Source organism: Adiantum capillus-veneris, chromosome 16 (assembly GCF_014529385.1).
Source record: "Adiantum capillus-veneris isolate H3 chromosome 16, ASM1452938v2, whole genome shotgun sequence".
Classification (NCBI taxonomy): domain Eukaryota; kingdom Viridiplantae; phylum Streptophyta; class Polypodiopsida; order Polypodiales; family Pteridaceae; genus Adiantum; species Adiantum capillus-veneris.
The window spans coordinates 18693133-18764532 of NC_140946.1; the positions used below are offsets into that span (position 1 = coordinate 18693133).

The 71400-nt window shown below is 42.1% G+C and overlaps 4 protein-coding genes across 8 annotated transcripts; 1 reads left to right on the top strand and 3 right to left on the bottom strand.

Annotated features, from left to right (window-relative positions):
• Nucleotides 1-5681: 5681 nt before the first annotated feature.
• Nucleotides 5682-7865, bottom strand: LOC147438652 (peptidyl-prolyl cis-trans isomerase FKBP62-like). Its single transcript, XM_086484681.1, has 8 exons — nt 7838-7865; nt 7621-7746; nt 7359-7505; nt 6922-7049; nt 6700-6820; nt 6421-6628; nt 6256-6337; nt 5682-6162 (listed from the first exon to the last, which is right to left on the bottom strand). The coding sequence occupies exons 2-6, from the start codon at nt 7726-7728 to the stop codon at nt 6578-6580; spliced, it is 555 nt and encodes a 184-aa protein (XP_086340807.1). The 5' UTR covers nt 7729-7746; nt 7838-7865; the 3' UTR covers nt 5682-6162; nt 6256-6337; nt 6421-6577.
• On the bottom strand, nt 7838-9237 carry LOC147438653 (70 kDa peptidyl-prolyl isomerase-like). The gene is made up of 3 exons (XM_086484680.1): nt 8277-9237; nt 8092-8181; nt 7838-8013 (listed from the first exon to the last, which is right to left on the bottom strand). Exons 1-3 carry the CDS (start codon nt 8401-8403, stop codon nt 7967-7969), a joined length of 264 nt encoding a protein of 87 aa, XP_086340806.1. The 5' UTR covers nt 8404-9237; the 3' UTR covers nt 7838-7966.
• Nucleotides 9238-9443: 206 nt separating this feature from the next.
• Nucleotides 9444-22518, top strand: LOC147438654 (peptidyl-prolyl cis-trans isomerase FKBP65-like). 5 transcript variants are annotated; one of them, XM_086484679.1, is made up of 10 exons: nt 9444-9762; nt 16987-17073; nt 17171-17431; nt 17515-17595; nt 17676-17756; nt 17835-17870; nt 19339-19357; nt 20042-20111; nt 20183-20218; nt 22149-22518. In XM_086484679.1, exons 1-10 carry the CDS (start codon nt 9597-9599, stop codon nt 22200-22202), a joined length of 891 nt encoding a protein of 296 aa, XP_086340805.1. In that variant the 5' UTR covers nt 9444-9596; the 3' UTR covers nt 22203-22518. The 5 variants fall into 5 exon arrangements, 3 of the variants coding, with proteins under 3 accessions (XP_086340805.1, XP_086340803.1, XP_086340802.1); XR_015184509.1 differs by lacking the exons at nt 20042-20111; nt 20183-20218; nt 22149-22518 and adding an exon at nt 19082-19251 and having other exon boundaries at nt 17835-17903; nt 19339-19720; XR_015184508.1 differs by lacking the exons at nt 20042-20111; nt 20183-20218; nt 22149-22518 and adding an exon at nt 19082-19251 and having other exon boundaries at nt 17676-17903; nt 19339-19720.
• A 20250-nt stretch (nt 22519-42768) lies between these two features.
• Nucleotides 42769-45153, bottom strand: LOC147438655 (uncharacterized). Its single transcript, XM_086484168.1, has one exon. It carries the CDS (start codon nt 45042-45044, stop codon nt 43260-43262), a length of 1785 nt encoding a protein of 594 aa, XP_086340294.1. The 5' UTR covers nt 45045-45153; the 3' UTR covers nt 42769-43259.
• Nucleotides 45154-71400: the final 26247 nt, after the last annotated feature.

Consider the following 71400-nt stretch of genomic DNA (forward strand, 5'->3'; position numbering starts at 1 on the left):
GGAAATCCAGAAGTTGTCAAGTTTGATGCATTATGCACATTGTTGTCGCAAGAGTCACTTTCAAGAAAAAACAGGACTAGACAGCGTGCACTTGAACAGGCTTTTATTGCTTCTCAAAGAAAGGGTGGTAACAGTAATGCAGCCACTTCTTATGGTTCTGTTGCGAGTGGCAAAACTTCTGTTTCTAATGCTTCTGTTAGCAGCAATTCATCTAGAAATTCTGGTGATAAGCGCAAAAAAGAAGATGCGTTGCCATTATTGTAAAGCTAATGATCACTTGATCAAGCAGTGTCCTAGGTTGAAGGCCAAAGAGGCTAAGAAGAAAGAGGATGGTTCCACTGCAAATGCTGGTTCCACTACAAATCCAGTCACTGTTGAGTCTTCTGTAAAAGGAGACTGTAATGCTGATGTTGATGCAGAATGGGCTTTTAGTGCAGAGTGCACTTACAATCCTGTTGTCCATGATGCATGCTTGTCAGTTGTTGCAGATTCAAATGTGTGGTATTTCGACAGTGGTGCTACAAAGCACAGTACCTCACATCGTGAATTATTAACCTCTCTCGAGTCTGTCCCTCATGGGAATTCAGTCACTTGTGCCAACAATGCCTCTAATCCGGTTTAGGGAGTTGGAAAGATTGTACTTACTGCTGCAAATGGAAGTTCCTTCACACTTTTTGATGCACTTTATGTACCTGGGATCAAGAAGAATCTCTTGTCTGTATCCGCACTTGCTAGACTTGGACTTGTAGTCAAATTTGTGGATGACAGATGTACAGTTCATGATCTCAGTTTTGGTGATGAAATTGTTGCATCTGGCCTTTTGTGCCGTGGGCTGTATAAGCTCACTTTGTATAACAAGAGTGGACAAAATTTTACAAATGCTGTTGTAGATTCAAGGGCTATTTCAGATGCAAAACTTTGGCATGCACGTTTTGGTCATCTGAATTTTGTCAGTTTGCTGCATTTGCAAAAATCTAATATAGTTGCTTCTTTGCCGCATCTTGAAGCACCTATCAAACATGTTTGTGAAGGCTGTATTTTGGGTAAGATGCAGTGTTCTAAGTTTCCAAAAGATGGTTCAGTTCGGGCCACATGCAGGTTGCAGCTTGTGCATAGTGTTGTTTGTGGGCCCATGCAAACTCCTTCCTTGGGCAATTACCTTTACTTCGTGACTTTCATTGATGATTACTCTAGGCATGCATGGGTATTTTCACTTAAAGCGAATTCTGAAGTTTTTATGTGCTTTAAACAATTTCAAGCTATGGCTGAAAATGTCTCGAAATGTACTATGGACACCCTCCGTTCCGATATATGTATCATGAATTCAATGCATTTCTGGCTAGTCGTGGGATAAAACACCAATGTACAGTGCCTTATACACCTCAACAAAATGGCATTGTTGAGAGGAAAAACAGGTCACTTACGAAAATGGCACGATGTATGGTCAAAAGTCAAGCTTTGCCGCATTCTTTTTGGCTTGAGGCCATCAAGTGTGCCACTTATGGACTAAACAGGTGTCCTACGAAAGCTTTGCAGTCTATTACTCCATATGAAGCATGGCATGATAGAAAGCGTTCTATTGAGCACATGCATGTTTTTGGCTGTTTGGCATATGTTTTGGTGTCACAAACACAGTGCAGAAAAATGTATTTTTGTTGGTTATAGTGCTGAAAGCAAAGGTTACATGTTGTATCATCCGCAAACAAAACGTATTCTGGTTTCATGGGATGTAGTGTTTGTGGAAGATCTCGTTCAGCCCTTGCTGTCATGTACTAAAAACAGTAATGTAAGCTCAAAGGACATTTATGACACTTTGTTGCCTCTTTTCAATGGTGGAAATACGAACGTAAGTTCCAATGAGGCAAATGTACAACCTATGAGGGTTTTTGAAAATGTTACAGATCAATCTATTACTGATGCAGATGTACATGATGTACTTGATGAGGAAAGGGCTGAAAATGAGCAAGTTAGAGGTATGCCAAAATGGTTGGTGTACACTTTGCGTGACAGTAAATTGGATACACCTTTGTCTAGTCGTACTCGTTCAGGCTCTCGCCATGCATCTTATGCATCAGATTGTTATGCTTTGGCTGTGTCTAGCTTACATGATGTTGAGGAGCCTCTGTCTTTTGATGAAGCACAGAATTCAAAAAATTGGATGGCTGTCATGCAATCTAAATATGATGCACTTATAGAAAATGACACATGGACTTTATGTGATTTGCCTCCTGGCAAAAAGGCCATTGGTACGAAGTGGGTTACAAGTTGAAACGCAAGCCGGATGGTGAGATCGATCGCCATAAGGCTCGACCTTTGCAAAGGGTTATGCATAGCAAAAAGGCATAATTTATGAAGAGACTTTTACTCCCACTTGTCGTATGACTACTGTGCGTTTTCTATGTGCATTGGCACCTCATTTTGATTGGGATGTACATCAATCAGACATTGTTACTGCTTTCTTGAATGGTGACATATTTGAGGAAGTTTACGTAACGCAGTCTCGTGGCTTTTTCATAAAAGGACAAGAGGACAAAGTGTACAAATGTAAGAAGGCTTTGTATGGCATGAGAAAGCTAACACTCATTTGGTCAAACGAGGCTTTCGTAACAATCCAATAGAAAGCACATTGTATGTAAAGTGTGAGGGTGATGTACTTCTCATTGTGGTTCTTTATGTCGATGATTTGCTGATCACTGGACCAAATGAGAGACATATTGCTAAGGCTGATTTAAATGCTACTTTCAAGATGAAAGATTTGGGGCTGTTGCATCATTACTTGGGTATACAGTTTAAGCAGTGTGATGGTGGTATTGCCTTGTGTCAGAAAAGTTACATAAAGACATTGCTATATAGGTTCAAACTTGAGGATTACAAACCTATTGCCACTCCCATGGAAACAAGTTTGAAGTTAAATCTACATGATGCTGGCGATCCTGCTGATGTCACTCTTTATCAAACTGCTAATGGCTACCTCATTTATGTATGCAACACGAGGCCGGATATTCAGTTTGTAGTCTCACAAGTCAGCAGATTTATGCATAGCCCATGGTCTAAGCATTGGTAGGCTATAAAGGATTTTTCGCTATCTTAGTGGCACTTTACATCTTGGCTTGTTTTATCCCAAAGGGGGATCATTACTGCCAAACTTACATGCTTTTTCGGACTCAGATTGGGCTGGTTATTTTGACACGCGAGTGTCCACAAGTGGTTTTTGTTTCATGATTGGCAGTTCATGTATATCATGGTTGAGCAAGAAGCAATCTATTGTGGCCACTTCGAGTTGTGAGGCTGAGTACAGGCCAGTCTTCACAGCTATGGTTGAATGTGTATGTCTTAGATACCTTATGGATGATTTGGGTGTTGGACATGACACTACTAACACTATCTACACTGAAAATCAGAGCGCATTGACAGTTGCAAGAAACCCAGTCTTTCATGCTCACACAAAGCACATTGAGGTGCATTACCACTATGTCAAGGGAGGCCCTCAGCAGAAGAGATCAGCTTTGCTTATGTGCCAACACATGACAACCTTGCTGACCTTTTCACAAAGGCATTGTCTCGTGAGAAGCTTGAAGCTTTCCGCAAAGCTTTAGGCTTACTCCTCTTTGTGGACTAATCATGTCCTCAAGGCATGGCAATTCCCTTTTCTCATGTGTCGGCTCTCGTTCACCGCATCACTCCAAGTGGATTTGTTACCATATACATGTGGTAGTGATGTGTGTGAACACACTAGGACCATCGGGGCTTTTTTTCCCTCTTTAAGAGGTTTTTTTCCTCGAGCATTGTATATACGCCCATCACTCTAGGGCTATCTATCTTTCCATTGCACACTAAGTAACACACTCTATTGTGTGCCTTGAGCTTCCTTCGTCTTCTCCAAGCTATGTGTTTCTCTGCAACCCTAATTCCAACATGTATGACATCAATACTAGAGCTTAAAGTAAGCCTTAATACATAGACACTAAAGTGTCTTGCTAACAACATTATTATTTCTTTGGCAAGACATTGGTATTTTTCGCACGTGCAATCAGCCTTGCTCAAGTAAGTGTTTTATTCAAAAACATGGACAACAATGAAAACCTTCAAGTATATTTTTATTTGAAATAAGAAGGTAGCTTTTGGAATTTTAGAATACAAAGGACAATAAAATGTCATGGGTTTTGAGTCTAGAAATTTTTGTAAGGCCTTTTTTCTTTTTAAGGACACAAAAACGTGTGCTTTAACATGTACATACAAAAATCAAAGTTTCATGTAAATGCAATAGAATAAATTTTTTTGCCCTCAGTTTATTGCAAATATATGGAGAGACATATACCCATTCTTTCATATGGATTCAATTGTAGCTTTGTCTTATCACGTTACAAATTGCAAAGTAGCTCTATAATACTTTAGGTAGGATTTACACCTATGGAGCATGTCACAAAAAATATTCCTGGCAAGGATTACTCATGTCTTTTCTAGGCTAAAATCTTTGAAAATAACCTACGAAGGACAAAAAACCAAACTAGTGTTAAAGTAAGATCATGATAACAGCAATTCTTTTTCAATCATCAAAGATGCTTCTACCTCTACGCTCAGCACCAATAGTAGCCAACCATGCATGTAGCTGACATACCCATAGTTTAAAAATATATCGTGACCTACAATAAGGTACATACCATAGTCACAAATCCACCACACCTCTCTAAGTAAGCTAGGAGACCCTACTATGCAAGAGTCCTTACTGTCAACTACTGTTTCATTTATATCCATAAAAACCTTACTAGAATCATCATGATGCCCCAAGACACCATTATCTTGAGAATAGAAACCACCCAATATATATACCCAAGCAAACCTCAGCTTTGATTGAGAGAAATATGTCAAGATTGTGAAAGATATAGGCATAAAACTTTCAGGCAAACTCTACATAACATCCTGTACCCAAGCTATTGACCTTAGAGGCCATACCCTAAGCATGAGTAGACCCATGGTCAAAACGAGCTTAGGTCATCCATATCAATAGCCATATATGGACAAAGATCTGAAATGGGCATCCCGTAGGCACCATCAGGGCGAGAAAACATCATACCTTTTATCAGCCCAAAAGGTTTCACCACGAGATTAAATAGGAAAACAACCACTTCAATTCATTGTCATAGCAATGGCAATCCAAGATGCCCAAAATAGGTACATAATGCCCCATATGCACAAATAGCGTCTCATCAGCCTCAATAGGAACACGAGCTCATACAATTATCATTTGATGGACATTCCAACGGGTGACCTTAGAATGACCATGCATAGATACACTTCCAAATTACCATGATTAAGAAAAACAACAAGTCCCATGCAAGTTCGTTAGAACACTACCCCGGTATCGCCTTGCTGATCAGCATTAACTATCTCATGCACCATAAATGTCTTTTGCGCTCAAAAGTGCATAGTAAGAAGTGCTTGCTGATCATCGATGGTACTATGACACGTTTGCCCAACCCATTGTTTGAGAAAAAATATTTCTTTGAATATTCTCTTCAATGCTACAGTATATGTATATACTCTGTAGTAACAAGCGACCGAACAGTCGATGCCCCGTCGAACGGTGAATCAATCACCACTAGAGGTTCAATCAATGCATCCATGTTATACATACTGACCTCCAACCCTTGTTCAATACTAAAAATTGAAGTGATTGCCATGAGCCAAAGCATCTTATGTTGTGGATATTCAACCCCTACTACTTGTATGTATTATAAGCTCAAGTCAAGTTGTCATCTAAGCTCTTCTGACATAGCGAATGTGTGGACAATGCCATCACAGTGTATCAAGTTAGTCATCAAAATGATCACTTTTTCCATTGTCAAAGCAACATTTCTCTACTATTATTTACTACAAGATCCTATCTTCTTGTTATTTTGCCCTACATAAACCACTTGAATTTTTTTAATGAATGTCACATACGAACTCCTTGTCCAATACGCAGTCATAGGAAGGATACCTAATTTATGTTAACGAAGTTAAAGAGTGTTCTCTTCCAACCACTATATCACAATCGCCCATATCTTTCACAATATCAACGTTGTTTTGCTTCGCACTACCGTCCACATCTACCTCCTCTTAGACCCGAGGATCATACGATTGACCTCATTCCTGACGTCAACCTCTTCATAAGGCGAGTACCTTATAGGCAAAATTCAGAGACAAGTCAGTCAACTACTTGACAAGGGCTTGATACGACCTTCTTGTTCCCATGTTAATTGAAACGAGCAATACCTGTAGGATGTGCATAGACTATCCTGCTTTACACACCGTGACTATCAAGAATAGGTATCCCATTCCTCATGTTGATGATTGCCTAGGAAATGGAATAGCCCCATGTTATTGCATACAAAAGTGGTGCATTGATCAACAAGGATTCTTGTCAATAGGATGTTATACCTCTTTTAATAGACCCGTTGACCCCTTGCCGCCATACCTACCAGAATATGTGCCTTTAAACCTCTTAACTCTGCTTCATGCTGCCTCAGTTCCCCGTTCCTCTCATCTCCTCGAAAGAACACAAGCAAAACAATTTATTTCTTTGCTCTGATCGGGACTAGCTTGATGCTGTCCCAGTAGCCTTGCCAACATCCTCAGGTTCAGCTTTCTGCAAGATGAACAAGACTTCAGCAAACAAGAACCCCTTCAGCACAGAAAATGCAACAAAATGTAAGTCACCTTCGTTACTACCGAGTCGAGCTTACTTAACCGCGCAAACATATTTCCATACAGCTTTGCATCTTTCTTGTTGTACTCAATCTGCCTTTGCTTGAGGGTTTTATACTCTAGCTTGACCTCTCTGAAATGAAATTCACGATTGCCAGTTATCAGAAACTCCGTTACCTTCAAATGCTCACGGAATCACTCACAACATATTAAAAAAAGCATAAAAGTGCGTGCCTGTTGGAAGGATCGATCTCCAATGCCTTCTTAATGTCCATCTCTGCAACATCTAAATCAGCGGTTGCGATGTAAGCCTGCGCTCTATGATACAGAGCTTTGACATTCCTGGATTCCAACTCTAAAGCCTGTTTGCATAGACGATGAATAAGTCATCAGCATTAGAAGTGAGTGTCCTCATACTTTTTTATATATATATATATATATATATATATATATCTATATATATATGTATGTATGTATATATATATATATATATATACACTCAGATGAATCCAGGATAAGCCCAGATTCATCCTTGAAGGAAAGTGCAAAGGAAAGTGCAAGGTATAGACCTATGGTAGTCACCCACAAGACAATATAACCATCAACTCCATCATGTATAGTATTGACTAAATACCACGACATCATACTTAACCTGGAAACTGAAGTCCTACCTTGGTACACAGTTTAGCTGCCTCCTTAAATTCCTTGAGCGTTAATTTGCATGCTGCATCGTTTAAGTAGCACAAAACTTTCAACACTTTGGCTTCCTTCTTTTGCTCTTCAGAGAAGGAGCTATCATACTCAATAAACTTCACCGCCTGAGAGTTTGTTGGAATAAAACTGAATTCAGTTGAGTACAAAAACCCAGCAGCGCAATCAATGGCACTGCCAGGCATTATTGCAAGAAATAAACGAAACCCACAAGGCAATAACCTTTTCATATTTCTTGCCAGCTCGCCTGTATAACTTTCCATCTTTATATAACGTATTGCCATCTTCTTTCTTCTTCCCAGCAGCCTCTATCTTTTCAGCTGTGTCCATGTCCCAAGTTTCCTTCTCCTGCTTGATGAAACAGAAAAAAATTCCTTTTAAGACAGTACCACAAAAACCACATCCACGTATCTGTGCTTTAGATAGAGCCAGTTAGAACCTTCTCAAAATTAACCAGCTCCACTTCATACGTCAAAGTCGAATTTGGCGGAACAACCACAAAATTGCGTTTAACCTCTGCATCTCCAAAACCATAGTCAGGGGGAATAGTAATGAGTGCTACTTCTCCCTAGTTCATCGAAGCCACGGCCCTATCCAGTCCCAGGATCACTTGTTCTGAAATGCATACAAGATATGAGAAGCAGCAGCATAAAAGGCACTACCAATAACACACGTTCCTCAATATGAAACAACCTTCATCTATTACAAACTCGAAAAGGCCACCATCCTCAAAGCCTTCCTTCTCAACAACTGTTCCATCCAAAAGTTTGCCTGTGTATTTGACTGCAGCGAGCAACAATGTCAAAACCAAGGGGTCGCTCAAGCAAAGACATCAAGCAAAGACAATGCAGAGTAGAAGGAAAATAAAAACAGCTTACTTTGAGCACGTGCCCCGTCATTTGGCTTTTGGTATCCTTCGCCTGCCTTAAGCACCTTTTTAACAACTTTCTTATCATCTGTAACAGTCTCAACTGACTTCCAAGACACAAGCTCCATCTCAATCATTAACACCGCACCTCCAGGAACAGCAGAATGATAAGTCTTGATGCTATGAGTCACCACGGGCAGCTTCTTCAATTACACTCTCGTTGCTGTGCATCATTGTGTTTATAGTTTATAGACATACTGATACATGAAATGTATGTCACACACCATCGCTCCCTGTGTGAGAGAGCGAGCGAACGAGCGAGAAAGAAAGAAAGAAAGATATATTAACGTCTCGAAAGAGCCAAAATGGCCCATGAGACAAGAAACTATACATCTGGTAATACATCTCTCGTCTACTGAAACAGAAAAAAGATCTACTCAACATCATAGTGATGTTTGAGTCTACAAAGCTAAAACTAAGCTAAAACTGAGAATATGTACAAATACATGACTGATCCCATCCAAATGAGAGAGAGAGAGAGAGAGAGAGAGAGAGAGAGAACCTTCCAGCGCTGCCAACTGCCTTGCTAGAAACTCCCCCGACAGGCAGTGCGAACTTCATTTAAGTAACGTACTCCAAGCTCCATGCACGGCCATGCAGTGCAACAAAATCCCATGTACTGATCTGTTGAACTCCGCCACACGTTTTCTTTGTGCTGGACTCGGCCACGCATCTTCCTAGATTCCAACTTTCCCAACGATTTAAAATATCGTTGGCACATACTCATGTGTTGCAAGGTTATTTCTTCAAATAAGTACGATTTGCTGTAGAAATGAGTTGTATTCATGTTTTGCAGGGTTATATCTTGACATAAGCATGGTTTACTCTACGAAGATTTTATTTGCTACGGAAATCAGTTGTACTCATGTTTTGCCGGTTAAACTATTCCCATAAGAATGGTTGTCTGGTGTTTTGATGTATGAAGCTTTTAAAAGTATGTATGGGTTAATGCAAAAATCAGCTGCACTCTTGTCATGCTCGCGGAGCTGATAATTGATTTTGCTGATGTGAAATTGGTTGCTGATGGTATTGGGCATAAATATGGTATCAGCGCCCAAAGTTGCGAACTTGTGTGTGTACAGTAGCACCAGGGCCCAAATATTATTGGGTGGACAATTTTTTTAAAAGGTGCCTCGGTCTGTCACCAGCCTAAGAAACGTTACCTCTCGAGCATCAAGAAGAAAGTCTGTTTGCATTTAAATAAAATACAGGTCTCGCACGCTCGAGAGAGTTCTCATAAACCCTCTGCCGGTGACGCTTCTGTGCTTTAATGGCGGGAGAGCTCGACATTCCTGATGCTGTTGAGGTGGACGATGAGGTGATGGATGAGCCTGAAGTTGGAAAGGAGCAGCCAATTGGCTCCGCAGGCCTAAAAAAGAAGCTCATTCGAAAAGGAAAAGACTGGACCACTCCGGAGAAAGGGGATGAGGTTAAAGGTACCCTTTTCCCTCTTTCATGGTAACGAATATGGGTTCAGCGTTCGTTGTCTTTTTACATAAACTGTGGGCGTCAAAATTTAGACTGCAGCTTGATGTTGTCGGTAAGTAGGGTAGAAAGCTCTGCAGAGTCAAGGTTTAAATAGCCGATTCTGAGTGGAGAGTTTGAAATAAAGTTCTACACTATAGAATTAATTGCCTCCCTTTCAATTATTCGAAACCAATGACAGCTTGGTGGCAGCTAGGATTTAAGCAGTGTGAAGTACTGCCATGCTCATTGCCAAATCTCCTTGCTGCGTAGTATGTTTTTAACTGAGAAGCCGAATGCAAGACAAAATCCATAACTTGATGAGATCTCATGGTGCATCTGTTTACTAATATCAGCTTTTGTGTAATGCCACAAGGTGTCATGCGTTTGTTTATTAACATCAACTTTTTGTGTAATGTCACAAGCCTTGAAGACTCAACCATATGTGATCGCGTCTGAAGAGGGGCCTCCATTTCACATCCGCTGAAAACAACCTAGGGCTTCTTTGCCGTGCCTGTGTTGGGGGACAGACAGGGCATGGCAAGTGGTCTCATGCACCAGGCGATTCAAAAACTTCCATTTTCAGCCAAGGGCGACCGCAGACATAGATACTAGCAGCAGAGCAACCGGCCACTTGTCCAAAACAGCCCACTGCAGGCTCAGCTAGAGAGGGAAGATGTTGACAAATGGCACATTTTTCATCACACACACACACACACACACACACACACACACACACACACACACACACACAAAAAAAACACACACACACATACACACATACTTAAAAGAGCTGAATAGCCAGTTGTATAGGTCTTTTACACACACTCTGTCTCAGTTGGCACTCTCATGGGCAGGGCGCCACCTCCCTAGAGGAGTCTTGTAACTGTTTTATCATTAGTTGAATAAACAAATACTGAAAGGGGTTTCTATTCAGGGGCTAGTGCTTTGTAGGGGAGGAACTCTGCCTCTCCATCTATTCCGCATCTCTCTCCATCTTTCATTCTCTCTCATTGCGTCTCATGATCTCTACGATCTATTATGTGCTAAATCTTTATCAACTGTGTCTACTCTCTATGAGCTGAAAACTCTTTTACCGTGAGTTGCTTTCAGCTGAGCCACAATCAGAGCGCCAGGGTGTATGCAGAGAGTAGGTTTGGGCACAGACGCCTTGCCTAGTTATTGAGGAGATGCGTGAGAGACTAGAGATGCCTCTCCAACTAGAGGAGCTCCATGAGGCCCTCAGAGCACTCCCCGAGGTAGCTGCCCAAGGGAGGATGGTTTGACTCCTAGCTTTTTCTTGGAGTATTGGGAGCTGCTTGGTTCGGATCTATGTAGCACTTACCAACACATTTTGCACACTGGTTAGATGCTTGACAGCGTGAGTGAGGGTTTGATATACCTTATTCCCAAGGAGGGAGGTTCCTTGGATGAGATTCGGCAGTGGCGGCCCATCACCATTCTCAACTCAGCCTACAAAATCTTAGCAAAGGCTCTGAGTTCGAGTATTCAACCGCTACTTGAGAGCATTTTACATGAGACTCAGATAGGTTTTTTCAAGGAGCGCAGTATCCTTACAACATCTTTACCTTTTGGGAGGCGTCTGCCCTCGCACATCTTTGAGGAGAGGATCTTGTGATACTCCTCAATTTTGACAAGGCTTACAACAGAGTTGACTGGGACTTCATGGAGGGCACTCTGCGCAAGATAGGATTTTTAGATGCTTGGATCAGAGGAGTGTCAGCTCTCTACAGATGTGCGCACAATCAGATGCTCTTGGCAGGGGGAAGAGGGGAACGCTTCATGCTCACGCGTCCGGTTAGACAAGGTTGCCCTCTTGCCCCCTTCCTCTTTCTCTTCTATGTTGAGGCGAAGAGCACATTTTTGACTTCAGAGGAGGTTGGTTTCCGTGATTTAGAACTCCCTTTTAGGGGAGCCCGAGACGAGCTGCTTGACGCTGAGTTTGCTGATGGCTCAAGCATGTACTTGGAGGGCCATGAGGCCAATGTGTAGAGGTGTGAGCAGGCTCTTGAGGTGTTTTGTTGTGCATCAGGAGCACTGATAACTAGAGGAAGACTGTGGCTTTCTGGGTTCGCATTGCTTCTATGCCTGATTGGTCGTCGGGAGAGGGCTTCATATGGATCTCCCCAGGGACTTCTGTACGTTATCTGGGTTGTCATGTTGTTTTGGATTTGTCTCCAGAGCAGGAGACTACTCCCCTCCTCCTCTCCATTTGGAGGAAACTGCTTCATTGAAGTTCGTCACGGCTCTCATTGGCTTGCAAAGTTGCAGTGGCCAACCAGGTGCCTTTGGCTACTATGTGGTACATTACGTCTTGTTGGATCTTTTCGAGCTCTTGCATCAGCAAGTTGGAGAGATTGATCAAGAATTTTTCGTGGTCAGGGTGCGACACCTAGTCAACCCGAACCAAAGTGTCTTGGCAAGTCATCACCTTATCATGTTCTCAGGGTGGGTTGGGGATTATCGACCCAGCACGACAAAGCAGAGCCCTCCTTGGGAAGCATGTGGTCAGAGCCTAGATGACTTCTTCCAGCCCTGGAAGGAGCTATTGCTACATCGGATTTGTGCTCAAGTAACTCATATGGGGAGCCCTTGGAGCCCGTCCATCAGGTGGATTTTAACAGAGATGCGCCGACTTGGTCTCAGTAGGAGCTAGGAGGACCGCTTTGCTGCGAGCATGCTTAGTTCGTGGGAGCAGTTGCGGAGTGGCTTGGAGCAACACTAACGCACTTGCATGGAGGAGCGCTTAAGGCAGCCTCTTGTTTGAACCCCATGGTTAGCACACAGAGAGGCCACTTGGTTGGTAGCAGGCCTCATGTTTCTTGGGGTCCCATGGCAAAGGGTCCAGCCCGCACTCTCGGTGTCTGGCTACAATTTTCAAGCCTTCCCGAGGAGATTAAGAGCATCCCGTTAGGAGGCATGAGGGGGGTGCAAAGCATGTGTTAGGATAGTACAGAGGCTATACCAGCTGAGTGGCATACCCCCTCTTGAGACAGTAGCTCCCAGATGGATGGGAGCCTTTACGTGTTTGGAGGTCCTCACTGCACTTAGGGCTTGCTCCTAGTAGGTACCCCACATGTTTTTCGAGATTTAGGGAGAGGGTCGTCTTCACAATCTCAGTAGAGGCACCACAGGTTGCGGAGTGTTGTTTTCAGAGGATCCGAGTTGTTGGCATCTGTGGGAAGACTTGTGTCGTCGATCCTGAGCCAGCAGATCTTGAGTCAAGACATTGGCGGCTTTGGGCTTGACAGAGCTGCCCTCTTGTACGAGTGCAGAGAGACGCGGGGGAGTGGTTCTAGAGGGATCCTTTCCCTTCAGCCCATCACGAGGGACTCCTTTTTTAAAGTACACAGCTCGCTTGGGGCGACACATACTGATAGCACGGAACGAGGCTCACCCAGTTGTAGCACGTCATTGGCAGGAGGGTCTCACAGTCGAGTTCTTGTCAGTTTTCTGGGAGCAGTTATGGGACAACAGGTAGCCGAGGAGAGTTACTATGTTTCAGTGGCTAGTTGCGCACAAGGCTACAACAGTTGGGAGTTGGTTGGTACACAATGGATTCTCGGCAGCACGTGCAGCTTGTGGCCATCCTTTAGAGAGTCAGTGTCACTATTTGTGGGACTGCCCCATGGCATGGCAGGTTTGGCTTCCGGTTCTTCGGCTGATGCCAGCTCTTTCCACAGCCCGATAGTACACTTGGGGTGCTGTAGCCTGGTCCACTCTCACGGGCCGTGCACTCGATTTTGAGTTGGCTTCTACCAGTAGGATGATAGTGATCCAGGGGGGTCGATCTACACTTTAGCTTGCCACAGAGCTCATCCCCCAGGAGTGGTGAAGTGCTAGAGAGTGGTGTTGGGAGCTCGTGTGCGGCCTGACACTAGTTCATCTAGCGGGCCCGCTGCTTTCGCATCTTCGAGGCTCGCCCTGTCCCACTGGCAGAGACTGTTCGTGACATTTGGCTGGAGTTGATTCACACACTCCGGGGTCAGTTTGAGAGACTTCGAGGCAGCTTCAACCGCATGCGAGAGCGTCGAGAGTTCTTCTTGCGACTTTGGCGCCCAAGGCTTTTCTTCACCATGGTTCAGGGTGTGCCTAGATCCGGCCACTTGTGTGGCTCTTTCCTCCTCCCATCTCGTGATTTAACCCTTATTGTACATACTTTTTTCTTACTGGGAGAGTCTCCCCATGTTTTCTGATGTAGCCCTTTCTCGCAAAGGTGGTTTGTAGCCCGTGGGGGCAGTTTTTATTAACTAATGGAAGGATCTTTTTTCTTGCAGAAAAAATAAAGTTGTTACTCCATTTATGTAACTCTTGAAAGGAGGGATGAAAGGACTGACGAGTTTGGGACCTCATCGTAAAGGTAACCCTCCTATTTCCTGGAATGAGCGTCTCCATGAGAGCTTGAAGGACACTGAAGCACTTGGTGACAACTGCACTAATTTTGCATACTGTGGATCCCAGCAAGCCATTCAAGGAGTTCTTATCAGTTATATATGCTTTGACTCAGTGGAGGCAACACCTGCAGACTTTGCAATTTACACAGATCATCAGAGTTTGAGATACTTCTTGTCTCAGAATAAGCTTTCAGAGAAGCATATCAGATGGGCGAATAGTTTGTCGCAATTTCAGTTCCAAAAAGTATCTCTGAAGAAAAAGAAGAATTTAGTAGCAGATGCGGTTGTCTCACAAGCCATGGATATGCGCTGTCACTTCAGTGCATCATGAGACTTTGATGAAATGAGGGAGCAGTACGCTACAAACTTGGATTTTGGTGTAATCTTCAACAGGGTATAGAGTGGGGAGACAGTTCTCTCAAAGAAGGGTTTTTGATGCGAAAGACCATGTTCTGTTTGACCCGTGCTCTGAGGTAGAAGGTATGGACGGAGTGTCACAATCCTCCTTTTGTTGGGCTCATAGTATAGAGGGCCGAGGCGACAAATATGGGTGTTGAGAGATACTTTTATTGACCGCAACTCAGAAGGATGTGGATGAGTTTGTGTGTACTTTCTTGGTGTGTTAGAAAGTGAAGTGTGACAAGCACAACATGACAGGATTCCTCAAGCCTTTACCGATTCTAGATCAACCATGGGAGAGAGTAGTGATGGGCCTCATTTTTTTATCTTCCTAAGACTCAGAGTCGCCATGATGGTATTTGGACTATTGTTGATATATTCAGCAAACAGGCTCATTTTGTAGCAATGAAGAAGATAGTGAAGACCGATCATTTTGGCAAAGTTGTTTTGTCTCACAATTTTTTGGTTGCGTGGGACGTGTAAGTCCAACGTGCCGTATAGAGATCCCCGATTTACCAGCTTGTTTAGGAGAGTAGTGTGTTATATGTGGCCACTATGCTCAAGTTCTCTTCTTCATCTCATCCACGTATGGATAGGCAGAGATAACCAACTGAGTGGTTTTAGACTTATTAAAGTGCTATATCTCTAAAACTAAGGCTCAATGGGAGATGTATTTATCATTGGTGGAGTTTACTTATAATAACACTGTTCACTCTTCGATGGGGAAGGCACCATTTAAAATTGTCGAGGGTGGCAAATAGGTCCCACCTGTTTTGTGTACCAAGAACAAGATTTTTTTCAGGTACACCATTTTGTTCGCGATCTAAAGATTGCTTGTGCTAACGTTAAGGAGGCTTTGCAAAAGTCTCAAGAATGACATTAAAGAGCAGCATACAAGCATCGCTGCGACTTGCTGTTGAAGGAAGATGATTGGTGCTTTTTAGGTTTGAGAAGGCACGCCTTAGAAAAAAGAAGGGTAAGGAGAGGCTTTCCCAAAGCTAAGTATGATCTACTATGGGCCCTTCCAAGTTTCTGAAAAGATCAACTATGTGTCCTTTCGACTGGGCTGTCATGGCTGAATAAGTCAAAATGATCACGGGTCATGTCTAAGATCTCGTTGGGGATAGTGATGTGAATGTGATTATGCTTGTCCAGTGGCTTGTGTCTTTGTGCCAGTGCATGGTTTGAGTCTTCAATTGCATGTAAGCATAGAGTTAGTGTCTACTGAGCTATTGTATTGTCCACTGTTTGTTTTGCAGTCGTAATCAAGGACGGTTACTATTTTTCAAAAGGGGGTGGGGTATCTCACAAGGTGATCCGTTGGCAGAAGATAGAGGAGAGAATATTATTGCAGATGATGATGTGGCAGCTCACAAAACGGGGGCAGAAATTCCAGGCAGCTTTTCAGCATTGAGTTTTTGGGGTGCCAGTGCAGCACCAACTTTTTGTATTCGTTGCTTTTATGCAAGGGGCCTTTACAAGGAAACCTAGGGGGTCACTTCTGGCAGATCAGCTTGGTAGCAGGTTGCAGAGTGACTCCCTGGCAGTTGTACTCTATGATTGAATTACACAAAAAAGTATCGAAAGGGGGTGCTAGACTTTGGGGCCAGAGCATCTGGCAGTGGAACTCCACCACTTGGTGTCACGATTGTTTTGTGTTTTCAAGTTCAAGTATTAAAAGTTTTTAGTTTTGTTGGTGTGTTGTGTTGCTGTGAGATTGTTTCCTTGTCAGTGCCAAGCTGGTTACACGGTCAACAGTGAATCCAGAGAAAATCCTTCAAACACCTGCCGGATTACCTTTGCCCCTTCCGCGCCAGCTAGAAACGTGCTTGGTCTGGGCTTATATTCTTTTCTTTTTTTATTTTTGGGTATTTTGAGGTGCCTATGTTACTTGAAAATATAGTAAGAAGTGACCAATCTTGCACAATTTTTTTGTGGAGGAGTTCTAAGCCCAAGGCCTGAGGTTCAGATTCCCCTTACCAAGCATTTCTAAATAGAACCCTAACCAGACTGAGGACCTTTTAGGACAAGATGTCGGAGCAGACATGCTATGTCTGATATTCTCTGCTTACTTCATTGCAATTAGAGTACTTGATTCCCTCCAAAAGTTGGATCCATGAACGAGCATTATTCTGTTCTTTTCTTTTGATATTTTCTTGGGTGTTGCTGTCTTTCCGCAGCAGTGTCTATTCCATGTCTTTATATGCATTCGATACATTGCATGCTCCTCCTCTCTTTGCCAATGCTTTTCGTGAACTGCATGTTCTTTGGTTTACTAATATTAACATGCCAGCTTGAATCACATAGCTGATAAATTTTTGTTGACTGTAGGCCCTCATGCACACGTATTACCAACTCTCACCCTTGTACTGTGATTGGCAGTGCATTATACGGGTACTCTTCTTGATGGCACAAAGTTTGATTCTAGTAGGGATCGAGGTGATCCTTTCACCTTCAAGATTGGTCAAGGTATGTGTCTGTTTCAGCTAGTAGGGTAGAAGATCCTTCAATATCTTGAAAAATACCACTAGAATGCTTAAACATTTTCTCATATTTGGTGATGTAGGCCAAGTTATAAAGGGATGGGATGAAGGCATTGCTACCATGAAGAAAGGAGAACAAGCACTTTTTACTATCCCGCCTGAGCTTGCTTATGGAGAGTCTGGTTCTCCCCCTACAATCCCTCCAAATGCTACCCTTGTGTTTGATGTTGAGCTATTATCGTGGTCCAGCATAAAGGACATTTGCAAGGATGGTGGAATATTCAAGAAAATTTTGTCTGAAGGAGAAAAGTGGGAGCAACCTAAAGAGCAAGATGAAGTTACAGGTAACAAAGATGTCTTTGTAACGACATATTTTTAGTGCTTCATACGAGTCTTTCTCTCTTTGCTGACTGAAGTGTTTGTGCAGTGAAGTTTACAGTAGAGCTTCAGAATAAAGCAGTTGTTTTTCGGGCCCCCGAGGATGGCTCAGAGTTTTATGTGAAGGATGGTATGTTAATACTGGATGGCATTGCTGGCCGTTCAATGTCAAGTGGCCGATTGGTAACATTTGAAACTGGTTAAATGCAGGGTGCTTCTGCCCGGCCATTTCAAAGGCAGTCACCACCATGAAAAAAGGAGAAAGAGTACTTTTAACGGTCGAGCCAAAATGTGTGTTTCAAAATCGTCCCGTTCTTTGGTGTCGGCTCCTGCTTTTGCTCATTCCCTCTTGTTACAACGTTCCTGCAGATGGTTTTGGGGAGCAGGGTGTCGAAGCTAAGGATGGTACAGCTTCCAGTTCCTTCAATTGTATTTGCAGTATGTTGCAATAAGCCTGCTTTTGTTTTTGTTCAATAAATTCTGTTTTTCATACCTGCAATCGACTGTGTGCATGAGCAGAGAAAGGAAAGCAAGCATGTGCTCCGATTTGTTGTACAAAGGTGTTGTATAGGGAATTGGCAATAATTTTTTTCTTTAAATGTGTCCATTTTGTGGTTTCCTTAGAGACACCACACGTAGCCAATCGATTTTCCATTTGTTTGTTGTGAATGGCCTCCTTGAAGTGCAACACGAGAGGCACGGCCAATAGCGCGAGCGAACAAACCCCCACTGCCAAGAAGAGGGGCCAACCACGAATCACCGCAGAGGACAGGTGTGCAAAGGAGTCAAAGAAGCCGAAATGGTAATGGAGGCGAGTGTTACTATTTATGTGCGAGGGGAGGACATAGACACACAGCTCCTTGCACGCGTGCATGATTTTCTGCAAAAGAAAACATTGGCAGGGATGTGTGCCGTGGAAAGAGGAGGCAGTCTGTTCCATCTGCATTTTCAGATGGTGGTTCGCATGCTGTCTTTGTCGCTTATTGCTATCAACAAGAAGTTGAAGTTGTACTTGGGTTGGGACCAGTAAGGCCGGCCAGGTGGGAACATCATGTCCAGAGCTCTTAAGCAGAAGAATATGCATACCTTCCAGGGATGGTAGGGTATTGCATGAAGGATGAAGGTGCACTTCCAGGAGCTGACTCACAATGTAATTGCTAATGACATCAACAGGGGTGTAGAGTTATACACCCTATACGGCGTAGACGACCTTAAGAACAGGGTATGTCTGACACCGAACAATTTTTTATCGTGCCGCAATGTTTTGGAAGTTTAAAATGCGGCACCCTTTGGGGAATGATTTTCTCTCCACCTTGCACGTCAGGGTGCGGAGCGGAAAATACCACACTTCATTGTTGTGGATCATTCCTTACCAAGGCCGAAGAATGTACCTAAAGAAAATCAAAACGATGTGGTACTGCATGGATTTTCCTTATACAATGACTTATCAAGATGTAGTGTGTATTTTTGTGGCCGATGACTTGTACATCAATGCACAACCCAAAATCAATTGGTTTAGGTCCCTATGGGATGCTATAGAGAGGTTATCATCGAATTATTTTGTTGTGTTTTCCATGCGTTCATTGCTTTAGGCACTTGTGATTGTCTATGAATAGCAAGGAGATTACATACATGACCGTGTTTCAAGCGACGAACATCGACGCTGCAAACGGCAACATCGTCATCTCATTGATGATAGTGACGATGAGGACGAGGGCGCACAGATAGGCGATGAATTTATTCCTCTCATGCATCGTGCAAAGGCAATGATTGTTGCATGTTGAAGGTTTTGAATTCACGACTCCTACTTTCTCTTGAACATCAGGTTTGTGGCATGCTGCCTAACTTGTTGGGTTGTTTCCTGTTTATGCAGATCGTAATGGAGGAGGGGGGTCATTCGAATGTTGTGGAGGACATTGTGACACAAGACACATTGAAGGGAGCGGAGGATGGTCTAGTCGATAGATTACATAAAATCTTGCTACAGATCTGGAGTGAGGTCCACGGCCATGACAATGGCACCTTGAAGTCCTTCATAAAAGAGTCTGCAGAGTCAATAAAACATGTAGTTCAAGACTATCAAATAAATATAGTGGATGTCCAGGCAGCTCAGCTAGAGAAACAGATTTTGTTGTTACAAAAGGAGGTGTCATCTTTAAAAGTGCAGCTAAATAAATTGAATGCACTTGTGATAACACTCAGTAATGTAATTGGACGTCTTCGTTCTTGAGTTTAATTTGATTGGTAATTGCTTACGGACTGTGTTTCTTTGTTACTTGCAATTCTCGCCTATGTTTGTTGTCATTATTTGCGAATGCACTTTTGACCAGACTCAATATTGTAATCGGACGTCATTGTTGTAGAGTTCAATTTGTTTGGTCTTTATTTGCGCTCTGTGTGTCTTCATTTCTTGCAATTGTCGGCTTTGTTTACTATCATTGTCATTGGCATGTTTTTCACTATGGTCAATCTTTACCTCTTCACCTCCAAGATTCCAAGCAATCTTTGAACAAATGAATTTATTTTCAATCCTACCAATATGTGCCAACGATTTTTTTTAAATCGTTGATAGCAAGAATCTGGGCAGATGCCAGGGCGGAGTCCAGCAAAACAAAATCTGGATTTGGTAGCGCTGCATGGGATTTGGTAGCAACGACTGGAAACTCCACTTCATGGAACTTGAGTGCACTACATAACGAGGCTCGTAGTGGTTGCAGGGCGAGTTCCAGGAAGGCAATGGGCATCGCTTGAAGGTGCGTTCTCTCTCTCTCTCTCTCTCTCTCTGTGTGTGTGTGTGTGTGTGTGTGTGTCTCATGTACACACAAAGAGTGAATGGATTTTCCCTTTCTCTTGCGCTGCCCCCCTGTCCCATCCGTCCCCCTTTTTCCTCTCTCGCAGCATGCCTGCATATTCGGACTGCCTCCACACCTGCAGTCGAGTGTCTGCATCCCTGGCGATGGTTTTCCAACTGAATGGAGTGATTGTGCCTCTAGTCAAAGAGAGAGAGAGAGAGAGAGAGAGAGAGAGAGCAGGTGAGTTATAGAAAACTGACAGTAGAGAGAAGGAAGTACTCAAAATTTCTTGAGATTGTACATCATTTCCACCTCGCTCAAAATTGCGGGGAAGGATTAAAACGAGTCGCCCAATTAGCAAGTCCATTCATTAGCTCCAATGCAAAGCTGCCTGCAAGTTCTTCCGGGTAAATCGCAATCATTCAGCACATTTTTGTATATTTCTCGTCATCTGAATGTCAGGCTTATTCCTTGAACACGGCACTTAATTTGTTCTTGCTCACAATTGCTATATTTTGTGTTTTATGTTTTCTTTATGAGTCTCTGGAGAAGAGCACCTAAGCTTGCCACATCAGACGGAGTGACACATTTCTTGCTTAAAGCTTTCTGTGTGGCACTAATTTTTTTTTAATAAATGTGTCCATTTTTTGCTTTACTTAGAGAGAGCACGCATAGGCAATGGCCTCGTCGAAGAATAGTGCGAGAGGCGCGGTCAATAGCGCGAGCGAAGAAGGCGTCTCCGTTAAGACGAGGGGGCGTCCTCGAATGACCGCAGAGGAGAGGTCCGCAAAGGAGTCGAAGAAGACAAAAAATCTAATGGAGGTGAGTGTCACAATCTTTGTGCGAGGGGAGGACATGATACACGTCTCCTTCCACGCGTGGACGAATTCCTGCAGAAGGAAACATTAGCGGGGATGTGCGTCGTGGAAAGAGGAGGCAGTGTGTTCCATCTGCATTTTCAGATGGTGATTCATATGTTGTCGTCGTCTCTTATTGCCATCAACAAGAAGTTGAAGTCATACTTGGGTTGGGACAAGGAAGGGCCGCCAGGTGCGAACATCCTATGCAGAGCTCTAAAGGAGAAAAATATACATACCTTCTAAGGGATGGTAGGCTACTGTATGAAGGACGAAGGGGAGGCGCACTTTCAGAAGCTGACTCACAATGTCACTGTTGACGACATTAACAAGGGTGTAGAGTTGTACACCCTTTATGGTGTGGATGACCTCAAGAACAGGGTATGTCTAACACCGAACAATATTTTCAACCGCACCGCAATGTATTGGAAGCTCAAAATGCGGGATCCTCTAGGGAACGATTTCTTGTTCACCTTGCACATCATGGTGTGGACCGGAAAATACTACCCTTCATTGTCGTGGATCATTCCTTGCCAAGGCCGAGGAATGTACCTGAAGAAGATCAGAGCGATGTAGCGTTGCATGGCTTTTCCTTCAACTGTGACTTACTAGGACATAGTGAGCATTTTTGTGGCCAATGGACTTGTACACCAATGCACAACCAGGAATTGGTTGGTTTAGGTCCCGATAGGATGCTATAGAAAGGTTAGCATCATATTATTTTGCTTTGTTTCCCATGCGTTCATTGCTTTAGGTACTTATCACTGTCTTTGAATAGCAAGGAGATTACAGATACGACCGTGTTTAAAGTGACCAATGTCGGCGATCCAAAAGCCAATGTCATCATAATTGATGACAGTGATGATGACGACGAGGGCCCACAGATAGGCAATGATTTCATGCCTCTCGTGCATCGTACAGAGGCAATGCTTGTTGCATCTTGAAGGTTTTCAATTCATGGCTATTTCTTTTTCTTGAACCTCGTTTTTTTGGCATTGGAGTCTAACTTGTTGGGTTCTTTATTGTTTATGTAGATCGTAATGGAGAAGGGGGGTCATTTGAATGTTGTGGAGGCCATTGACATGTAGGACACATCGGAGGGAGTGGAGGAAGGCCTTGTGGAAAGATTATAGGAAATCGTGCTGCAGATTTGGAATGAGGTCCATGGCCATGATAATAGCACCCTTAAGTCCTTCATAAAAGAGTCTGTAGAGTCATAAAAAATGTAGTTCAAGAGTTCAAATAAATGTAGCGCGGATATCTAGGTAGCTCAGCTAGAGGAGCAAATATTGTCATTACGCAAGGAGGTTTCATCTTTAAAAGTGCAACTGAATAAATTGAATGCACTTGTGATAAGACTCAACAATGTTTTCGTTCATGAATTTAATCTGATTGCTCTTCTTTTCTCTCATGTCCCTTTATTGCTTGCAATTGTCGTTTGTGTTTACTGTCATTATGCATCAACTTGAATTTGTGCGTTACGAGTTTTTACGAGAAGTTGTTTATTATGGCGATCCTTTACCTCTTCACCTCCAAGATTCCTTGGCATCTTGAAAGAAATGAATTTATTTTGAAGTCTACCAGTATGTATCAAATAGACATGAAAATGGATTCCTACGATAATTCTTTAATACATCAAAACACCAACAAACCATACATGAAAATGGATTCCTATGATAATTCTTTAATACATCAAAACACCAACAAACCATACTTATTTGAAGACTGGATCCTGCAAAACACCAACAAACCATATTTAGTTAGAGACTTAAATCTTGCAGAAAAACAAATTTGTACATTCGACATAATGCTTTGTATTTCACGACCTACAAGACAACCATTGTTGCTTAACATGGGACTAGAAGTAATAAAATTGCATTAATAACATAAAAATCAAGCTTCATCTCTCCAATACAGATAAGCTACGACTCTCCAATACATAGAAGCTATTTGCTCCAAAGAGAAAATATTGAAGGAAAGAGCAAGACATACAAGAACAAACAAAAAGATTGCATTTGCAGATATCAGAATATGTCACTGCGCAAAGTGTGCGCTACAAAGAGATCATTACATCATTCTTTTTTGAAAGTTTTTAGTACACCCAAGAATCCAGCAAATGCACTATTGAGAGATCCCATAAGTTTAAGATTTTCAGCTTGCTCGGTCGTACAAGCTGCTTCTAATTTCTTTTGCTAAGCCTCGATGATCTTAGCAGTTTTTTCCATAACAAGAAGGAAGTCCTCAATTTTTCTATTCTTTCGATAGCATTGGTCTCAAGCAAGACCTAGCACTCTTTCCTTTGCAGTCGATGATGCACCTTCTCCTCCATCTTTGGTTGTTTGTGCCTGTGAGACCGATTCTTGCATGTCAGTGTCATTGGAGTCGCCAAGCACCGAAGCATGAGACTCAATAGCTACATTTTCTTGTTATGCATGTACTCATCCACTATATTGTACCAATTGCAGGTTATCCTACGATCATTGCCCAGTATAGAATTGTGAGCTTTGTCTCTCTTATACGTGTCGTACATGCGTCCCCATTTTTCTGCAAGATTGGCCATTTTGTCACATTCTAGAAAAAGCGATGCAAGTTGTGTCACAACCTTTGACTAAAGATCTACTCTTTGTTTGGGAGGTCGCAAAGTTATCGTGCACAGTGCTGCAAATATGAATAAATTGAATTACCCATGCATTCTTTCGATTCTCTCTCCCCTTCTTGTTTTTGCTACCTTCATCTAAACTAAGCATGATTGCGTGGTTCTTCTTTCTTCCTTTCCCTCCACGACTTGTAGTGTTTTTCATTGTTCCCACTTTGCTCGTGACAATTTCAATCCTTCGCTTGGCTAGCAATTCATACAGCCTGGCTTCGTCCCCATTTACACCTTTGATGGTATATCCCTCCATTGTTGTTTTGGCGCATCGGCTTATGAAAGAGGCGGAATATCACTCCGTTTTGCGATGTGTTGAGTTGCCAATCTTATAGGTGGATGAAATGGCATGAAGCCAAATGGGGAGCCTCCAAAAGGGGAGATGGATCATGGGAAAGCCGCCTTGACCAAGTGAAGGAGAGTACGGGCTTTGAGAGCACTATGACAATAGGAGATTGAAATATGAGTCCTACAACACTTGGGAGTAACTAGAAGGATCGAGTTTATTTATAAAAAAAATATGTATAAGACCAACGAACCGCTTTTCAAAGATTATTTATAAAAAAACTATGTATAAGACCAACGAACCGCTTTTCAAAGATTTTTCAAAACTAAAAAAATTCAGCCGGTTGTACCTCAAGCCAAGGTCAAAAGTACCATGTATTACCTCGGATAATCTCCCTCCATTGACATAGACTAACGGAGGCAACCAAAATGCAAGAGCTATGTAGCCAAGCATTTCCAGCTACAAGGAAGCAAACTCCAAAAACTAACATGTGTACGAGCTTGGAATCTCATCAATTTTTTTGACACTAATGATACAGCCAAGTGAAAATCTCAACCGGTTTGAGCTCAAGAATTATCTCAGCTAATCTACATCCATCAACATTTACTAGCTGAATGGCAACGAACATGTCAAAAAAGCTTAATCATACAACAAAAACAATCATAGTCTTAATTCTATAGCCAAACTGTGGCCATAGCTTAAAGTCGATAACCAACATGCAAATAGATCTAAAATCACATCTAACTTGCAAAGAATAATTACTAAAGCTAAGCACTTGACATTAATTGAGGATTCTTAGCAAGCCTTGCAAGCAATCGTTAAAGTTGAAAATAATATCTTCTCAAGCAACATAAATTAGGCAAAGCAAGAGACAAACAACTATAAACCAAGCAAAGCATAACACAACACTAGCTTTAACCTTTATGACGAATTGCTTCAAAAATGAAAGTTTTGTAGGATGCAAAACAAAGAGGGACAAGCTCCCCTTTTTAAACGATAAATAGGTCGGAGAAGCACAAGAACGCAATAAGCAGGAAATGTGTACTTGCCAATGATTGGCCCTCCCGTTGCATGCCCATCCTTGAGCATGTGTGGCTGGCTGCCCAAATTTGTTTGCAAGCTGGGCATGTGTAGATAGTGGGAACCTTCCCTCGGAGATAGTCAACACAGAAGTCGTTTCCATAAGTTACTAGTAATTACCAGCTTTTGTATGACTATGCAACCAATCAAACTGGAATACAAGGACCTACAAATAAGACCCATTACTTTTATTTTAGGGATCTCTTGGAGTCCGTCAGTCTAGCTTTATTAGTACATTAGAACTCTTGTATCGTCTATAACTAATCGCTATGCATGTTATAGAGCTCATGAGCACCAAGTGTTGTATCAATTATACTTCCATATTTTCACTTCTAAACCATCTATGAACCTAAATATCCAATTCGAGTGGTCTCAATTCATGTCATCTGAAGTCTTTCATTTCAGTTCAATTGCCTGTCAAACTTTTCCGACTGGTCTTCTAAAGTGTGTTTTTTGTTCCTCATTTGATCTGACATATGGCATATGACTCTAGAATTCTAAGATGGAATAGCTATCAAGTGATCATCTCATTCCATTTTGGTGATCATGGTGGTGAGCTAAAGCTCTTGACAAGAACCAGTCTCCTAGTTAGAATTAAGAGTCAATCAGGTATTTGCAATGCCCCCACATCATCCAGCACAAGAAAGGAGAGCCAGTTTTTGCTAGAGATCTGGACCATATCAACACAATAGCCAAGAAGGGATTTGATGAACGACCATGCTCTCAAAATGAAGAAATTGATGTTGATTCAAGGCTAAGAGTGGGTGAGGACCATCAAGCCTCTCAACACTTAGCACATTCGGAAAGACGACACTCTTAGAGAGATGAGAGATGCTCTCATTCACATGGATCTTGGCATTCACATGGGAAAGGCAAAGAAAAAGTTCATACTGATGTCAATGATGTGAGCATGTATAGTAAAAGAGTAGGATCACACACAAAAGCTGCTTGAGGGAATGAGCCTGACACAGCTACATAGACCGATGACAAATACAATGAGAGTTGGGAAGCCCACATGGACCATCATAGCAAGCACAAACATTGGATCATAGTGATAAATCCACATGCCAAGAAAGGAATCAAATCATCATAAATCCCAATACGGTGAACGATCTAGTGATCTGAAATGTTTCCCACCTTCAAAGGCAACAAAACAGATGATCCATATGTCCATATACAAGCCTTTGAAAAATATGCTAGTATGAAGGACATCGACGAAGATGATTGGGCAGAGTATTTTCCAAAAACTCTAATGGATGCGCAATGAAATGGTGCTACCATTACCTAGCATCTAAGCTCATAACTTATAATAAGTTGAAGAAGGCTTCCTTGTTGGAATATAGTGAAAACTGGGGGGACGAGAACATCCTTTTTCGAAGTGGATAAATAAGATAGGATGGGCTATTTGTTTAGGAGTTATGTGTGTAGGAATTAAGTAGCTATGGAGGATGATATCGATAGCAGCAGGCCATGGTAGAGAGATAAAATGAGAGATGAGATTAGAGAGAGAGAGGGAGAGTACACGGCTAAAAGCTACATAAGACCACACTCACTTATTTCATTTATAAAAGAGGTGCCTTTTATAGGCTTTACAAGTTGGATTTCATAGGAGATTTTTTAAGCCTTTTCTAGCTTGTAGGATCTTATCTTTTCTTCTACATCATTCATGATGTCACCATGGCTTATCCTAGATGAGCTTCTCACGACGAGGACAAGTCAGGCTTACCCAACAATCGCCCTCTTAAGCCTGCCTTAGGGAATTCTATGCCAATCCCTCAATATTGTGATCCTATATTTTAGTTGATGGGATCTATCGGGTACATCATGGTGGTTCTTTTTGGATATAACACCATTGTTCCCTAGGGTACATTGTGGCAATTCTTAGAGGATTCAACACGTCACAATTCTTTTGGATTCAACTATCACACAGAAGTATACCGATCACAAGTGTAGACAAATGAAGTATCGGAAAGTTCTTACCTCTTAACGTTTATTTTCATCGGGGTAGTGTTTACTCCCTTCTAGAGGGTTCTAAAAAATAGTGGTACACATCCTCGATGGCATTGCATAAGATAACATGAAATTGTCAAGGGGGGGGGGGATAAAGGTGAATATCATTTTTAAAGAAAATATCCATATCCACGTCATTCTGCTAGCTTTGAAAGTTTTTTTAGATGAAAGATGAGGCTACAACAAGACTATAAAATTCTAGAAAATTTGACTCTAATTGAGTGAGGACTTTTATGGAGGACATTGTGGGCATGTGAATAGGTGCTTATTCAATCTTGGAATAGATAAAGAAAATGCGTGAAAGGTTATTTTGTACGAAATGTCGAGTAGAAGCAGAGTACCGAGCGCCATCCAAATTGAAGCTCCCCTACGGTTTGGTGTTTTGCCAAGAAGGAGATCCGGATAGGAGTACTAAAGTGTGTGGGTCACATCCATGGAGCCGGATTATCTTGAGGGAGATTTTTTTTGATCAATTTCAATTGATTAAAGAACAACAAAATTTGCACTTGGTGTGTTTGTGTTGAGGCCAAGAGGTTGGAGATGATATCAAGGTTGATGAGTGTGCATCAATGAGCTTGATGGAGTGAGGGATTGCTAGAAAACATGGAGAGCTTGAGATAGCGGACACAATAGGTGCAATTGATTTAAATATGTTGTGCTTGTGAAGAAAATCAATGGTTGCAGATGTGATGCCGGTAGGCACAAAGGGCAAGCTTGATAGGGATTAGGTAAGCAAGGTCACCTATCCATGGCCTCATTATCTCTCGATGTGTTGCTAATTGTTGGGAGCCAGGTCAAGATGCAACCTAGCTTACACATGATGTTGCACAATCGATGGGTTGCTTGAGGGATTCAAATATAGTAGGGCTAAGACACCTACAGTACGGGTAGCGATGGTTGCTGGGATAGTATGCAAGCGGACGAAGGTGGGATTAACGCAGCAGGGGATGTTTAACAAGCAGAGAGTTTTACCAAGGGTAGAAAGTGCTGGGGTGCACCACCGTGTCCATAGGATAAAATGCCAGAGTAGTTTGACAACTAGCGAAACAAGCTCCAAGTGACAACAAATTATGAAGGGGTACGTCGTGATGCTTGAGCACATGGTATGGAGGTGCTTGCCTTGGCTTAGCAATCTACCACACCTAGAGATAACTACATATGAGTAATTATTAACAATACTAGGAGATGCCCAAGAGCTTTATGCTCTGATACTAGTTGTAGGAATTGAGTAGCTATGGAGGATCATATCAATAGCAACAGACCATGGCTAGAGATATAAAATGAGAGATGAGATTAGAGAAAGAGAGACTCCACGGATGAAAGCTACATAAGACCACACACTCACTTATTTCATTTATAAAAGAGGTGCCTTTTATAGGCTTTATAAGTTGGATTTCATAGGAAATTTTTAAAGACTTTGCCAGCTCATAGGATCTCATCTTTTCTTCTACATCATCCATGATGTCACCATGGCTTAGCCTAGACAAGTTTCTCACAACCAGGACGTTGGGCTTACCCAACAATGTGGAGAAAATTAAGGAACTGACCAGGCAACTAAATGAACTATCATTAGAAAAACAAATGCATGCATGGTTTTTGAGTGGGTTTAGAGGCAAGAAAGTAAGAGAACACGAGATATCAACACCAACCCAAAAGTTTAACAATCTGGTGCAAAGAGGTTTGAAATTAGAGCAACAAGCTAATAAATAGAAGGGTCAAAAAGGGAAAGAGAGTTCCAGTTCTAGTGAATCATCTACTATTGAAGTATCTAGTACCAGCTTCAACTCTTCGACAGATAGCGATTCAGAGGGCACATCCAAGAGACAGAAGAAGAGAGCCTAGACTAAAAAGATTGATGCGCTATCCAAGCAGGTATCTGAGATATCCAAGACCAGACCTTCAGTAAAAAACAGTAGAGACTTGGTGCACAAAATGCAAGTTAAAGGAGCATGTGTGTGATTAATGTTGCCAATGTACTTATTGCAAAGCGTTTGTGCACCTAGGGAATAATTGAAAAATGAGAATGAAATTTTAAGGAAGAAGAAGATGTTTCCATGATAGCTCTGACAAATCCAAAACCAGTCAAGCAAGAGAGGTTACCTAAGAACATGCAAGATGGAGTCCGTACCAACAATATGGCTGGAAGAGGACACTATCATAATTTTCATGGTTGAGATAGGGGTATAGATGACTTTAGTAGACGTAATTTTAGCTATTACATATGTGGAAAGTATGGATAGTTTGCAACACTATGTCTAGATAATTTGAAGGGTGAAATGGTCAGGAGAAAGGTGGCATAGCCAGTTCTAGTGCGAGTGTTGGAGTTGTAATCAAAGAATTACCCAGATGAGCCATCCACTCAAACAAGGCAAAGCAAAGAGGCTCAAAAGTGGGAGAAACAGAGAGATCTCAAGGAAAAGGCCAAAGAAGTGGATGAGTGGCAGAAGCAGATGGAGATGGCAGCTTAGATCACTCAAGATCTCGAGAAGAGGTTGACAGAAAGGCAAGAATGCATGAATGCCAAAACCATTCAAAGGCTTCTGCCAAAAGCTTTAGAAGCTCTAGGGAAGGAAATTCCGTAAGAACATTGTTGAAGCAAAGATTGAACCGACAAAAGGCTCAGAGGAGCATCCTGAGAAAGAGATATGACAAGTGAAGACGGACTTGGCCAAAGCTGATAAACATGATTTGGAGATAGAAAATGTTTAATAGCAACAATTTGAATCTCCACAAAATGATCCATCAGTCAAGAGATGTAGGAGGCTAGCAAAGGTATGGCACTGCATAGACCGTTTCAATTCAAATAGCAGTTTTGGGAATGAACAGGATCACATTTATGTCAAAGTATCTGAGAGAATCTAGAAACTAACTATTGAACTTGATGATATCAAAAGAGCATTACCTAAAGCTTCCACTTTCATCAGGAGGCAGAGGAAGAGAGGGTTAGATACAATGGTGGTTGACCTATCTAAAATTAAAGTTGACAAAGTTCTAGTCATTCAAATCAACTACAAGATAAAAAAATAGTGGAAACCATAGTTAGGGGTTATTCTGAATGGCAGTGCGGGAGTGAATATTCTAGGATAGCATGCCAAATAGAGACTAGAGATTCAAGAGATGAAACCTGCTGCTTTAACATGCATAAAGGCTTTTATTTTCTTGAGACACGCAAAGAGTGGAGCATTCATGGCTCTAATTAGAATCACTATGTGTTGAGTGCACAACCTTGAAACCATTCCCTCACCTGATGCACCCATAGAGCCTTCTGCTACAAAGCCTCTGCCTACAATCACTACATACATAAGATCTCATATGTATGCTTGGTTTCTAACTCCAGGCTCCTCCAACGAGTTCTTCTTCTCCACATAGGTGATTTTGTAGAACTCAGAGATGGTAAAGCGAGGTGCCATCTCCTCCAAAGCAATGCAAGCAGTGTTGGAAGAGCAACAACATGCCATAGAAGAAATGACACAAGGCTTAGCAAAACAATCACAAATGACAATTTGTTATCAAGCCATTGGGAAGTATACCGTCAAACATAGCAAAAATGAACTACTCCATAACTAGGGTATGACCCGAGGATAGAAGTGATATCTATCATCTCCATGTTTAGTTGAAAGATGAATATTTTCCCCTTCAAAAAAGGAATAGGGTTTCTAAAATTCCTCCTTCTACCGTTGAAGCAATGAAATCAGAGAGAAAGAAGCACATTGACTTATGGACACATGGTAGATTGTATCCCATATAACCCATCACCAAAAGTACCCCGCCATTCTTCAATTGTTCCTCATTGATGAAAAGTTTGTAGGAGATAACATAAAAGGGCTTTTAGGATATACACAAAACCTTGTGGTAGAGAGGGACATTCTTAAGTTGGAAAACCATTTGCTGCAACAACTCAAGGGTTCTCTTAACCATTAGCTTCAACTCAAGGGTTCTCTTAACCATTAGCTTCAAGAAACCAAAGAGAATATAAAGAGATTGCAATCATTACTGAATACAGCAAGGAAAAAGAAGATAGAGGTTGAGATTAGACAAAGACAAAGGATGTTGAAGAATATTGAGGGTCTCAAGCAAAGAGGTGGAAGCTACAATAGGAGAATCAAAGTAGTGAGGCAAAACTGGTTTATTTTTCAAGTTGATATCTTTGGGTACTATAGTCTTTGGTTGTGTTCACCTAGGTCCTTAGTTCAACCATATTGTTCAAAAGGAAACATAAAAGGTGCATCACAATCATTTTGAGAAGCTATTTCACCTATTCTTTCTAGGAACCTATTGGAAGAGAGAAGGTTCAAGAAGGCTAGGAAGAAAAGCATTGAAAGATACTTCAGAGTTCTACCTTGGACGTTCAAGGGACTGCGGACAAAGTTAGAATCAATAGAGGAGGTTACCAACCGCTATTTAAGATCATGTATAAAAACGTGCAGTACTCAAGAGTGAAGGGCTCCTTGCTATCAAATCCATTAGTAGGCAAGCCTTAGAATTAATTCCAAGGTCCTGATGATAGGGAAGCCTTTTTGCATCAATGTCAAAAATCTTGGTAAGAAGAAAGATCTCAAGTTTAACTGATTCAACAATTTTTTCTTGACTTAAGGACTTTCTAGAGGGCAATGATAAAATCCGTTGATTTTCAGCATACTGAGGTGCATGGGTAGTTAATTTTTATGATTAAATTAGATGAAAGTGAAAATGTGCAGAGAAGAAAACTTGAGACAGTGTCAATAACCATCATGAATAGAGCTCTTGATAACAGAGAGGGGCAAAAAACCTCAAAAAATTTAGTGCTAGAGAAGAACATTTGGTGGTTGGGTGCTTTTGAGGTTGGTTGTGAGGATTTAATGAGCCAAATTAGGTATTCCACCACACCAGTATCCCTGAAACAATCAAGGCCTAATAAGTCGAGCCAGAGCTAGATGTTGAGGGTTTTGATAGGTACAAGGTGGAATGGCACATTGGGGGAGACCTAAAGACACTAAAGTGTATGTCCAATGTGTAAAAGGTTGCCAATCTCAAAAGCCCTGGTATATACTACATGGGTGCATCAAAGGAATTGAATCCTACTAATTGAAATAAAGCCCCAAGTAGACACTTTAAATTACCAAACTTTCAAAAAAAAATCCCCCTTTCAAATGTCCACCTATACTATGTAGAAACATTGAGAAGATTGTGTACCTTTACAAAGGATTTTCATACTAGGATCTACATAGGAACTGAATCCTACTAATTGGAATAAAGCCCCAAATAGACACTATAAATTACCAAACTTTTTTAGAAAATTTTAGATATTCCCCTTTAAAATGCCCACCTATACTATGTAGAATCATTGAGAATATTGTGTACCTTTACATAGGAAATTATACATGGAAAATATTTTGATAGCCTAAGAGACTAACCACAAACTTAGCGAGCGAAAAGAACATTTTGCCAAAAAGGAAGAGGTGAGAGAGAGGGAGAGCCAAGTGTGGAAGGGAGGAGGAAAATGGGGAACTTTGCAAATGGTTCACACCAAACGCGTTTTGCAATTAGCTCTTTAGTGGTGTAAACCATACAAGAGGTGTAGGAGGGTTTAAATAGGTATCCAACAAAGCGTGGAGGGGTTCCCAAGGTAGTAAGTACAGAGTTTAAAGAGGAGGAGGCCTCTTCAATAGGGAATAATTATCTCTTTAATGGGGTAGGAAAAGGAGGGAGGCTTAAAGAGTGTATTTTTAAGGGGGTACAAAGAGATGGGGACTTTGACCAAAGTTTATGGAGGAAAGGGAAAGGGGAGGGATTTACAGTAAAAAATTATTATGGTTGTACCCTTGGAATAGGGAAAGGGACCAAAGCTATGGTAGGGAAGAAGCATGAAGGGGAAAGGGAGATGGGGGAGAAGGACTCTTACTAGAGAGAAGGTTGCCAAGATTGGCTGCATTAAGCCAACAAATGACTGGTTTGGAAATAGGGGGGAACTCGGAGTTAAGTTTCTAAAAGCTTAGAGAGAGGTTGGTTAATGGAAGGGGTTAAGTTGAGTTTGCGGGTAAAGGGTGAAAAGGGGATTTTGACAATGGAAGGCGGGGCATTCTTGTGGTTACCCTTTAAAAGGAGAGAGGGCCTGGATGCATAGGTTACATAGAGAAAACAAGCCTTCAAGAAAGGTGAAGGGTAGCCTTTAGCCCTAAGTCGGGAGAAGAAAAGGTTGCGAATAGAGATAAAACCCTCAAGCGAGTTTTTTGTAATGATATACCTCTTGAGCTTCGATAAAAATAAAGGCAATTTTCTGGTGGGTGGAGTGCCAAGATTGCCATGAGATGTAGTTGTAGGAGTTAAGAGGCTTTTGGTGGCAATGTGTGTGTTAGAACCAAGCTAATTCGGATACCATTTTTCGGAGCTCTCATCATAAAAACACTTATTATTTTGATAAATCGGGAATATTGTAACTCCTATTTTTTGGATAAACTTTGTAATAGATGAGCCGGGACTACAAGCTTCTAGATTGTATCAACGTGTCAGTACCCATCTTTAGTTAGAGCTCTTAGATTATTAGTTTTGACTACCAAAAACCTTGGCTAAGGTATAAAAGCCAAATTTTGTAAGTTAATTTTAAGTTTTGGATAATGAAATACACAGCGTGAGCTAACGGCGCTCACTTCTCTCCTTCCTGCGCTTCCTACTCCCTCCCCAGTTGTCACATTGCAGTCGTGTTTGTTGCATTACAACTGCAGGTAAGAGCTCTATGTTGGAATTAGGGTTGCAGAGAAACACACACAGCTTGGAGAAGACGAAGGAAGCTCAAGGCACACAATACAGAGTGTATTACTTAGTGTGCAATGGAAAGATAGATAGCCCTAGAGTGATGGACGTATATACAATGCACGGGGGAAAAAACCTCCTAAAGAGGGAAAAAATGCCCCAACGGTCCTAGTGTGTTCACACACATCACTACCACATGTATATGGTAACAAATCCCCCCTGGAGTGATGCGGTGAACAAGAGCTGGCACATGAGTAAAGGGAAGTTCCATGCCTTGAGGACATGATCAGTCCACAAAGGGGAGTAAGCCCAAAGCTTTGAGGAAAGCTTCAAGCTTCTTACAAGACAATGCCTTTGTGAAAAGATCTGCAAGGTTGTCCTGTGTTGGCACATAAGCCAAGCTGATCTCTCCTGCTGAGAACCTCTCCCTGACATAGTGGTAATGCACCTCAATGTGCTTTGTGCGAGCATGAAAACCTGGGTTCCTCACAACTGCCAATGCGCTTTGACTGTCAATGTAGATAGTGTTGGCAGTGTCCTGTCCAACACCCAAGTAAACCACTCCTTGTTTGGAGACACATGAAGTGATGCCCCTGAGTCTATAATCCAGTCACTCAGTGCATTTCCATCAGATGCTGTAAGAAGAGATGAGTCCATTGTATTCTTCAAGAAGTAGATGTCTCCTGACACTAGACTGTCATCCTCTGCAACAGTGTTTGTCACATTTATTTCTTGAATCTTCACTGAGGACTTGTTCTTCTCACCATGGTCTTCAGCTTTCTCTTTGCCTTTTTCTGCTTTCCATTCTCTGGAGTCTCTTTTCATGTGACCCTTCTTGCCACAATGGTAGCATTCTATGTCACTCTTGCCTTTAGCACTACGGGACTTGCTACGAGACCGATTCCTCTTTCCACCTTTGTACTTTTCTTTGGTCCTTCCCCTGACAACTAAGGCTGTTCCTTTGCCTTTGTCCATTGTCTTTCTATTGGTTTCTTCAGTAAGCAGACTTCCTTCTACACCTGCTATGTTTAAACCATCTGGAGGTGCAGAATTACTCAAAGCTGTGCGGAAAGTGTCCCAACTTTCCGGCAATGTGATCAACAGGAACATAGCTCTAACAGGTTCATCAAACTTGACACCTTGAGCTGACAACTGACTATAGATTGTGTTGAATTCATTCAGATGATTGGACATAGGTGTCCCTTCTTTCATCTTCAAGTCAACAAGCTTCTTAAGCCAGTATACCTGTGAAGCTGCACTCTGCTTCTCATAAAGATCACTCACCTTTAACCATGCTTGATAAGCCGACATCTCGTCTGCTACATTGAAGTAAACGCTTTCTGCCAAAGTCAGCATAATGGTAGAAAGTGCCAATTCATCCATTTCGTTCCATTCATCTTCGTCCATATCTTCTGGTTTTATCCCCTTGAGCTTTATAGGTTTTATCTGCTTCTTTTGTACCAATACGTGCCAAATTTGCTTCTTCCACAATGGGAAATTGGTTCCATCCAGCTTCTTGATATTGTAAAGAGCAGTGTCCTGTGATCCAGCCATAGCTACGCTTCACAGTAGTTTACTTTCCTGGGAAAAATTCGGCAGAGTTTCCCTTGTAAACTGACCTCTGAACCAATATCAACCTGTCAAATGAACCAAGAAAGCTTCAGATTCTGCAGAAATTTTGGCACAGTGTCCTTTGTAAAATGGCTCTGGTGTACTAAAAACAGACCAAAAAACAGCTCAAAAAACCGCTGTCTCTCTAACACTGTAAGTTGTGGGTAAACCTGTCCTGCACCTGTACTGTCTCTGACTGTCCTGTCACTGTCCTGTAAGCATATACTGCGACAATGCCTCAACGGCAGTAAAGCAAAGATGCAATCCCAACTGTCTAACTCACAGTCAATACATCCTAGCTGCCTATCTAAGGGTGCTCGAGGGATCGCTCCAAGACCTGTATCACCGAAAGGATCTCAACATTCGAGAATCCCCCAGCTCAATAAAACCTCACTCGACCCTCAACAAAGGATGCAGTAAATCTGACAGTACATAGACTTCCCACAAAGTCATACATCCACAAATTTCCCACTGTATGCTGTAACCGCTGCGGCGTTTGTTTGCTGCGTGACTCACAGCCAACAAACCCTCAACAGACATACATCATCTCTGACAATACATCCCATGTGGAAGTACCTGCAATGTCAGGATGAAATTTGGAATATCAAGCAGCAAACACAAGCTACCTGATGAAGTAGTGGATGTCGCCTACAATCTGTGTGTAGATGCACCCGTGTCGTATGTGACACGCCTCCAAGAACTGTGAGCCATCCTTCAATGTGTAGACAGCCACAAATCAACACTCTGGGAGTGTCGATATCCTGAGCACCTGCAGTCGCAGGCCGAAAATCCCAAATTTGCAGAGTCGGATCTGCACCCGCTGAGACCACGTAGTCGAAAATGACCTGCGCAGAACTTTGTCGAGGCCGAACGGTGACCGAGATGACCTCAGAATGAAATTCTGAGCACACCAAGATCTACGGGCTTTCCCACAAGATTTGGGGCTGTGTCTTTGCCTGTCAAATTTCACTGTAATCTGAGTTGGTGACTCTAGCCTCCTGCAGTGCTGCCCCAAGCCTAGTGCGACGCGAGAGAGAGTGCGAGAAGAAGAGCACGACGATATGGTGAACTCGCTCTACTGTAATGTGTAGAGCATAGTGAGTTCTTATTAGGTTTTTACAAAAGAATATGTGTACATACCTGGCGGCCCGCCCACTTACCTGGGCGACCACATTGGGCTTTATACCCCAACACTCTGCCGTATGCCTTCTGAAAATCGAGAAGAAGAATCACTAGGTCCTCACCACGAAGTCGCGCTAGGGCAGAAGCTTCCCAAAAAGTAAAGATACTGCGTTCCTTGATAAAACCTGTCTGAGTCCCATGTATAAGGCTCTCTAGAAGTGGATGGATCCTCAAACTCAGAGCCTTGGCAAGAATTTTGTAGGCTGAGTTGAGGATGGTGATGGGGCACCATTGTCGAATCTCATCCAAGGAGCCACCCTCCTTGGGAATGAGGTAGATCAAGCCCTCACTCATGCTGTCAGGCATCACTCTTGTGTGCAAGATGTACAGAAAAGCACTACAGAGATCTGGGCCAAGAAAGTCCCAGTACTCCAAGAAAAAACTGGGAGTCAACCCATCCTCACTTGGACAGCTACCATGGGGGAGGGCGCTAAGAGCCATGTGCAGCTCCTCAAGCTGAAGTGGCAGCTCAAGCCTTTGATGCATCTCCTCAGTCACAAGGCAAGGCATCTGTGCCCACACCTGCTCCTTGCATGCATCCTGACGCTCTGATTAAGGCTCTGCATATAGTAACTCATGGTAAAAGTCAGTAGCAACTGCACGCATATCCTCGGGCATAGAAGCAACTGACCCGTCGGGCCTCCTCAACTGATTGACCTTGGCATGCGAATGCCGAGGTCCCACTGCCTCGAAGAAAACACCAGTCACTCTGTTGCCCACCTGGGTCCACTGAGATGGCTGTCGATGGAAAGAAAACTCATGCCGCCGCTCCTCTGTGCTAACAAGCTCCTGGCGAGCCTACTGTAGCTGCTCCTCCAACCAAGGATTGTCTGGATGCTGCTCCTGCATCCTCTGCAACGAAGCAATGCCCCGTCTGAGACGCTACTGCTCCTCTCTCGCTGCAGCCCGACGAGCCAAGGACTCTTGGAGAAAGAAACGACTAATATGAGCTAGTCCTAAGGCCACTCTATCAGAAGGAGAATCCTGCCTGTCCAAGCTCTCTGTCCAGAGAGCCTCTACTCACTCTCTGAGTGCAGAGTCCAGCAGGATCCTCTCTGGGATGTGAAGCATCGTGCTCTCTCTCCTCTGCCTGTCTGTCACTGTGAGGATCATTGGTGCATGGTCTGAGAAGGAAGTTCCTACCAGAATGCCAACTGTTTCTCCCAATTCACTGAAATGGTCACTAGTGTAGAAGTGATCTATCCGCGATAGATTCATTCCTCCCACTCCGCGGTCCGAAAGAGAGAAGGCAAGGATGTATGGGGGCCTCACAAAACTAGAGTGCTGCTTAACATCCGAGACCCTCATACAAAACCTCTCCCAAGCTGCCAGATCAACTCCATGCATAGTAGCATGGCTGCCACCAATCCTGTCAAAAGGGTCCTCCAACATGTTGAAGTCCCCCCCTATGCACCAGTGTTCTGCCTGCGGTAGAGACTCAACTATCTGTGACCAAAACTCTGTTCGAGCACTCGCCACATTGGGCGCATAGATGTTCAGGAAGCTCACAAGGCAACCCTGAACCTGCATAGTAATCCACTGAGCCCTGCCTGACACAATAATCCCTCTGCCCACAATGGCTTGCTGCAAAGAGTTCGCAATAGTTATACATACCCCACCCTGGATGCCTCCAGGTCCAAAAGCAGCCGACCAAAAATTATCATATCGTCCATGCAAGAGCTGACCACAATGTCTAATGTGGCTCTCACACAGATGGTGCTCCTGAAGCATAAGGAGATCAATCTCTCCTCCCACAAGGCAACACTGAAGCTCCTGACGCAGTCGGCGCTGCTGAAGCTGAAACTGGGGCCCACCAAGTCCCTGTACGTTCCATGAGACGATCCTCATGGGGAGCGAGAGAGAACAGATGCTGCCGCAGCAGCTAAACGGGCTATCTTCGAGGCTGGCTTGGATGGGGAGTAATCCGCATCCGAGCGTCCTCTAGATAGGCGTGATTGCAACGAGTGCCTAGCCCAAGCCCAAGCAGAGCAAGCCGTACGTAAAGCAACCTCCTCTGTCCAGGAGTCCTCATGAATGTGTACATAGCATGGCAAGCATTGTGTATTGGCAAAGAAGTAAATCACAATGTGTCTACATCCTGCTGTATCTGGAGGTGTCACCACAAATTTGGCCAATGGCCACAAACTCTGAAGCATGTCTATAACTCCTAATTCTCCCATGTGGTGAGAGAACTCTAGGACCTGTGTGTGCAACCATCCCAACACTGAGTCGAGAGTCCACTCAGTCTGGTCCCTGCCGCAAAGGGGAAAGGAGAAGCCAACCACTGAGTCCAAGGCCTCTGTCCCCCTGACTGCAAGGAACAGAACATGGACCCTGAAGCAGGCTGCCTCATGGTCTGCTGAGGGGTCGCCGAGAAAACGAGTAAAGTCGTAGTTGAAGAAGTCCCATCGACGCCGGATGTCGATGCTCGTCAGGCCACGAGGGATAGATGCAAAGGGAGACATCTATACCTGTAGAGGGGGTCGCAAGAAAGGCTGTCTCTCTCTCGCCAAGCGACTCGTGGCAAAGGCGCTGCCAAGAGATCTCCTAGCAGCCGGAGATGGCCCTGGACCCTGGATCGACTGCGGAACTGGAGCGGGAGGGGGGGGAGTAGGAGCACGGGGAAGAGGTGGAGAAGAGGGGCGGGGGGGAGCGGCAGAGGCAAAGGGGCGGGGGGAAGAGGCGGCGGGAGCAGGATGCGGGTGGGAGGATGATGAGGAGGGGGGGAACTTTTGGGGGGGGGGGGGGGGGGGGGGGAGGGGCTGTCGAGGGTGAAGCTGGGGTGGGGGCTGGAGCAGGGACCTCATCTTGCTCAAGAGGACCGAACCGGTTCCTTGTGGGAACCCACTGCTGCTAGGTAGGCACCTGAGGACCACTCTAAGTGCCAGGCTGTCGCTGTGGCCCCTGTCGTCGTCGACCACGGACCTCTGCTGCCAACCCTCCTCCGCGGGAGCCACAGGCTCAGAGGACGACTCTGCATGTGTGCGCTGTGTCTTTGTCTGTGGCTTCTGGCCAACCCTTGCAGGCTGTGAGTCTGTGGTGCAGGTCGAGGCCTCCTCCGTGGACAGGCCTTCGTAAGATGGCCCATTTGTCGACAAATGAAGCACTGGTTCGGGAGGCCCGAATACTCCACGCTCTGTCTAAACCAACCCCCACTCACCCGAGGCAGAAGAATGACCTTCGGGAGCGTGTGAGTGTCCCTAACTAGAACGCGAACTGAGGGAATGCCTGCCGCCTTGGCAACTACTAAGGATGCCGTGCGAGGTGTCTCCAGGACAGTCCCAATGGCTGAGCCTATCCTGGACAAAAGTGGTAAGTACTTCCTCCGCAAACCCGGAAAGCAGACAGAGATGGGAATGTCTGCCTCCTCTACCAGAATATCTGAAGTAGGGTCAAAACCATGTCTCCACTGTCGAAAGTGGGCTTGAGCTGCTCGGATGGTCAATGGACTCATGGCGATGACCTTGGACGCCATGTCAAAGGTCTCAAACTTGATCTGATAGTAACCTCATCCGAGTATTTGTACGTCCAAGATCTTGTCCACCTCTGCGAGAAGGCGAGCCTGAAGAAGGTCACGCAGCTCTCCTCTGCTAGGTGGGGTGCCGAGAATCTTGCAGATGACAAAGTCGGCTGCAAAATTAGCGCTTGAAGAGTATAAAATTTCAACTCTGCCACTACAAGTTTGTGTGGATATACATGCTCAAAATTGGCAAGTGAACAACTTAGAAGTATGCATTTGGGTGAAAGCATGTGTAGGATTAGGATCTAGGTGTGCCAAATTTCTACAATTTTTGTGACTTTGAATAGTACTTTGTGTAATGAAAATGTGTTGTGAGCATAAGGCTTTTCATTAGCGAAGGTAATAAAAACAAAAACTAAATGTAATGAAAATGATAGTTGAACAAACCACTTGCATGGTTCTTGGTTTGGTTGTAATGATGACAAGGTGAGGAGCAAAAAGTGAAAACAACGGGTGGGATGGTAGAGCCGGCCAAGCTCATTCCATAAAATCATTATTTGTTGTTAAATGCTCTCTCATTTCAAGCATTTGCTCATGCAAGATACCTAAAGATATATGGGGTGTAGCAAGTTGGAAATGAGGCCAATATTGCTTATCTGTATAAGCAATAAAAATGTATGCATATGATTAAAGGTGATTCTATGGATAGATATAAAAGATAAACAATAAGAATGTATGCATATGATTAAAGGTGATTCTATGGCCGATAGATATATTATGAAGATTAAAGATTTTAAGGAGCAATTTATGCAAATGAAATCTTGCTTGACAATGTAAAGCAGCTTGCCGCAAGGTCCATATATTAGAGAACTAACATTTTCTCTCCATTTTGTAGAGTTACAACCATTTTAGACTCTACTTCACAACACCTACTAGCTATATAATATACATTGTGAAAAATACCCAATTAATTAGCTCTACATGCCCATAGCTGTTACAATGTTATAACCATTAGCATAATGATTTCTTTTCTTTATTTACTCGATCAACAACAATTTTTCTTTATCTAACCATCCTTCTTACAAGGAGTTTCTTTTTTTATTGGATCGATTGCGTTGCCGTCAATGAATTAGTGGTCTGCTCTTTAGTCCATATCATACTTCCAAAGTAGAGTGACAAGTTCTACTTGGTGTTTGGGAGACGCCTCAGCACAAAAATCACTTAATCACTAGATATCCCAAAGGTTTGTTTCACAAAACAGAAAACTTACATAACTCCTAGATATTTAAGACATTTTTCATGACTGTGTGTGAAATATGAGAAGGAACAACATGACATGTATTTTTTTCTAAGTTTGACATGGCATTCTTTCCTAGAAAAGTGAATCATCCAGAAGTTTTTTTTTTTTCTAAAACAAAAGTTAAAGCAAACAATGCTTGTTATTTAGTGGAAAATAACTTATATATTGGTATTGTTTATTTCTCCTAAACCAAGTAACAATGCATACGATGTGCAACTTGAAGCTTCAATTAAATTTAATTTTACCTTGCTATCATGTGGTGTGGTACCTTGTGAGGTCAAAGGAGTCTATGTATCAATGATGGTTTCACTAGTCCCAATCTCATGGTGAGGGCCTATGCAAAATCTTGTTGTTCAGTGCTGGCCTTTGCAATTATAGAGAGAGTTTTCTTTGTTCACCAAGACACATCTCTAGGTAAGCTTCTTACTTAAGTGACTTCTAATGCATGAACTTACCCGTAGTTTTGTATACTTCGACAAAAAAATTTGCTTAAAATATAATTATTTAACACTAGTTATATAACACAGCGCCACTTTTGTTACTAGATTGCCAATAACTCTCAAGCTGTCAAGAGAAAAACACTTTCAAGATGTCTCCTTTCCAAAATGGTTGTGATGAGTAGTGGTAGAACATCTTCCTCTCAAAGTGGCACCTCAAAAAATGTTAGTGTACCACATGTGTTCAAAAGGAGGGGTATTTTTATTCATAGAATAAATTTTGTTTAGATACGGAAGGGGTTTTTCGATTGAAAACTAAAAAGAAACCTATAAGTTTAACAAGAAGGAAAAGGGGTCATGCTATTGCATCACAATATGTAAGTACATGGGTTTTTTAATACCATTTGAATGCACGTGATATAGATGGTTTCTTATAAGTGCACCGCGGAGCATAAACCACCTTGATAAATTGAATGTTTTGGAACACAAAAGATTGAACTCTTAGAAATGATTGATGACTGGCATATATGCTAGCATATCATAGTATTTACATAGCTTAGACACCATCATCAATGACTTCAATAGCATCCTGGTCACCTGTTGTGGTGTACATGCTACCTATTATACTTGACTCATAGATCAATGAAACAAATTAAATAAGGTGGAGTAGCAAGTAATAAAATAAAACTTATTTCAGCAAAAGCAGTACTCCTTCTGATTGATATAGTCACTCTCATAAATGCAAAACTACAATTAACCCAATCTAGACTAGACAACAACCAACCATTTTTTCATGAGAAGACAATTATTGGGTTTATATTGTCTTGCAGGGAATAGCCTCAATAGCCAATACAATAACTTGATTGGATTTTAAAAAAAAGTTGTCATAAAGATTTTACATTTTTTTCTTCTGTTTTTGTCTTGTTAATCCTAGCAGTAAATTAGTGTTAGTGTGGATGAGGGCAGCCCTATCTTGATTATGAGAAACACTTAAGCTATTCCCAAAAACAGAATACACCAATTTTTTTTTTGCCGGTGATAGAAGTAATTATTGCTGAAACAGAATGCAGGGAAAAGAAAAGCACTCTGTGTTAGTAATGACATTCTAGCAATTTAATGCGGTTTCAGGCGCGTTGGCATGTTTTGGGGCATTACTAGCAGTCTGTGCTAGTAAATTAAATGACATTCTAGTGATTTAACTCGGTTTCGGGCGCATTGGCATGTTTCGGGGCATTATAGGCAGACAAGTATTCCATTACCTCCTTATCTGACCTAAAGAGGCCAATTTGTGTTGGCATTAGCTAATTTGTGCTGGCAGATTTATGCGTTAGAATTAGCTCTTGATCTGAATTACGCGTCCCTAATTTCTACTCAGAGTGATGGCGCCGTCATGATGCAAGAAATCACTCACTTTTCTTCCTCTTCTTCTTATCACGTTTTGGGCTTCCATTTTTGGATTTATGTTTCGGACGATCTTGGGCAGTGCTATCAATGGGCTGCCTCCTCTCATTCGCCTGTATGTCATTGTAATTAGTCGCTTGATCTACGATGTCTTGTCTAGCAGCCTCCCTATCTGATGGCTTCATCGACTTCAGCTTTATGCGCCATGGTTTAGCATCATCAGCAGTTTTGTCTTTCATTTTAGCCTTTTGTGATGGGCTTTGGGGTGATGGAAAATCTTGCATTGCCCTTTTGGTGCCCGGTGATAATCTCCCTATATTGCCATACATCTGATCAGCATTACTAGCAAATTGCATGGTGCCTGGTGCAGCAGTCTCCGCAGGTGGTTTGGGCGGCTTTATTATTAGGCGTATGCGGGGGACGCGGATGGCAGCATCTTGTGCTGTGTTTTGGGAGGGCCGATGCGTCTCTAGTATGGGATTCATCTGAGTGGAATCCCTACTGATGCTTTGTGTGGCAATGCCATAAGGTGGTCCTAGCGCGAGTGATCGGTCTGGAACGAAGCGGAGATCTTGCGTGCGAGACCTAGCATTTGTGCTGAGCGTCTCTTCCTTCTTACTAGTTCTACCTTTACTTCTGTCTAGTGAGGCACTCTCATGAAAAGGATGTAAGCTCGGGTCGATAAAATCTCCTCCACGATTCACAAGCGAGTTCTTGTGCTGTGCTTCCAGCTGGTGTGGTCCACCATAGAAGGGTGTCTCCTGCATTTGAGGATTCCAACTATTTCTGCCAGTATTGTCGGGGAGGGGATGGTTCGGGTCCAGATGGATTTGCTGTCTACGTGGAGTCAGTTTATCACACCGTGCTTCCGGCATGATAGGTCCACTATGGGAGGATGCCTCCTGCATTTGATCATGAATACTGGCACCGGCACTCTCGTGGAGGGGATGGTTTGTGTTGTGAATGTTCCTGTTTTTATGTGTGCTCGCCTTATGAGACTGCGCTTCTGGCATGAGCCGTCCCCGGCCATAGCTGGAGGATGCCTCCTGCATTTGCAGAGGATTCCAACTACTTGTGCTGGCATTGTGGGTGGTGGGAAATTCGCGCGATCTCCGGCCACTCGAACGCGCTTGATTATCGCATGATGAATCCCTCAATCGAGGTTCTGATTGGTTCGAAGAGGGAGGTGTTTGAGCATGAGATCCAGTACGTTCCATGCTTCCATAAGCTTCTCCCACCTGTCGTTCCTTCAAGTGAGAAGATGTATATTTGGCCTTTAGGTATTCCCGCTCCAGAGCATACTCCTTCGCTTTGGCAGTGGGAATTCGGTCTCTGCCCGATCGGCGAAGCGGAAGCGCAGTGTCCTCATTTGCAAGTTCCATGTCCTTCGGCGAAACGCAATTATCTGAGCTTTGGAGGCCGGAATGTCTATGCAGAGAGAGACGGTTGTCGGACGAGCGCAGTTCCGAATGTGTGTGCGAGACATTTCTCAGAGATTGCGTCGCTATTGCCGGCTGCGCAGAATGTGGGTTTTGTCTTGGGGAATGAGACAATGCATGGTGTGGGGGAGTACCTGTATTCTGCGCCGGCACGTCGGCAGGGTCCTGATGTTGGGCGGGGTCTGCAACGCGGTCCAGAAACCGTTCGATGGAGGAATCATCGGGAAATCTGTCACGCAGGCTGTCGACCTGGAGGATTATTTTACGCATTTCTGCGCGGGTGAGGGTATGGCGGCCTTCGCTGAAAGCGATAAGCGTGAGGCCATGCTCCAGCTCCTCGTCTGTCATTTTGAGAAATGTGGGCAGTAGTAGAGGCTTGGCAAGAGGAGGAGGAGGAGGAGGAAGGAGAATGTCATTCACTGATGTTGCAAGAGAAGAGAGCCTCCTCTGCACTTCTCCCCTGTCCCCCCCGCGGCCCCGCTTTCAATAACCCACGAATAGCCGCCATCTCCATATTGCCCCTTCAGCAGTGTTCGAAAAAAATCATTTTCTCAATGATTATCCCAAGAGGATTTTTTTTTTGAAGAATTCAGCTAATTTTTACTATATTTAGACTACTCTACTATAAATTGGGGGGGGGGGGGGGGGGGGGGGGGGGGTTCTTGTCACCCAAGTGTGGTAGATTGGTTATGTCATTTCCCTCTTGAATAACAAGTCTCGAGTTCAACTCTCTTCGTCAGATCTAGGTCTTTAAGGTCTCTATAATTTCGTATGACGTGAAAATTCTCTTCTTTTTCAAGGTCGGGGCTCAGGGGGCAGCGGATTTGCACCCTCCATCTGCAGTACATTATACACAAGAATTTTGGAGCTGCCATCAGATCTCTGCCACCTTAGCAACTATAATAAGAAAACGTACCTCCCCATGACAACGACAATGTCACAAACCCACAACAGCCATCTTATCAATTGGAATGCGTTCTATCATCTGACACATCGACAACCAAAATTGATGATGGATATCTAGTTACAACTCTCGACGTCAGCACTCAGAAAGCCCTACGCTAGTGTGGAATGACCGTAGTAGTAGGGCTCTGATGTAGAGCAGAATGCCGTCGTAGATTGGACTTCAAACAGAGGCGCACCTTTGACTTATAGACAGGGATTTAATATTTACGTAATTATGTCAAATTTTGTGTGATCACAAGGTCTTATTGACACATTTACATGATCATAGTAAACATGATCACACAGAACCCGATTAATGGTGACCTGCAAACCCACAAAATTCCCACAGGGCTTTTCACTATCCCCGACGGGCCCGTCGGGATTTATTATTTTCCCTGCGGGCCCGCTGGGGATACTGAAAAGCCCGGCGGGCTGTCAGCGTTATATATACACGAGCCCATTGGGTGTATTAGCATCTTGCTTTCATCTTGAGAGAGAGAGAGAGAGAGAGAGAACGCTTGCGACCACCTTTGCAGCTACGTAGAGAGAGAGAGAGAGAGCGGGTCGTGTGGGAGCGTGCTCTGCGTCGCAATGCGCGACAGCAACAGAGTACCCGACCACACGATCCGGATATGTGTTGTGTGTGCGTATGCGTTGTGTGATAGCTGCGTGCCTTTTGTCGTAGTGCACGACAGTAATAAGGTACCTTACCACACAATGGGAGTGTGTATGTAAGCTGTTCTACGGAACAATGCTTATCATGGGGGCATCACCTTGGTGATGCGGGAAAGATGGTGTCCGTGTGGTAAGTATTGGCTTATTGTCTGGGTACTACGTCGGTAACGCGGCGAATCTAGTATTCTTATGGTAAGTCAACTTCCCTTCCCCTTTCCCAAAAAACATATGGACATCGGTCGGTAACGCGGCTATATGATGTTCGTATGTAGGCCATTGTTTTTTCTTAGATTCAGGCGGCACTCGATCGATAACGCGGTTAATAGAGTGTCGTTTGTTAGAAGCATATGTTTTTGCATAAATGTGACGTTCAGGTCGTTAATCCAACCGTACGAACGTCATATAATTTGTATGTGCATGTGCAGTTAATTTTTTAAGTATTAAGTATATAAAATACTTGGTCGGTAACGCGCCTATGAAGAGTATTTCATATACAAAATGTATAAATTGTTTGATTTTGTTGTTTTTAAGTGTCCATTTGAAATTATATACTATCTAATCATATTCAAAATAATACTTTATTCATCAATCATCGCTATTTTAAATGTTCCATTTATATAGAATACTTTATTCATCAATCATCGCTATTTTAAATGTTCCATTTATATAAATTACATGTGAAAAAGTATTTGCACACAAATTGCATGTTTAATATTTGTTTTTAATTTTTTTAAAGGACTCTCAAGCATTATCACTATGTTTAATGCTTCATTTACATAAATTCTCCGTAAAAAATCTAAATGCACACAATTTGCATGTTAAATATTCATTTGTATCTTTTTAAAGAGCATCAATTATCATCAATTTTTGATTGCTACATTTACATAAATTCTATGTTAAAAAGTGTGTGAACACAATTTGCTAGTTCAATTTATATACTTCTAATGTTTTAAATGTTTTTGAAGTTTTTAAGTCGGTGTGTGGTTTGTTTGAATTAGTATGTGCGCACGAAAAAAAATATACGTTAAAAATTCAATATATGCTGAAATGTTAAAGACCATTAACATGTATTATTTGATCTGAATTAAGTTCTTGTAAACCACTTGTTTGAATTTCTTTTTACACGGGTAACAGATTGCAATTTTAAGTGAAGATTATATTCAATTTTTATCAATATTTTCTTGCACATTTGTTAAAGTCTTTAAGTAGTGATTAAGAGTTTACCTGAGATAGTGTGAGAGTGTTAGTGTCATTCGCAACCATGAATTTGTATTTGATATGTTGTTTTTGTATTGTCCACTGCAAATATGACGTCAGATCAAAAGAAATGTATTATGCGTGCATTCGTAAAGAATGTATTTTGGTAATCTCATCATGTGCAGTTGATCGCATACAGCAGATTAGTGAAAGCGTTTGTCTTATTCATTTGATGCAAAACAGTAGTCAATGTGCAATCTGTTCACAAGATATTCCATAAGGAATATATATTATGTTTGGTAAGGCAAACGAATATAAATTCAAGCAAGCACGCCTAGATACCCCTAGCACAATTAGAAATCTGTTTGATGAGCAAGATGCTGCTTCAGGTCAACACAATTGAGATCGACAAACTATGTAATATCGCAACAAACTATGTACTATCGAGAATATGAAGCATTGTAATTACTCAAAACACATTTGAATACAAGGTCTTTTACAATGTTTTTTGACATTTACTCATTCTACTCTCAAGCTATATTGAATCAGTTGAGTTGTTATCTGGTTCTAAGTATGAGTGTTGTGGTTCTCCTTGTAATTCAACCTCCACATTTATTATCAAATTCTCTTCTATTTCGTCTACAGTGCATTGAGATACACCAACATTGAAATCTTCTTCATCTTAGTTTTGACAATCATACAACCAGGTTGGCATTTCCTCCTCGTAGCCAGCACTTTCGATGTGATTCAGTATCTTTTCATTGCAATACATATACACTAATTTCTCTACTCTGTCTGCTAATAGTCTGTTGCGAATAGTGCTGTGAACATACTTGTACATACTCCAGTTTCTCTCTGAACTTGAATTTGCTGCACATTGTGCGAGTACTTTCATTGCAAGGGGGTGTAAGATAGAGTAATGCTCTCCACCATTCATCATCTACCACTTCCATGCAGGTTGCTCTTTTGCCATTACCTATACAAAATCATTCCCAAAAGGGCCTTCTTTTAATCTAAATGCACTCATTTCTTTGATGCAATCAATTCGGTCCTGAACGTTGGAGTAGAATGTGTTGACCACGTGATAGAAATCGCCTACCACCTCTGTATTGGACATCAGATCTAAACTCCAATACTCTGGATCGAGCATGTAAGCCACGCTATGGAGTGGACTATGAACGCTCTTCCACCTTGCATGAAAATACTTAGCCAAAATTTTTTGCTGTTTGCCAGAGAATGGTAATCGCCACTCCTTCTCTACTACAAACTCTTTCAGCTCTTCGAGATTTTCAAGACTCTGTTGGGCTGACCACCATGCGATCCACACTTTGCCCAAGTTTGGCGCCCCTTGATCAAGATTGCGGATCACGAACATAACGGGCATCATTACATGGTATGCATCCATTATACTCCTCCACCAAGCAACCTTGTTTACATTGCCACGTAGACATGTAATTTTATCTTTCACTGTTTCTTTCTGCTCAAGCTGCCATTCGGGTGAAAGCATGTTAACCTGTCATGCTTTTTCATCTCCCGGACAATGCTAACTAGCATAATTTTGACATATGCTAACTAGTACAATAACTTGAGCTACATCTCCAAGATCTATGACTTATGATATATCAATAGAAAGCAGTTGAAACAAGGAATCCAAATGTACAAACTTCGACAAATTTTGATATTATTTGTAAAAAATTTACCGGACGCCCAACTTTTCGAAGATGTGCTAACTTGAAACTGCTAACTAGCACAAAAAGCACGACAGGTTAACATGCTTTCACCCATTCATCAAAGGTCGCACAATTGAATGTGTCAATCACATCACATTTATTACGGAGAAGTGATTCCAAGGTATAAAAGTGTGTGCAGAACTGAGTTTCAGTAGGAAGTTTCAGCATCACTAACATGCACATCCTATACAAATCGAGCACTCTTTGTCGTTTCAAAATAAATTTCACAACTTGACGTGCTATATTAATTATTTTGGCGAACCATGTGGTTTCTTCGCTAGTGTACCAATCTTTCAACACCAAGTTCAAGCTGTGCGTATTACAACCATTGGCAAAAATGTGTGGAAAGCACTTCTTTAGTAATTTACTGAAGTTTTTACAATTCTTTGCGTTGTCCATAATAACTTGAACGACATGTTCAACACCAATTTCATTAATTATATTAATCAAGACCTCAGAAATGTATTTGCCACTTTTAATTGCACCAAAACTATCAATCGCCTTTATAAAAGTTTCTCCCCTTGGACAAACCAGCAGTACATTGATCAACGGTCTTCTTTGAACATTTGACCAGCCATCACTTACAATCGTACATCCTGAAAGCAAAATATTCACAAGTATTATTTTGCCAACATGCTCTTTGACTTCGATGTAACATTTGTCCAAGAAAACATTTCTTATCGTGTGATAAGAAGGAGCTGAAAATCCTTGACCAAACTCACCGATTTTCTTCCAAGCACCCTTCCAATGATTGCTGTTTACCATGACCAAAGCACTTTCAGTAAAGAATATTGCTTTGACGAGTGTTGTTTGCGCTTCTTCTAGAGACTACACTCGAAAGCTTTGATGTAATGATTTTTGACGCATTTGACAAAGTCCACCTTCATTGTGACGTTATAAGGAACACTGCTTGGAATTTTCTCTCTTTGCGCAGGTTGTTCTCCAAGGTTAGTTGGCGTCACTACAGGATCTGCGGAGTTAATATTTGGCTCTGGGAACTCTTGACTCAAAGACACAGAGCTATATATCTATCGTCTCTTGTCACCCTTTCTGGCGAGCTCTTCTCTCAAACGCTTTGCAACTGCAGGTGCCTCAGAATGTTTACATTTCTTACAATTGTTTTTAGTGCTACCTAGAAAATGATCCCTAATACGTGGTGCACTGCCAGATTTTGTTGTGTGACAAAATTTACATTGCCACTCCATATATCAGCCGCATATGTTGTGAGCATAATCCCACTCTTTGTCAGGAGCTTTTTTATTCTTTGGCTTCTTCGTACCACTTGTGCCCACATTTTGCTCCATTGCTTTTAAATTAAAACTGAAGAGAAAAGAACAAGATGTTCAGTTTTGAAAACATTTTGTTTATTTTCAATATATGTTATAAATTTAAAAACCATTCAATATGAAAGTAACCATGATGCACAATATGAAATTTTCAATGCACGCTAGTCAATCCACATACCGATCACCTATATTGTGAGCAACCATACACATTGCAATGTAATCTATACATGGCATAATAACTATAACAATGCTATGAATCTCTCTATGCAATCATTATTATAATGATTATTTATATGTCCACTTTGACTAATTGCAAACAATAAGACACATCTAATTTCATTTGCTACAAAAAAACAAACGAAAGCAATAAAATATTTGATCGGTCATTTCATGCACTAATAATCTATTGTAATACATAATGCACTCTTTGTATAAACCAATCCATAAACTAACGCAAATAAATCTTCAATGTAATCACCCAATTGGGGACTACTTGTACCCAGTGAAGGATTGTAGCCCACGCATGCAACCAATTCAATATATAAAAGCTATTTTAACCCAATCAAGGATTATAACTCTTACATTGTATATCAACTCATATGCAAGACTTCAAGGATCTTTATATGCCCGGTACACTAGTAGGGGACATCCGACCCTTGACTATCGACTCGTCATTTACATATGCTCATCTTCTAAAACCAATTACAGCCCTCATTTGGACCAATGGCTTCTTCGCAACGAGCATGATTCTCCAAGTTTTCAGTTGTTTTGGTTTCGTATCTTTATGTCGGTAGACGAATTAAAATTTTTTACAAGTGGTTACCAAATTAAGAATCACGTTCGGCCCAAAAAAAGGACCTGTGACTCTGTAACCTTAGGTCAATTCACAAGGAGATGACAATACTCGGCACTCGGATACACTCCCCAAGGATTTGCTTAGCTAAAAGACCGAGGTTAGCACACTATTTGCTATATATAATTACTCCTGTAGGACTTTTTTATTTTCCCGGCGAGCCCGCTGGGCTACTGCATATACCCGGTGGGCCCATTGGAAAAATAAAAAAGCCCGGCAGGCCCCGCAGGAAAAATGAAAAGACCCGGAGAGCTAACCGGCTCTTTAGGTTTTTGTAGGTCAAAATCAAAGTCAAGTTAACAATTAACGTGATCACGTGATTTTTTTTATAAATATTAGAGTTATTTACGTAATCACCCGATCGTGATTACGTTAATGAAATCCCTGCTTATAGAGACACTGTCTAAGGTTGGTGCCGGTTTCATGCAAACAATGAATGTGCAAAAGCGACGTTGTGGAGGATAAATAAAGAGCGGGTGGGGGAGGAGAGAGAGAGAGAGAGAGAGAGAGAGAGGGAGGGAGGGAGGGAGGAGATATTTTATACACAGTGTCAATGTGTAGTCCTCTTTATTAGGGATAGGTCCCTTGGGCACTGCTCTTTTACAATCCAATAAGAGTAGCCGATTGCCACTAGGTAAAGTCAATGACAGCTCGCCTCATGACGAGGATGAAATCGTTGGTCAAGGGCTCAAAAAATTGGTGGGGTGCAGACAAGAGCTTGAAAAGTCGAGTGACGGCTCTACAAAGGTAGAAGACAACAAACAACTCACAACCTTTCATGCTAATTTTACAAGTAGAGAGAGAAGAGCTGATAAAAATTTAACACACAAGTTGCAAGATAGCAAGCGCATGCGACCTAGCCCATAGATCATTTTGACCTTTCATTTCCACTTCCATATCTTTGACTTTCCAGCTTCTGACTTCAGAGGTTCATCCCTTCAATTCTTATGCTTTATTTTTCCCTCCCCTCCTCTCTTATATATGATTTTTTGAAATGGGTAGGACCTAGTGAAGACCCTCCTTATGCCAAGGCTTTTTTGCATTCCATCAAGTACCAGTTTCAAATACGTGGTCCTTTTCTTCTAGTCGTGAAAATGGAACAATAGCATGTAACTATTGTAGGTTATACAAGTAGCCCATGCCCCGTGGACGAGTGGAATTGTGTGATCCACTTTTGCTCTTCACGTTTCCCACACAAAACTTGTGAAACACCAGGGTGAAACCCCCCCCCAATAAAAGCATAGCTCCAAAGCAAGGACACTTGTTGTTTGGCTCTAATCTATTTTTGGCTTACATAAAATAAAGAGCAAAACTACAATTGTGAGTGAATTATATTCATCATCCCAAAAAATTACAAGAAGTTGTCATGCTCGTGCCGAGCCATGATATCATCTAGAGACCATAATTACATCGGTTATTTGAGAAGCCACCCCTAACGACCTGCCCTCTTGTCTTATTTTGGCTTTCTAAAAGAAGCCTTAGTGTCGTGTTTTGGGTTAGGTAGACTTTTATTGTTTTCAATGCCATGATGGAGACTTATCTTAAATGCTATTTCTATTTTAAAATATTAAATGAATCTTTCTTTTTTAGCTTTCATTTCACATCCTTATACGGCCTGACTTTACTTGTTTTTGCTTACAACTTTGAAAGCCTTTTTGGCTTTCTAAAAGAAGCCTTAGTGTTGTGTTGGGTCACACAAACTTTCATTGTTTTCAGTGCCATGATAATCTTCGTTTTTCAGCTTTCATTTCATATCCTTACACGACTTGACTTCACTTGGTTTTGCTTGGAACTTTGCAAGCCTTTTTTTAAAAGCTAAGGGTATACATTTTTAGCCTCATTGACCTTTTCTTTGATACCTTGATTTTGAAAGAGTAGGAATCTCACATAGGTCTCTTTCATCAAATTGTTTTTAGAATGCCAACGTGACCCTTCACGTTGTTTAAATACTCAAGTTTCATGATGGGGTTAGCATGGTATATGAAGAGATTTTGACAAGGGCTTTCTTTTCAAATCAATTTTTTGGCCTGCCCAAAGGGCAAAGGCTATAGAGATGCCTTCTCTTTTTGCTGACTAAAATAGAAAAAAAGGATGAATTGTATTTTTAAGCATTTTTTGATAGGCCAAAAAATGCTGATTGGTTGAAATAAGATAGTGGACACTCATTTAAATGAAGAGTGTGTAAATCTAATGATGGACATGTCTTGGGGGTGCTCAATTGATCTCACCGACATGAGAACTGAAATGGGGATTTCTCTTTCTGTGTGTGTGTGTGTGTGTGTGTGTGTGTGTGTGTGAGAGAGAGAGAGAGAGAGAGAGAGAGAGAGCCGTCATACAACCAGAATCCTAACCCTATCTTCAACTCGTTGCATTAACCCTAAACACTATCAAAACCCTAATTTTGCCTAACCCTAACCTTGAAGCTACCTCACGCTGCCCCACATTGCGCTGCCCACAACTCTACAAACAGAAGCCAGTCACTCCTGCATTGCCATCTTCTGCTCTGCGTGCCACCTTCCTTGTCATTGTTTCCTCTGTAAATGGAGCCCCAACTCATGTCACTGCTCACACTGCCCTCGTATACAACTGCCATTTTGCCTCTTTTCATAGGCTTTTCTGTCCATGGCCACCCACTGCCCGCTTGTGTGGCTCCTCCTCCCTGCTCGCCTACCGTGTTTCACCTCTTCACGAACTTTGCTTCTCTGGTGGTGATACTAGTGGCTGGAGGTTGAGCGTCCACAGATTCTTGAACATTCAGCTCCGATCCGATGTAGGATTACAACCAGCACTAGTGCTAGCTGTAGGGATGAGAGAATGCGATGCTGCAAGCGATGCGGCTGGTGCCGGCAGCCCTGATCCAGACAGTGCCATGGTCATCACAACCGAAGTTGTGGGATGAGCTAATCGTGACAATGAGGACTCGGAGAAGGAGGAAGCACTGACAGAGCTTGGGCCCAAGGAGAGCTGCAAGTGTTTGAGTAAAAATTGGATTTGCAATCGATAATGGGCGTCTCCTGAGAGATTTACGTTCATCTGTAGTGGAGCTGGCCATGATTGTAAGGCTAGGCCTGCATATTTTCCTCGTTTGGCAGAAGATGGAAACACCCTCAGGCCTCAAATCACGAAGGCTCTCCAATGTGGTTGGGATGAGTGAGATCATCTTTTGATCCTCCAGCCTGTGGCTTTTGCGCTCTCTCTCTCTCTCTCTTCTCTCTCTCTCTCTTCTCTCTCTCTCTCTCTCTCTCTCTCTCTCTCTCTCTCTCTCTCTCTCTCTCTCTCTCTCTCTCACACACACACACACACACACACACACACACACACACACACACACACACATTTAAACTGGCAAATTCTTCAAAATTTGGACCATCAAACAAGAAAGGTTTCAAGTATGGCCTGGTTTTTCCCGGCACACTAATTTGGTGCATCACAAAATATCTTCTTCCCTGGCCATTACACAAAAGTAACTCTGACCCACATGGTACACACAATCTCATGCAAGCACATGGTAGGACTTAGCAGTTGTGGATATGCCTTTTAATGATGCATAATAGGGAAGGTGTGCCACATCACTTACTTAAACTACCTATAATAATTTGATTCCAGCAAACTCCTTCTCACGAGCACTTTGTGTTTGACTGAGCGTCTACTTCCCTCGCTCTCTATGAGCCCCCAGTTTGCACCCTTGGCTACAACTCTGCGCGCCAGTACGTAGCACTATCCCTCATCAAAATTCTCTCTCTCTCTCTCTCTCTCTCTCTCTCTCTCTCTCTCTCTCACACACACACACACACACACACACAGCCACCAAGAGAAAGAGGGAGCAACTTCATCGTGATGCATAGGAAAACAGTACAGCCCAGAAAGAATTAGCTGTAAAGTGCTTGGAGCGGCCATGCATGAGTTACATTTTTTTGCACGCATGCAATGGTTGCTTCTCAACACATCTCTTGTGTGGGTGCTTTGACCTACCGAGAAGTGAAATAGCGGCTGCATTCAACCAAAGCAATCACGCACACAGTAGTGGTAGCCCATTAAGCATGTGACGGACCAGGGGATGGTTAGGACATCCAATAGCTCACAAGTACAACCGTACTATAGACTGGGGAGGGAAATGGAGCATTAAGGGCATGCAAGCTGACACATGGGTTGAAAAAAATGCTGGATACTTCAATGGGCAAGAGACGAAACTTATGATAGCTGGGATGAGAAACTGATAACATATGAGCAAGTGAGTTACGGGTGTGTTCAAACCTGCATGCTTTGCACAAAGACGGTGCCAAGGCCTTTGCATGTGTGTCATGGCTTGTCTGCATGATGTGAGGTCATCCTCCATGGCACCATTTTGAGTTTCATCTGAATCAATTTTGGCATTGCTACAATATAATATGATGGCTCTAACTAACTATAGCTCAAGATGTTGCACCTTGCTTTTGAGCAAACCTACAACAACTAATCCCATTTGTTCTTTGTAGGAAGAGCCTTCTCCTTGCAACTACTAATTTGTGGGAAAGCCTCCTCCTAGTGTGCCACCTTGTTTTAACCTTGCACTATGCAAATACCCCACTTTCCTTTTCTTATAACTAAACCTTCTAGAAGCTCACCTCATATGTCCTTCTATTTAGTGATTCTTATGTCCCTTCTATTGGGTGATGATTCTCCTTGATCCTATACATATTGTCGTTCTCCTTGATTCTATTGTTAGACAATGTTGTCTCTAGTAGTACTAAGAGCGCTATACAAGGAGCCCTCTCTGGAGGATGTGGCTTGCTTGGAATGCATGCACAAATGCTCTATGTAGTCATTTCTATCACCCTGCTATGGTGATGTAATCTTTTGCAATATAATAAATAATATACTTTTTTGGACATTGTCGTGCACATAGTCTCTTTTGTAGCATGGTGGGCAATGCTCATTTAAAAACTTTGAAAATGCTTGTAGAGTCTTGAAATTTATTTGACTATCGATCCAAGACTAACTTGACTTGCAATGAAACGCCATTTGAACGTCTCAAAATACATGTGCTTAGCGCTTGATTTCAAATTTAACATTGTGAACTTCATTGAATACCCTCCCAATTTGAGTCTGCCCTCTGCTCCCCGCATCTCTATTGTGATAATAGCTACCCTTTGGTTTGAGACCATGGAAAAAAGGGCACAACTAAAGGTTTCCTTACTTTAAGGTAATATTTGAAGCATTTGCAGGTATTTAGTCATAAAACATATAAAACTTCACAAGTTTTCTTCAAGGCAAGCAGTCTTGCAAATGATATAGCGAGTCAAAAATAAGATTGTTGTTTGAAGCAAATATAGATAGGCCTCGTGATTTTATCACTTTTTTTTTTTTGCAAAATTCACAATGGTGAGTAGATCAGTTTTACTCAAAGTCAGTACTTGAAGTGGAAGATTGAATTACCCCAATTTGAATTTCCCTTTATTGGCCCCTATATTTTGAGTGTCTTTCAGTTGGGGGGTTTACCCTATCATTGGGAATACCTAGGCCATGAGGCAGGTCACTCCTAGTTGTGTAAAATAGATCATTATTCAAAAGAAAGTTTTGCATGTTGTCATCTATCTATATCTACATCTATTCTATACATCTATATCTATACTATATATTAGGAGGCTTAAAAGTTTCAAGGAAGGAGAGAGCCTCCAAGTGTCACACTTTGGTTCATTTCAAAGAAAACTTGAAGAAAAGTTTCATTAAAAATACAAAAGTGAAGGGTAAGTACTAAGATGGTGGAAAGTCCATAATACTTTCCCAAGAAATCTTTCTCCAGTCGAAGGAGGCCAACCATGCACATTTTTTTAGGGCCCCTAAAGTCAAAAGAAATCGGGGCCTCATCCACTCACTCATAGGTGTGGATGAATATGATATTAAAGATCCGGATAAAATGACTCATTCAATGCTTAACCACTTGCAACAAATTATAGGCTAGCCCAATGCTCGCTTCCCTAAAATTGATGATGCCAGATCCACCCTTCTTGGGAACTTAAAAAACAAGCATATTCCACTCTGAAGCCAACCTCCTCAAGAAGGCATTCACCAAGGGGGACTGTTCTCTTGTGCTTCAAGCTTTAGGCAAAGAGAGGTCCCCTGGTTGGGACGGTTTGACTACTGAGTTCTTCAAAGAATTTTGGGATGAGCTTAAGTCCCCTATCACGCAAATGGCTAACCAAGCTCTAGTTGATGGAGTCATAAATTTAAGCATCAAAAGAGGCCTCATTCAGCCTTCCCCCAAACAAGTTTGTTGTACCCAGCTGAAGCATTGGTGTCCCATAAGGATGATGTCAGCAACCTAAAAAAATATAGCTAAAATTGTAGCCCTCAAGCTCTCTCCCCTCTTGGAAAAAATTCTTACCCCCCCCCCCCCCCCCAACATGGATTTATCAAGGGAAGGTCAATATATGATAACATTCTAGCAGCAATGGTTGCCATTGAATATGCTTCTTCCATTGAGCAAGAGTGTATTCTATTGCAATTGAATTTGGACAAATCCCATGATAGGATCCCATGGTTGTTCATTGAAGACTTCCTGAAGTCACTAGGCTTTGGGCCACGGATGTGCCGGTTGGTTCGACACCCTTGGTGCTGATGGTCAATCCGAGATCCTTTTCAATGAGACAATTGTGGGGGAATTTGAGGTCAAAAGATCAATAAAATAGGGTTGCACACTTGCCTCTCTAATGTTCGCCATTGGATCCCATCCTCTGGTAACTTTACTTGAAGACAGTGATGCTAAAGGGGAGATTCAAGGTTTGACTCTGCCTAACAACGACCAATTTTTGGCAAAATGTTTTGTGGATGACTCTTTGATTTTCCGCAAAGCATGCCCTCATGCTATCACAAAGGCTTTGGAAATTTTACCTTTTCAATGAGACAATTGTGGGGGAATTTGAGGTCAAAAGATCAATAAAATAGGGTTGCACACTTGCCCCTCTAATGTTCGCCATTGGATCCCATCCTCTGGTAACTTTACTTGAAGATAGTGATGCTAAAGGGGAGATTCAAGGTTTGACTCTGCCTAACAACGACCAATTTTTGGCAAAATGTTTTGTGGATGACTCTTTGATTTTCCTCAAAGCATGCCCTCATGCTATCACAAAGGCTTTGGAAATTTTACAAACTTAGGCCTTAGCATCAGCATCAAAGTGTAGTATTGAAAAATCAAGATAGATTTCTCTCTCCGAGAATGACTCGTTTGATCTGTCTATGTGGACTGGGGAGATAGTGTCAAAGGGGAAGATATTCCAGCACTTCGGAGCTCTTCTAGGGTGGATGAAACTCACAAGCAAAGATTATTTTGGGTTATGGAGAAGGTAAGGAATAAGATGCGAAGGTGGGAGTATGTGCTTCTCCCCTTCCAGAGTAGAGTGAAGGTAATTAATTCATTTATGCTCCCTTATATAGCCTTCAATGGTCCATTACTTAAGCTAGCCAAATGCAACTGGAAAGAGTTTTGGAAACTAGTGAAGAGATTTCTATGGAAGAATAACTCTAAAGACTCGACGCCCTAGCAGTGGGCTAAATAGGAGACAATTGTGAGACATGTGGAGCAAGGCGCGCGCAGCCTAGGGATTCTCAACCCTAGCACCCATGTGGAGGCCCAATGTGCCAAATCTATAGTAGCACTCGCAAAGCAAGACCAGGCATGGGCTATTATGGCTAAAGTCATGAAGGACATCTCAAAAGTGTGCTCTAACGGTGGGCAGTGAAAAGAGCTAGAGGTGCACGACAAGTTTCTTTTTTCATAGGGAAGTTTCTTGGAAAAACAAATAACAAAGTTATTAGACGATTAGGCCATTTTGAGATTACAATAGTAGTGTGAGTGCGCGAATGCGGTGCGTGTGCAGGGGGGGGGGAGAGAGAGAGAGAGAGAGAGAGAGAGAGAGAGAGAGAGAGAGAGAGAGAGAGAGAGAGAGAGAGAGAGAGAGAGAGAACACATGATGTGGGTGGAGCAGCCTCATGAACTAATGATGAGGAGCTCCTTATTCTCATAAGTAATGAAAAATAAGGGTATGTACACACGTGGACGGGCGGCCAGACATTGGACGTTTAGGCGGGCAAAAGACAGAGCGCCTTTACCCCAACAATCTCCCACTTAAAGGCGATGCATCGATAAGTGAGACCTACTAGCTAAATTACTAGTATGTACAAGAAAACTAGGTGAGAAACTCTCTCAGCATCATCAAGACTACCCATTGCGTATGGATGTGTCAACACCGACACTGGGGAAGCTACATCCCTCTCAACCATAGGCAAAATTGTGCGTCCTGGCACCAACTCATCAGCCTCTAGCATGAGCATATCAAAGAACTCCATATCTGTCAACTTTGTCTGTGTCTCTAGGGAGCAGATCTACTCTACCTTGACCTACACAAACTCTGACAACATCTGCTATGTCTCTCTAGAGCACTACCGCTCTATCTCTACCTCTACAGAGTCCACTGGCATGTCCTGCACAACTAAATGCTATGTCTCGTGAGCATGGTGGCGCTCACCTGCAAAAGAGACACATCTCGTCTCTCGCTCAAAGCATGCCATCAACAAAACCAAGACTACGTCGTCTTGCACCTCAGACACATGCATAGGATATACCCGGCTACTGCGGGATCCTCTGGCAATTACTAGTGAACCGCAATGCTTCTGGAAAGACTGCTCTCTAAGCAATACCTGACAACCAAAAGCTGTCAACTGTCTCATTGAGATCAAGCTCTATCTCAGCAAAGGAACATAGCGCACATGTCGTAGCGTGTATGACACACCATTGGAAAATTTCATTTTTTTGGGAAATTTTGAATTCAAATAGACAAACCGTTTTTGCCTATTCGAATTCAAAAGTTATCCTTTGATCTTTTTCTTACTCTTAAAGGTTTGAATCATTTAATTTGTCAAATAAAGAGGTCCTTGTAGATCCCATTCTCTTCCTAATTCATGCAAAAGTTCGATGACATGGATTTCTCTATGTGAAAAGAGTAGATCTTGAGTAAATACAGGATGTGTTAATCCAAAATGGTCAATTAGAGCCAATTTTTGAACGTCAAAGGGTGATGGCTACATGGATGCACAATGAAAAATGATTGATGCCAAATCTAGGTGCACTATACACTTACATCTCACATTGTATACTTCTTTATACACTACTAGTCCTCTTTGTTGCTAGGGATTCTTTTTTACTTTCCTTCAATGATGAAAACCGTGTGGCTAGAGGCATCACTTTAGCGTCATTTAAGCGATGCAAATATCGTTGCTTAAGTGACGTCGGTCATCACTTAAGCGATGTTAAAATTTACTATTTGTTAAGCAACACAAAATTATTAAGTCTTGCTTAAGCGATGTTAAACCATTTTTTTCTGTTGAGAGTCAAGAGCTTAGGGCTCTCAACCATTTGTTCCTTAACTACATAAGTATACAAGGCTCTCTATTGCTCTCTCTCTCTCTCTCTCTCTCTAATATATATATATATATTATATAATGTATATATATATATATATATTATATACACACACACACACACACACACACACACACACACACACACACACTACACAAGGCTCTCTCTCTCTCTCTCTCCTCTCTCTCTCTCTCTCTCTCTCTCTCTCTGCATACACACGTAAATCATGTCCAACAATAAGATTTGAATAAAAAATCATACATTTGGGAGTATTTTGCATATATTACAATGAAAAAAAACCGATGAATTTGTGCAAAAACAAAGCCGAAAGTATGAATGATCACAATATTATGTTTTTTTTCCCTTGACATTATGCAAACAAACAAAAACAAGTAAAGAAAATTGAATGTGATTAAATAAACTTAACTTTACTATACAAGTAGACTAGTACTGACTGAAGCAGACTGAACATATGTATGTACATATATAATGTCAATGTTTGTACATGATACAACAAAGTACCAATATCGTCTACACATTAGTATTGGACTCGTCATCCTGTTGTCTCTTAGTATATGGAGGTGTCTGCTATGATGATGCAGGGTGAAAGCATGAATAGGTGGAAAGCCATATATGTGATATAATTAAATAGCATAGCATGACATTGGGGGTGTGGTCACTGGTGCCATATTTCAGACGTCCAAATTTATATTCTAAAAAATGTTATACTTAAAAATTCAGCCTTCACACACCCACTTTCCTTCATGAGTAGTTGCCAGTTTCAAACACCGTGCCCCACCCCCCCCCCCCCCCCCCCCCCCCCCCCTCTCTCTCTCTCGCATGCGTGCGTCCTCAAGGTCTATTGTGCTTAGAGCTTCTATTGTGCAAGCTTGGTTGCTTCAAGGACGATTGCAGTAACCGCCCTCTTCTCTTCGAGGTATGTCTCTCCCATTGAACATGTACACTCTCTACTGCTTGAGCACGCGCGCCCCACCTGGGATCATTTAGCTACATTAAGCTGCATTTGGAGCTGCATGAGTGCCACACCTTGCTCATTTGCAACAAGAGGCGAGCAAAACCTAATGCTGCTGTGCTGGCTGCATGAGAGGACATAGACTCCCGAGGTAATTTGCTAGTCCACAAGCTGCATGCAACCTTGGGGCAAATCCCATAGCACATCACCTTGAATGCCCTGCTTACAAGAGCAGGCCCATGAACTTCTTGTTTCTTTTTAGCAGGGATGATAAAGAGGGCACACCACGTCTCATGAGTTCATTGGATGATGTGCAGGTATATCACTTGAGACTGCATCATGGCACCTTCCTCAAAGCATCCGATTCAAGCAAGCAACAGTCTAGTTAGGAACATCGAACCACCTCTGCAGACGAAGTTTTGTCGTCTTGCCAAGGAATTTCATATGGAGCGTGGATTGCCATTGGAGGGAGTTGATCCGCGTAGCTTGACAGGAAACAATGACATCTCTGAGGAGGACTAGGAAGCTGTCTTTATATGCCCAAAGCCTGTTCCGGGTAGCCAAAAGAAAGTGAAGGCATACCATGCTCGGACGGAGTTCTTACAAAAGCTTGTGTGGAGACACTGGGATGTCTACCAGGAGGGTCCCTTCATGTATGAAGTAGGGACTCAATTTGCAAAGGCCTTTGCATTGGAAAACTGCAGTGAATCTGGCAAACATCAAATTTCTTGGGCTATCTTTGCAGAGAGGGCAATGACAGCCTCAGAAGAAAGACACAACTTGCAAAACAAGATCAAGAGGTGGGAAGAGCAGATGAGTGGTAGAGGGAGAGGTTCCAAAACCACTGCTGCCTCTACCAGATCATCATTGAAAACAGAAGGTACGTCTGTACCATTGTCAAGCGTGCCTACAGGAGGATGCCTAGTACAATTGGCAGAGGAGGATAGCAGGGCACTTGCAGAAATGAAGAATATTGCAGAGGGCAGATTGCAAGACGATAAGTCAAGACTAGAGGGTGCAAAGAAGCAGGTAGAGGATCAAGTCAGAGAATTGCATAGGGATGAGGGTGCTCAAAGCTCGAACACTTTGTCCATAAAGTTGCAAACGGAATTGATTGCGTGCAAGACCTTGTAGCTCGACAACGCCTGATTGATTTGATTGGACAATTCTCGAGTACTACTAGAGAAACCATTGCTGAATTAGAAGCCAATGTGGCTAAAGCAAAGGTGCATTCCCTCCTACATGTGCTTCACTTTGTTTTGGAGTATGTGGTTCACTTCCATGTGGTTATGTGGTTAGAGTGTTTTGGATTGTATGGTTATGTACTGTATGAGCATATTCTATTTTTGCTATGTGTTATATGGTCACAACATAGCCATCATCTTCATGGAGTGGGTGGTTATATGCTATGTGCTATGTGTGGTTATGTGCTATGTGCTTTATAGTTCAATCTAGGTGCAGCATGTTCACAATAGTACCCTCATCTATTTGGAATGTGTGTGATTCTATGCTATGTGCTCTGTGTGGTTATGTGCTATGTGATACATAACACAATGGACATGTGTAATATGTGCTATATAGCATAACCTGTATGCTATATGCTCACAGTATAGCCCTGAAGTGTGTGTTAAATATTGATATGTGCTACATAGCACAATCTTTTTATGTGCTATGTGCTAAATAGCACATTTTGTGTGTTATATGTTCACAATATAGCCCTGGAGTGTGTGGAATAGTGAATTTTGCTATATAGCACAATATCTATTTTTGCTATGTGCTACATAGCACCATCTCTAATTGTGCTATGTGCTACATAGCACAATATTTGTGCTATATGCTATGTGCTATGTCTCATATAGCCCACTGCATATCATATACCCAACAAGCTTGTGCTATATAACATATAGAGAAAATGTTTGGGCTATATCTGGTATTTTAAAAAGTCTCTCTGCTATGATCTATAGTGCATACTCTATGTAGCACTTATAGCACATTATACTTGGATTGTGCTATGTGCTATATAGCATAGTGCATATCATATACTACATCAAGCTTGTCTTTATAGCATATAGAGTAAGTGCTTGTATTATATGTGGTATTGAAAATAAGGGATAAGATTCATGCTACATATTCTTTTCAGCAATCTGCTTTTTTTGGGTTATTGAGACTTAAATTAGATGTGTTGTCTGTCTTCTTTGTTTCATAGGCACTACTTGCAAAAGTAGAGACTAACTTAGCACAGGAATTAGAGCACTTGAAATTTTGTGTTACCATGGAGAGGACTTCACATAATGTGGGGGCCAGTTTGATGAGCCTTTTCCTCCTGTGGATTTTGAGCACAGCATCAGCGAGGTGGCACTTAATGGGTTCTACCATTGTGTAGGATGTGGATTCCTGCTCGATGCCAGAAGCTTGGATGTATTCTCCCTGCCTTGCACCCATGTGTACCATATGCTATGCTTCGTGCATGTATGTAGGGACTATGGCTATTGTGTTGCACTAGATTGCAACATGTGTGTTCCCCCTAGAGCTAAGCATATGATTGGTCTGAAGGTGAAGAGTGAGATGGAAGAATCAAGTGCAGGTAGTCACTGTGTCAATTATTTACTAGTACTATTGTAGGCCCACTTTCCATTGGGAGTTTAAACTCTTGCATTTAATGAAATCATTTGCAGGTACATACATCGCAGCAGAGACCTGTATACAAGAATCATTGAGGAAAAAAACAGAGAGAGTCTCTACGCAGGCCACTGGTAGGTACCAAAATCAGTATTTATGTGTGTATTTTGGGATACTCCAAGTGAGACTTTGTAAATAGCTTGCTTTGTAGAACAATCATCGCATGCTTGCTCCAACAAAATGATGCATTCCACAAGGAAGAATGGCCTGATTACCCCAGGGATGCAGCCAGCCCTTGAAGCGGAGTCTACCCCAGGGATGCAGTACGTGGAGTAGTTGAAGACATCTTGATGGCAAAGTCTTCTGCAGTCAAATCACCTAGGCAACAACTAACTCCAAGAAGGCTGATGCGTTCTCCGTTGAGTGCCAAAGCATCACCAAGTGTGGACATTAGAGATGAAGCATCAGATGAGGCAGTTGCAGATGTGGTGAAAGCAACACCCCCTCCAACGGGGAAGAAGCCAACACCAAAGTGCAAGAAATCGACTCCCAAGAACTTAGGTGGAAGTCCCACAATGGATATACCTCTTGATTCATTTAGGAAGAGGAAGAAACCAAATGCAAAGCAATGAGTGTGTTTTTGTTGTAACTTCATATTAAAATGCTTTAGAAGGTAGCATGTGCAATCCATTGGACCCCTATTGTATCCATGCTCATTGATGAATCAAGTGTTGGAATTTTTTAGTGACATGTCTCTTAATTCTTTGCATCGAGTAGTTGCAAACTATTTGATTTATTTTCTGTACATGTTTAGTAATATGTTTCTACTTTCTCTTGTCGTAGATAATCAAGAAGCTGAAAAAAGAGGAACTTGCATGAGAAGAACTCGCTCTTCAGGGTTTCTAGATGAGGGGTCTGTAGGTTCACTGGCTCAGTCTTATCCTGTGAAGAATCCAAGAAGGGGTGCTACAGCTTCCAGGGGGGTTACAGGCAAAAAAAAAAAGTGTCTTTTGATACAGTTCACTGGCTCAGTCTTATCCTGTGAAGAATCCATGAGGGGATGCTACAGCTTCTAGGGGGGTTACAGGCAAAAAAAAAGAGTCTTTTGATACAATTGATCCCTGCATACCTACTAGTACTGCTGAATTTGTTCCAAATGTGCCTAATGCAGTTGATGTGCAGGTTGTGCATGATGATGTGCATACAGCTGTTGACCGTGCTAAACTTAAAAAGGGTACATTACCCACCCCCACCACAGTTGAATCTGGCACAGATGCCATTGATGATGCTATGGTAGTTGATGCCTGCACAGATGCCATTGCTGATGCTACGCTAGTTGATGCCTGCACAAATGGACATTGTGGATGCTATGGAAGTTGATGCTCGCACACATTCTGTTGTTGATGGCAATGTTAATGATGGTGGAACAGAAAGTATTGTTCATGCTGTCATAGATGCCCTTCTTGATGCAGTTGTGGCTATGGGTACAAATGCCACTGTTGAATCTGGCACAGATGCCATTGATGATGCTACCACAGTTGATGCCTGCACAAATGACATTGTGGATGCTATGGAAGTTGATGCTAGCATAGATGTTGCTGCTGATGGCAATGTTAATGATGGTGGAACAGAAAGTATTGTTCATGCTGTCATAGATGCCCTTCTTGATGCAGTTGTGGCTATGGGTACAGATGCCACTGTTGAGGATACCAGAGGCATGGGTGAGGAGGTCCTCATTGGGAGAGAAGATGGAACAAATGAGGCAGTGGGTGCAAGTGATGTCACAGCCCAAGCCGGACGGTATGTCCAAGTGATGCAACTGATGACATTGTTGATGTAGAGGAGGCAAAGGGTACAGATGCCGCTGTTGAAGATATGGGAGGCTTGGGTGAGGAGGACCTCACTAAGAGAGTACCTGGAATAGGCTCAGCAGTGGATAATGGTGATGTCGCGGCTTCTGCTGACACAACTGAGGCAGGTAATAGAGCAGTTCAATTGGGAGAGGCAATGGGAGAAGTTGTCGTGGCTGCTACGAACATGAAAGAGGCAAATACACATGATACAATTGAGGCATGTATAGAGCAAAACAATGAGGCAGGGAAAGGCACAGAGGTGCCCACTGATAGAGCAGCTCAATTGGGAGAGGCAATGGGAGAGCATTTCATGGTTGCTGTGGACACGAAAGAGGCAGTTACACATGATACAACTGAGTCTTGTACAGTTCCCACTATTGGGAATACCAAAGGTAAAAGTCCAGAGGTCCCTATGGGTTGAGCGGCTGCTACAGATACAAATGAGGCAGGTATAAAGAATGCTGATAAAGAGGCAAAAAATAGACATGAATATGAGAGGCAAGAGAGGCCAGAGTGTCTTGTGGTAATGACAGTACAGATTGTTGCACTGCCTCCTTCGTCTTGTGAGGACAAGAAGAGAAGGGACAATTTATGCATCATACTGGATGTGAATGCGCTTCTCATAAGGAGGTATAAGGTCTCCATCTACAAAGGAATAGCGAGAAGCAGTACTCCTGATTGGGCAAGATCAAGGTATCAGGTAGTCACTGGGCCAAATGATACAGGAAAGATGCAATTTGAATATGTGGTCAGGCCCAATGCATCAATCTTTTTGCATGCACTGCTGCAAAGAGCACAAGTTGCACTATGGAGCTGCATGACCCAGGATAATCTAGCACTTGCTTTGAGTGCATGATTTCCTAGGCTAAACAAACAACTTTTCCTCCATATTATCGATCAAGAGGGGTGTAGAGAGGCGAGCTTCCAGCTAAATGAAGTTCTTGGGATCCCTCCATCTAGAGATAACGCAAAGCCCATATTTTTCAAGTGTTTGAAAGACTTTTGGAAGCACTATCCTAAGTTCAACTCTGATAATACACTGGTGGTGGATGACACACTCTACAAGTGTCAGCTCAACCCTCCCGGGACTTGGGTCTGTCCTGCTTCATTTGAACCAGCAGAGATTTGTCAGTCCCCAGTTTACCTGGTTAGCACATTGTTCCCTTGGTTAGTCAAGTGGACAGTCTCACCCAGCCCTAATGCTTATGCAAAGATGAACCAGTTTGAAAATCCTTCGAAAATAGTGTCTGCTCGTGTCATCAGCCACTATAGAAGTCAACCAGAAGTATGTAGGGAAGGTTGATTGTGATTATGGAATCATGTATAGAGCATTTTGCACACTGAATGTACTTGCGATTACTATACAAAAAACTTACCTGTTCAAAGTTCTCTAAACTTAATGATTGAATGATGTAATTTTATTTTGGTGACATGATGTTGTCATACTCTGATAGAGTCCTGCTACATGGCACACATAATAGCATAGACAGGACCATCGGGCTATTATTACACATAGTTATGCTATTATAGCACTCATACTGCAAGAATTACTATGGACATAATAGCATAGATAGGGAGATTGGCCTCTTTTTACACACACTTACGCTATATGGCACACATAGTGCTCTCAATATGTAATATATCTCTTTCATCATACCCACATCATATATCATAGACAGGAACATTGTGCTATGTGATACACACACTTTTACTGTATAGCACACATGTTGCTATCTTACTACAATAGAGTCCTTTTACATGGCACACTTATAGCATAGACAGGGACATTGGGCTATTATTACACACACTTGTGCAATATAGCACACATAATAGCCTAGGTAGGTGGACTATCTTGACACATTACTTGGCTACATATAGCACAACTCCATAACACCCAATGGGTAGCTATTCATAAGAGGAGATGTTTAACTTGAGAGTTATTCATTGTAAGAATGAGACATGTTTACCTGAGATTCATCAAGAAAGTGAATGGGATGCTCTTGATAATGTTTTCTTCCAATCGTTTCCGACAAATATCTTGGCTAACTTTTTTCAAGGTGCAGCATGTTCACAATAGTAACCTCATTATCTCAAATGTGTGTGATTCTATGCTATGTGCTCTCCGTGGATGTGTGCTATGTGATACATAGCACAATGGACATGTGTAAGGAGGTACTGAATGGTGAAGGCTATATAGAACATAATATAAGCCTGTTAAATAGGTGTCATGCTGCTTCATAGGGCATGGCATTGTAAATGGTTTCATGTAGTTTCGGAGATAAATAATATGTCTTTGAGGTAGCATCTACCAAAGGCATGTCAAACTTGATTGCCCGAACAAGGTGAGAGTACAGGTTAGTAACTCCCCTATCATCAAGTAGAGTTTAGTGATTTGGGTCCCCCTCTTGCTGTTGATAATAACACCTTGTGACAACATAAGTGTTTTTATTACATTTGTTTCTCCACTTATCTCTTAAGATGCAATATTCCATCCATTTTCTCTTTGTACATCTCAAAAGAAAGAAATCTACACCTTCTTGGTACCTCAGTCTCTTCTGGTACCTCAGAGAGTGGTTTCAATGCCTTATGTGTCCACTTGCCTGCATATGATTTGCTGGAACAAGTCCTCCAATGGCCCTTCATGCAAGCATCACAAAAACAAGAAAGCCGCCTAGTCCTTAATTGAGTAGGATCATGACGACAAAAGCCTGAAATGCAATGGAGTGATCGAGATCCTGGTACTCTCTTACAACCCCATAGATTAGACCTGTCCACTTCTGTCTCTTTTACTAGACAAAATTTCCTGTTTATAGTAGGACTTGCTTTAGTGGATTGTGCATAAGAGCTACATGCAGCATTGGACATTGTTCTCATAAAAAATGCAACCACATCTATAGCTTGCCTAAGAAAAACTCCATTACTCTTGAGTTGTTCATGTGTAAGGGATATCTTTATCACAGTGCCAACGCCATCATGCTCCCCCTTGCCATGGCCAGAGCCAAAAAAATTCCATGTCATCTTTGTACCTGTTAGTTGGTAATATCTAGCAACAAAGTAAAATGGCCTTGCAGCCTTGAATTGCGAGGCTGCACCATCTGACCACACCCAGTGCTTCTTGAAATTCATCCCCTTGTATATAAGCCACTAATCACAAAGAAGAAAACAATGCTGGACAAATAGCGTAACATGTTGCCTATCATCGGAGATGTAGAAATGCATATGCTTGATAATACTGTCATCTTCGTTGTCATGCATGTACGTTATGTGAACAAGGATGGTGCATTGATCTGTATGCCAATGCATGGATTGTACTTCATTTTTCTCTTTGAACGAGTAATTTTCAGCAAAGTCTACTACAGATATAATGGTACCTGAAGGAAACACCTTCAAACATTCTCTGTATTGATGTGCCTGCCATCTATAAGTGGAATTGTGCTCGATGAAGATTCTGATGTCATCTTTTATCCTCCCTTTCAGCTCACTTAAAGACACCTGTTTAAGTGACAACATCTTTCTCTTACTTAGACCATGCTTAGTTTGAACTTTAATGTCCTCGAAGACTTTGTAGTGGGACTGTCTTTGTCATCTCTGCACGTTCTCGTGGACAAAGGCTGAGCTTTTCCACACCATAGTTTTTGCATTGGCCCATCAAGCAGGTGTGTTTATGGAACATATCCCCCTCAACCTTTGTACATACGCATGGTTCCCTCAACTTCGTGATCCCTGAAAATGAGTGCTCAACAGCAAGACATTTTGCATTCACCCCATCTGATTTGCAAACATTGAATTTACATGTACATGACCTCCCATAAAAACCAAAAGCAGATGAGCGCATAACATTAACGCATCTTTGAGATACATCAGTCGTATATGATAAACACAACAACAAGTATTTCGATCTTTCAACTTTCGTACGAACCAAGGATTCAGCTTCTCAAAGGACCTTTGCCCAATTGTCACATGTAGGTGGCTATCTTTAAACTTCAAGAAATACTATGTCTGCTTGAAAAAAAAATGCATTCGAATTACATTTTGCTATATATCACACATAATAGCATAGATATAGATGCATTGGTATAAGTACATATAGCTATGCTACATAGCACAGATAATAGCATAGATAGATAACTCAGCTTTCATTACATGCTCAATTTTGCTATATAACACATAATAGCATAGATACGGATTTTTAGCTGTTATTACACACACATCACACAGGTCCGCTATATAGCACACATAGTGCTCTCATATTATAACACAGTTCTTCTACATAACACACAAAAAAGCATAGACAGGGATATTGCGCTATTATTACACATATCACACTTTGCATAGCACACATAATAGCATAGACATGGATACCGTGCTACTATTACACTAACATCTGCTATGTAGCACACATAGTGCTCTGATAATATTATATAATCTAATAGCACACATAATACCATAGATAGGTATATTGTGCTATTATACACACATGTCTGCTATATAGCAGACATGATGTTGTCATACTCTGATAGAGTCCTGCTACATGGCACACATAATAGCATAGACAGGACCATCGGGCTATTATTACACATAGTTATGCTATATAGCACTCATACTGCAAGAAACACTATGACATAATAGCATAGATAGGGACATTGGCCTCTTATTACACACACTAACGCTATATGGCACACATAGTGCTCTCAATATGTAACATAGCTCTTTCACATACCACACATCATATCATAGACAAGAACATTGTGCTATTCTTACACACACTTTTACTGTATAGCACACATGTTGCTATCTTACTACAATAGAGTCCTTTTACATGGCACACTTATAGCATAGACAGGGACATTGGGCTACACTTGCGCAACATAGCACACATAATAGCCTAGGTAGAGACAATGGACTATCTTGACACATTACTTGGCTACATATCACATATAGTAGCATGTACACAACTCCATAACACCCAATGGGTAGCTATTCATAAGAGTGAGATGTTTCACTTGAGAGTTATTCATTGTAAGAATGAGACATGTTTACCTGAGATTCATCAAGTAAGTGTATGGGATGCTCTTGATAATATTTTCTGCCCATTCCGAAAAATATCTTTCTTGTTTGGAGACACCCTATTGTGCTCTATCCAAAATGTAATAATTGTCTGCTTCAATTCCTCCAA

Excerpts from the sequence above, each read along its gene's own strand:
- LOC147438654 (XM_086484676.1), top strand. The coding sequence starts at position 9,597 with ATGGCGGGAGAGCTCGACATTCCTGATGCTGTTGAGGTGGACGATGAG. Across the intron at positions 9,763-16,986 it reads GAAAGGGGATGAGGTTAAAG|TGCATTATACGGGTACTCTT; the intron begins GTACCCTTTTCC and ends TGTGATTGGCAG. Across the intron at positions 17,074-17,170 it reads CACCTTCAAGATTGGTCAAG|GCCAAGTTATAAAGGGATGG; the intron begins GTATGTGTCTGT and ends TTGGTGATGTAG.
- LOC147438655 (XM_086484168.1), bottom strand. The coding sequence starts at position 45,044 with ATGACAGACGAGGAGCTGGAGCATGGCCTCACGCTTATCGCTTTCAGC.
- LOC147438653 (XM_086484680.1), bottom strand. The coding sequence starts at position 8,403 with ATGATTGAGATGGAGCTTGTGTCTTGGAAGTCAGTTGAGACTGTTACA. Across the intron at positions 8,182-8,276 it reads TGACGGGGCACGTGCTCAAA|TCAAATACACAGGCAAACTT; the intron begins GTAAGCTGTTTT and ends TGCTCGCTGCAG. Across the intron at positions 8,014-8,091 it reads CGAGTTTGTAATAGATGAAG|AACAAGTGATCCTGGGACTG; the intron begins GTTGTTTCATAT and ends TATGCATTTCAG.
- LOC147438652 (XM_086484681.1), bottom strand. The coding sequence starts at position 7,728 with ATGGACACAGCTGAAAAGATAGAGGCTGCTGGGAAGAAGAAAGAAGAT. Across the intron at positions 7,050-7,358 it reads CAGCTAAACTGTGTACCAAG|GCTTTAGAGTTGGAATCCAG; the intron begins GTAGGACTTCAG and ends CTATGCAAACAG. Across the intron at positions 6,629-6,699 it reads TCGACTCGGTAGTAACGAAG|AAAGCTGAACCTGAGGATGT; the intron begins GTGACTTACATT and ends TTCATCTTGCAG.